Raw genomic sequence first — 54,398 nt, forward strand, 5'->3', positions numbered from 1 at the left:
ATGATAACAAAAATACGGATGATACTAGCACTCCATTAACTGAGAGTGACTCCCGTGTTTTGTCCTTTGATTTTCTCACTAACACTCTCACCCGTGAGAGGAACCACTCGTGGATGGCAAGCCAGATGATGAAGTAGACACTACGCAACATGAATAAGATGTGGTTGGTTCTACAATTGACCCCATCCTTGATCTCCCTACTCCGAAGTACAATCAAATCATCATAAGAGGGAATCCACTTTTGAAGCCTCATCTAATGCGACAAGATCTCTTGCAAATAACTCATGTCGACCCCACCACTCCAATCCAAGCCAATGCATATGCCAAAGGGTCCCGCCCACTCATGTACCGTACCCTCTAGTTGGTGCGAGAAGCTGGATGCAAGAGAGCTAGCGCACATGGAGCACCAAGAATCCTTGTGGTCCGATGTGGGTGAAGGTTCTAGGCTAGCTAACCCGTGGGGCTGACAGACTTACTCAAGATCAGAATAGTCATATTTGTGATCGCCGACGCCTACAAGCGATGGGTGTGGTGCAAGTATACAGTTGAGTCACGAGGTGGCCCATGAAGAAATACATGATGATGATGATGGCTAAGTTGCGATTGCCAACTTTGGTATCTAGCCACCCTCGATATTTCCCTTCCTCTCGCCATCAAAGAATATGCAGATATAAACAAGGCACTTGCATGTGGACCCCCTGCTCATGCCAATCAAACAAAGGTTCACCGCTAGTGATATTGTTTTTTCTGTGATACAGTGAGAAGTTTATTTTCTTTAAAAAAAGCTTTTGTAATTTTATTGTATAGTCACAAGATGGCTGCATATCAAATAGATTCAATAATCAACCTAGAACAAGAAGAGGACCTTACAGGGATTATTGCATGTGGGTGTAACTCCAAAGATAGTTATCTAACTTTTTGATAGGAATCAAGAATTGGAGGAAAGAATGAGGGCCATGCGCGTTCGAGTTTTCATGGATTTGAATGAAGAAGAAGGGGGTGGCCGAGAAGATGGAGAGATGGAAGATCGTCTAAATTTTGATGGTAGACAAGGTTAACGCGAGAAGGGCAAGGCGCAAGAAAATTCTGACAATGAGTGGTAATAAGAACCTGGTGAAGTTCCCATAAGCCCACAACCGAGAGCTGCTGAATAGGTTGGGTTCGATCTTACAATACATTGAGCTATTAAGGGAGTTGCAGGATAGAGTCAAGGCCATGGAAACTGCAATGGATATGGACTTAAATATGATCATGTAGATGACTTTACCCTTAAGAACGTTACAAATAAAAGGTCATTACCAACCATTTATGGGAAGGAGAAGAGAAGAAGAAGCATGGATTGAGCATCTTGAAGATTATTTTCAAACCTGCAACTTGTGATGAAGCTAAGGCAGCTTCAATAGTGATGAAGCTAAGGCAAAGACAGCAATACCTTTAAGGAGAGTAACTTTGATACATTGAATCAACAAAGACAACAGTTCATGCTTACAACTGTCCATGAAAGGCAGGCAATTCCAAATCCATCCATTGTAGCTACTGTCAAGTTCTTTAAACTCATCATTCTTCTTATTGACTTTCAAGATGATTATGTTCATAGCTACAACAGGGAAGGCATGCACTTTGATCTTAAAAAAGGGCTCTCGAACAGTGGCTTCATGTATTATTATCATCTCCTCTGCTTCCTGCCCTCTTACATTCAAACAACATTTGAGGACATGATCGACACAAATTTTACTCTGATTCCTACACTGCACCCTTTGGGTTCTCCAAACACGAAAGAGCCGCTATGAGGAATATGTGTGGGATAGCAAGCCTTGTGGGGGCATGGCATTAAGATTTCAATTTATTTTGCTATGAAGGCTCACTATCACAAAGGTATATAGCCAATTGACACAAATGAATAAAGATTTGAGTGTGTACAAAAGAATTGCTCATGGTGGTTAAGCCCCTCCATGGTTGAGGACTCGATGAGTACCCCAAGAAAAACATTGTAGCCCTCCAAAATTTGGCACATGCCGCAAAGTCGAAGAAGGGTTGCCTCTCAATTTTCAAAGGAGGCAGACAGCTGAGCTTACTATACATTTTCTTTTTAAAGCCACGCGTTTGTTTTGGAGTTCCCTTCAACGGTCCCGATACGACGGGACTCGGGAGCCTTTAAATCGTGGACCTTGAAGGTTGGCCTTTTGTCAAGCGAATCACTTCAGGCCACGTGTGGGTCGTCCTCGGTCGGCGGCGACTCCTCAGAAGAGCTTGATCTTCTTGCAGCAGGGGGGGCTACATGAAACTTCGACTGTTGATGATTCTTTGAGTTTTGCATCGACTCTGCAAAATCAATCAGAACCTCACATGAATCAATAATGCTCTTCCAACCCCAAAAAAAGAAAAAAAAACCCCAAACCGACTCCGGCCGAAGTACACAATATGGGAGCAAAATCAGGATCAGACGGGCGTATTAATGGATTGGATTTGATTATACCTGTCTTTTCGCTTCTCCAGAAAGCGGGCAAGCGATGCCTTCCTCGCGAATGGAAGTTCTGCAAACAGTATTACGCACGGAAAGGTCAGAAGGCGGCCAACAACACACACACACACACACACACAGTACACAGAGGGAGAGAGGGAGAGAGGGAGAGAGAGGCGAAGAGATCAGAGAGTAGTCATGTCAAGCATGCATACCAGCTTGGGATCGCTTGATTACAGGCTGCTGCAGCCGCTGCTTTCTTTCTACTTGTGTGATCGTGTATGGAGGAGGTGCGGAGGATCTAGATCGCACCTCACCGACATTGTTAGCTGTACTACTGGGCTCTGTGTCGATCATCGCCTGCGGCGCGGGCTTAGTCGACGAGCTGGGTCTATTATCGCAACCACTTCTACTGCTGTTGTTGCCATTCGAGAGAAGCAGCATGATAGCATTTGCCTGCAGGTGAGCGCTCTCATGTTAGCCTAAACTAGTAGGCACATTAAGAACAATGCGCCGTCCATTCTACTAATTAATGACGTGTGTTATAAAAATACGATTGATTACCTTGTCGGCCGGCACATCCTCGTATACGTTCACCTTGCCCGAGTAGAAGATTGTAAGCTGGCCTAGGCCGCCCATCGACAGATGACGTAGGGTTTCTCCAGCTCCTCCGGACATGCTGCTGTTATAACTGTTGATTTGTGGACGAAGAGTGAGGACAGAAGAGTGGACGGAAAAAAAAAACTGCTATGGACGGACGAAATTTGCCGGAATGGTGAATATATCTATTAGGAAGTAGAATTCTCTCTGTGGTGTGGTTGTGTTTGGATTAGCTGCCTACCGCCAAGGCGTGGATAGCAGCTTTTTATATACAACAAGTGGACGCGTAATGGCACCAAAAGCAACAGCACATGCCTACAGAAACACGTGCTTAAGCCTTAGACTCGTGGTGCCTTGTCTACAGGGTTGGTTGTTGACAGGCTGGGAGGAGTCTGGCCAATGAAACTTTACTATGTTGGTGGTGCGCCCCGGCGGAGGCAATTTCTCCACATGCATTGCATTTTGCTTATGTAACGTGTCTTTGTTTCATTGAACATGCACCCCATAATTGATTCTTCCAATTTCGTCCCCCCCCCCCCCCCCCCAAAAAAAAAAAACCACTAGAGTGTTTGAAATTGAGAATATTTTTTAACAAAACCAATAAGAATTGACAAATTCAACAGCCTTGCTGTAGGTGATGTAATGACAACATGCTTCGAAAAATGTCGTGAGCGTGAAATGTCATTGTATCAGTTGAGCGGAGGTATCATGCGCATGAATGTTGTGAGCGTGAAATGTAATTGAATGTACGGAGGCCCATCGTACCTATAGTAATTTGCAGTAGAGATTGAATAACATGTAACTAGTATAAACATACATCCCTTTTTAATCCATGTTGAATAAGGTTTGTCCTTGATCAATGACTATGAATCTTCAAAAATTCACAGCATTTTGATAACTCTTATTTGATGTAGAATTCAAAAAAGATAACTTATTTCTCATCTTTAAGACATGCAAGATATTAAAAAGTAAGTTTTTGTAATGTGTGCACCAGACTTGTTAGACTAGGCGATAATATCAATTTATACATATGGCATAGAACAATTTGCTAATTGAGAGACAGTCTAGGCAAGGTAGGGATGCGGAGTGAGGAGAGTGGGGTGTCCTTGGGTGGTAATTAATCCACACGTGAGTTTGCATGCACCAGTCCGAGGGGACGTGCATCTCGTGCATGCACGCGGGCGGGGTGGTAGCAACCATAGGATGGCAGATTCATGGGAATAACTCGATGAGTCGGGAGATGGTGGATGCCATTGGGGGATTGGGGGAGATGAACAAGAATTGCGAGGACCAAGAAGGTGATAGTAGAGAGGCGAAGAAGTTGCAGAGAGCAAGTCTGGATTTCTTCGCGTCTAAATGCTCAAGCTCAGCAAAAGCAAACATCCGCAGTGGGAAGGTATGTGCTAATATCTCCCGGGACTTGGTTAGAAGGCAAATACGTTTGTTTTCTATGTGTAGTGCTATTTTGTTATGCCTAGGGAAACCGCCAACAAGGAAGGTAGAGCTGGGGAGATGGTTAGCATGATGATGTATTTCATGAGAAAGATGTGTCCCAAGTGTTTTATTTAGGAAAAGGCTTCTTTAACGTTCTGTTTGTGAAGGGGTAGACTATTGTTGACCTATTCGCAAGGGCTCTACTCTTCATGGGGACAAAACTTGTCAATGCAATGCCCTTTGATCCCGCTTTCGATGTAAATAAGAGTCTCTGAGAAGCGTGTCTGGTGTGCATCGATATCATGGGACTTTTATCCTAGCTAAGGCCTTCATGAAGATGTCAAGCGACCTCACACGTTGCCACCGCAGCTCCTCTATGCCCAAAAAAAAAAGTGCAAATCTCCCAAATCCTTCATGTCCAACTTCCTTTTGAGAAGACTATTCACATGCTCAATCTCTTCCAAGTTATCACCCCCAATAATAAGATCATCTACATAGATGCTGATGATCACAATACCCTTATCACTCTTGTGCACATACAAAGAGTGGTCTGCATCTGCCATATGAAAACTAATAGTGACAAGATACTCAACAATCTTGTCATGCCATGCTCGTGGAGCTTGCTTCAGCCCATACAAGGCCTTACAAAGCTTACATAGATACTTTGGGTGACCTGTATCCTTAAAACCAAGTGGGTGATCCATATACACTTCTTCTTGCAAGTCACCATGCAACAACACATTTTTTGCATCCATCTAATGTAAAAACCAGCCTTTAGCTACAGCCACCACAATCATATCTCTAACAGTTGCCATCTTTGCAACTGGGGAAAATGTCTCCTCATAATCAATCCCATGTGTTTGTGCATATCCTTTGGCTACCAATCCAGCCTTGTACCTGCTTATGCTACCATCATTGCTATGTTTCACCTTATACAGCCACTTATATTCAATAGCTTTCTTACCTTCAGGCAATGGCACCAAATCCCAAGTCTCATTTTCATATAATGCATGCATCTCCTCATCCATAGCTTTCTCCGAATACACATTTCCAATAGCGTGATCAAAACATGTGGGCTCTATAATCTGCACAACGTTTGCCGTATAAGCATAGTGATGTGCCACATAACCATCATAAGTCAACCTCTGCACATGGTTTTTGACTCTTGCAGTTCTTCGTAACTTTGCATTCATGGCTTTGAAAGCCTTCTTTACACTAGGTGTCTTCATCACTAGAATCACAAGCTCCTTATCAAGGCTCATCTCCGAGCCACTAGACTCTCTATCAGCAAAAGACTGCCCTGTAGAAATATCAGGCATACCAAGGGGTTCAACTACTTTCTCTTTGCCTTTATATGATGTACCAACTACATTTTTAGGACTGGTATTATGACGCAGACTGGCCTATCAACAACACCACTGCATGAGGACTCTCCTAGTCCACTCAATGATTATGATTGCTGACTTTCATTCTGTGCAACCACATTTCCACTTATAACAACCCCAATAGCATCTTTTTCGGCACCATACCAGCTACTCATCTCATCAAATAAAACATCCCTGCTTACCCTTACTTCACGTGTAGCAGGATTATAACATCTGTATCCCTTTTTCTCAAGGGAATACCCAATAAACACACATTTTTCTACCTTTGGATCCAACTTCGTATGCAACTCATCTGGTACATGTACATAGGTAATACATCCAAAAACATTCAAGTGAGATGAATTAGGTTTCGTACCACTGAATTTTTCCTCTGGTGTCACATCATGTATGGCTGCGGGCAGGAGTCATGTTCATGATATAAACTGCTGTAGAAATAGCTTCAGCCCAATAGCTATGCGGGCATATTCTTCTCTGTCATCAATGCTCGTGCTATCTCTACAATGTGCTTGTTTTTTCACTCAGCAACTCCATTTCGTTTGCGGAGTGTTACAACTACATGTAAATTGTCTCTAAATTCCATTCTTTCACAAAACTAGAGAACTCATTGGAGAAGTATTCTCCCCCTCCATCTGGCCCTAGGCACTTTACATGCTTTCCTACCTGCTTTTCAGCCATCACTATGAAATGCTAAAAATGACTTCACTCTTCTCCTTCATGAAATACACCCACACTTTCCTCGTATGGTCATCAATGAATGTTATATATATAGTACCTGCAACCACCTAGACATAGTTTTTGTAGGCACCCATACATCTGAATGCACCACATCTATTACATTCCTGCTATTATTTCTATCATGTGAAAACACATGCTTTGTTTGCTTCCCAAATTGATATGCTTCACATACTTTCTACATGCCATCAGCTTTAAACTTAGGTAGCCCTGTTCGATTTCTTTAGTCTACATAGACTTCATTCTTTACACATTTACATGCCCCAATTCTCTTATGCCAAATGTCTGTATCTGCAACAATTCCTGAACCCTATGCAAACATTGCAGCTTTCACTTCAGGCATATTTACATCTAGTGTAAACATTCTGCCCACTCTATTGCCTTTTGTAACCAACCTGCACTTGTCTTTAAAGTCTTGACTTAACAACCATTAGGGTTAAAGCGGACTGGCAATCCTTCCTCAATCATATGGCCAACTAAAACCAGATTCTTTGTAATGTTTGGAACATGAATTACATCTCCAAAGGTACTTCACCTTACCATCCTGCATAGAAAATGGAAAATCTTTAACAAGGACAATTAGATGAGCAGTGTCATCCCCGGTTTTCAACAAAACTTGGTCTTTCAAGACTCTTCATTTCCTTGAACCACTCACCCCCATGACTTGTCATGTGATTCGAAGCACCTAAATCAATATACCATACATCATCCTTACATGCTGCTACATTATTTCCAAACACAACATTAACTACATGTTGCATAACAAACAACCTCTCATTATCCTCATTATTTCTGCTAGAGGACGCATAGTTATTTTGCTGCACTTTTTTATTTTGCATGTCATTCTGCTTCTTATAGCAATCTTCGTGCACATGTCCAAGCTTACCATAGTAAAAACAACCGCGTGTATCATTATGCTGCCTTTGCCAATTACCATGACCTCTTTGACTCCCCGTGCCTCTAAACTGATCTCTTTCACTTATGTGTTATTGTTGTGAATCCTGGAACTGTTGTTGCTGCTGCTGACCATAATTTTGATTACTTGTTCGGCCACCCACCACCTTGGCCATTTCCACGACCTCTACCCTGTCCTCTACTTGAACTTGTGTAGGAGGCCTGCTGCTCTGAATTGTTTTTGTTTTATGAAAACTGGTCTTCACCCAAACTCTTTTCTTCAATGATTAGCATTGACACCAAATCTGTAAAGTTGGGAATGTTCTCCTAAGTCTGAATAGATGTCTTGAATGCCTTGTATTGTGGCCCAAGACTACGTTAACACACTTCCACCTTATCATCATCATACAGAAACACCAATAGATGCAAGGGATTCCATAATGCCCTTGATCTTCAAGGCATAATCATTCACAGACATGTTTATCTTCTCCATAGTATGAAGCTCATTCTTTAACCAAATCTTTTGTGCCTTGGTGTTAGTTTTATACAGCTTCACCAAGGTGTCCCATGCCTCCTTGGGTGACTTGGCATCCTGTATATGCCTAATCATAGTGTCATGTATGTTAATAGAAAGCTAATACATGACTTTCCTTGCTCCTTGATTCCAATCCTTGTATTCTTTTACATCTGCAACAACAGTTGGATTAATCTCTGGTATCTCTAGTGCATCCTCTTGTTCACCTTTAATGTAGTCCCAATAGCCTTTTTCCATCAGGAAATTTGTTAATCTAAACCTCCAAGCATGGAAGTTGTTCTTGTCAAGCCTCTCTGCAACAATCTGGTTTATTTCATCATTTGACATCTTGTTTGCAACACAGACTCACCATAAATAGCACTTATGTTTGACCTACACAAGCTGTTGTATTCTCGGCACAGTGGTATTATGCTACACCCAAACTGTCACAACCAGTGACCTCAACTTGCATACATACACCCAATAGAACTCATAACACAACCAGTCTCTGAAAGGACAGTATAGTTGCCCTGCAGCTCCACTCCCACAAAGAAATCTCCTCAATCGGAGTTCATCTGCCCCGGTGCCTCCCGAATAGCTCTCCCAACAAGGGTGTAGTAGTAGCCAACACAAAGGGTGTAGTAGCCAACACAAAGGGGGAAGAGTAGGTGAAGCTCTTACTCTCTTACTGCTTCCTATTCTTCTCTTTCTTGTCGCTCAACTCCTTAGCATCAACTAGGCTCTGATACCATGAAAAGATGCAAGAAGGAAGAGAGATTGAGCTCTTACAAGCACACACACTCACACAAACCCTAGAAGAGAGCTTGAGCTCTTACAAGCACACACACACACTCACACAAACCCTAGAAGAGAACAGACAAGATGAGAGGCTAAAAATTGATCTTCTTCTTCTTTAACAAAAGAGGTCTACTAAAGAGATAAAGTGACTAACACACATACTAGAGTACATACAAGTGGTCCATAATGTGAACACGCTAAAGTGGTGTGGGGGGTAGGTGTGGGACTAGTCAGTGTAGTCCAACTCTAGAATCTCTGGCGAAGATATGTCGGTGCGAGCTACCAAACCTACCAGTGATGTAAACGTCGACCAGTCACACAGGCGCCTGATGAGTGTCAGCTCATGTTGATCTTGACATCTCAACAAAAGTTGGGACTGCCTTTTTAATTGATGTATTCATTTATCAGTAACAACTGTCTTTTAAATTGATGCTGTATACTAAGAGAGTAATCATTCCCGTATTATTGTAGTAGTGTTTAAGTGCGTAATACACTTGGCGACCACCACGATGTGCTCTTGATGATGCGGTTGCATGCGCATGCATTCACAGGGACCTCCTGATTTGGTGGTTCCTACTACTGGGCAGCCCGTGGCATCATCATACAGAGGATGATGTCGATGATCCGACGGATAATTCTTGTTCTTTTTCTTCGCAGTTGCTGGGGCCGGATGCAACTCCTAGCGGCAATCCCCCAGCTACGCAGCCATTCCTGTCCCCCTCCGCGTGTTCCGTGGGCATAGAGGTGGTCGCTAACTCCCTCAAGTTTACCAACTGCGGCAGTTCGATAGCTGTTCTCAGGACCAACACAGCCACCAGTGGTAGTTTCCCCAGCATAGCAGATGGCCCAGCCGCACGGACAGATTAAGTATGCAAAGTTTCACGGGAAATCTTTGAGGATCCGGATGCTCACATCCGGCAGTTTGAGAAGACATACAATCTTAATGTGCCACCCCCACTAGATCAATTACATATGGAATCCATGTTCGAGTCCACTCTGAGTGGGAAGGCTTCCCGATGGTTGGTGGAATACCCCGTGTATCATTTATAGACTTTTGATGCGATGAGGACGACGTTCTTGCGGCACTTTTGCATGGAAAAGACCGTCGCTCAAAATTTGGAAAACTGCGTGTGCTTAAGCAGGGCAAGTGCATAGTGGAGGAGTATGCAGCTCGGTTTCGGGTCATGTTGCAGCAGGTTCCTCAAAATCAACATCCAGCACAGGAGGTGCTCGATGACTCTTTTCTTAAGGGCTTGTCTAAGGATCTCCGTACAGCCTTAGCGACTATGGATAAGGTGGTGACGGCGCTACCAGATGTGATTGCAAGGGCAATCTTGGCCAAAGAATCTTTGGAGGACGAAATCACACCCAGCAGCCAAAATTCCAAAAAGAAGTCAGGGAAAGCTCATCTCATGTGAAGAAGCACAATACCTCTGAAGATTCAAATGAGGAGAGTCCAGATGAGGATTTTTCTGATAGTGGTAGTAGCGAAGATTCGGATGCTGAACCCGTGAAACCGACCACAGAGACCCACAAGGGCGGGAAGGTCAGCATGGTGGTGTCAGGGGAATCCTCCGCTGCTAAGTCGTTGAAAGAGGTCTGGTGCTCGACGTGCCGCAATACGGGTCATCCTGCTATGGAGTGTGCACTAAATAAGAAATGGTGTGCCATCTGTACTTCTAATTCTCATAATACCAGTGATTGCTATTATAATAGGATGGGCTAACGAGCTAGAGGCCCCATTCAATGGAAGGATAATGAGGAAAAAGATCCTGCAGTGGCATTTGCTCAAACAACGGGAGGTTCGGATAATTCCTATGGCTACTCTATTGGAGGCCGGGGTCAAGGAGGAGGCCGTGGTCGTGGGTCAGGGTGGTTGAGGTAGCAATCGACCACGCATTTGTTTGTTCTACATTGAGAAAGGGCATTGGCGAACGGAGTGCCCAGAGCTCGGGGGGTTCACCTAAAAATATGTAAGTATAGCACGTGAGTTCAAATGAGGGGTTTTTTAATTCAAAAATTTAAGGTAAATTTATAGAAATGCATTTACAAAAGGGGTTTTTTAATCGGTTTTGAAATAAAAAACCTGTTAGTCCAAATTAAGAAAAGGGGTCATTTTATTCATAAAAAATTCACAGGTAAGGGGCTTTTTAAATACCCCTTGAACGCACATGATACATAGGGTTTCTTAGTAGTGCACCCCTTGAGGCAACAACAGTATAGAGGGTTCAACAATCCTAGAAGATACAAGGAGGTTGGTGGTGTAGAGATTTGTACAAGATCTCCGGTTGAAGGCCATAAGAGCATCGCAGAAGAAGCCCCAGGCTCCCCACCACCATCTTCTTGACTCCCACACTTGATAGCTAATTGACACAAATGAATAAGTGTGTACAAAAGAATTGCTCATGGTGGTTAAGCCCCTCCATGGTTGAGGACTCGATGAGTACCCCAAGAAAAACATTATAGCGCTCCAAAATTTAAATTTGGCACATGCCTCAAATTCCCTCTCGATTTTCAATGCACGGGAGAGCATTCAAGTTAGCTCTAGGATGAGGTGGATACTGCAACAAAGGGAAGCAGCCCAAAGTGGAGAGGAACCATACAAGCCCCTTTGCTTACAACTGGAGGACATGGACGATGCCACAACCAGGCAAGTCGTAGTCCATGAGATATAAAAGGGCCTTTTACATTACTAAAAGCTAAAGTACACCTAGGTAGAAGAATACATGAAGCAAGGGGAGCGGGAGGATCATGAAATGGAAGCCTACATCTCTGACCTCAATATCCTTATTGCCTAGATGATGGAGCGCAATTTTCACATGCAAGTTTCTGCAAATCAATTATTGCAACAACATGCAAGTTTCTCAAACGAAGCTAAATGTGCAACTGATGGGAGAAATAGAGCAACTCACTAAGGAGGCGGAGAAAAAGTAGTGGGGGATCATAGACGCCAACAACGTTCTCACTCAATAGGTTCATGAGCTTGGCTCCCAAAAGCAAGTGACACTAGTAGTAGACAAGACCCGAACATGCAACTACTAATTCAAGTTGAGAGCAACACGAACAAGCAGAAAGATGAGATGGCAAAGCTGTAGGCTAAAACCCAAACCTAGCTACTCAATCTTCAAAAAAACCTCACCAACACCAAGGATGATTGCAAGGCCCTAGAGAACTCGCTAAAAGAAAAAGACACAGAGCTCAAGGCTATAGAAGCTGGGCTAAAAGCACACATGGCCGTATTAGTAGAAGGGCAGCTAGCACCAACCAAGGACATGTACAAGATTAGCTGTGAGAATTATGAGATCCAAGTTAAAGACCTTAAGGCAAAACTCCAAGATCTGCACGCCGAAATGGGAGTACTGTAGTAGAAAGAAAAGGATGGCCTCCTCCTACATAATGTCCAACTCTAAAATGCTCTTGCCACCAAAGGGAATTAGAAATAGGCTATGATTTGCAAGCTCAAGAAGCACAAATTAATGCCCTCCAACAATAGTTTTATCCACAATGATAACCCGCCCCAATCAAAGAAGACTATATATATAGTAAGCTAGTGGATAGTGTAGCCCCACTGGCTAACCTTCCAGTGGTTCCTCGAGCCTCTCTTCAAACATTTTCCCTCTTTTTTTCTTCACTAACGCTCTCTTTATGCTAATATAATATTGATTTAAGTGAGGAACTAACCTAGAGGGATTTAGCACTTATACACCAAAATACTACTTGCTACACCGATCCCATCAGTATTATCACTATGTTCACAGGGGACCTTTAACTTAACAAGGGTCATTCCATGTGTATGTACCCCTTACACCGCATTGTGCCTAACTTTCGGTCTTGGCGCCAGATACTAATTCACTCTACTAACTTTACCAAGGGGGAGGAGCCTATAGAACTCATGAAACCATTATCACCAATTCTTTTGTAGCTCCCCTTCCTAGAATTGAAGAAAGCCCTAATTGGATGCTAACATACGGTTGGGTAGAATATTGGGGCACCCACCACCAACACCTACTCTATAACATAATAGTAAAACTATATCATCCTTATGGTATTCTCTGACTTTTTGATCTCATTTGTGCACAATTACAAAACTTAATGACCACATTAGTCTATGACTTTGACCAAGTGCACATTAAGTATCCCTCATTCCCTAAGGAAGAAGATTTGCATATCTCACATGATCTCTTTATCACAAAGAAACCATTGTCACCTTACCATGATGGGGATAAGCATAAACAAGATGATGAGGATGACAACACCTATCCAATTATTAATCCAGTAACCTCTTACTTATCCACTATTTATGATAACAAAAATACGGATGATACTAGCACTCCATTAACTGAGAGTGACTCGTGTGCTTTGTCCTTTCACTTTCTCACACTAACACTCGCGCGCGAGGAACCACTTGTGGATGGCAAGCTAGAGGATGAAGCAGACACTACGCAACATGAATCAGATGTGGTTGGTTCTAAAATTGACCCCATCCCTCATCTCCCTACTCCCGAGTACAAGTAAATCACTCTACTAACTTTAGCAAGGGGGAGGAGCCTCGGTAGAGCTCATGAAACCATTATCACCAATTCTTTTGTAGCTCCCCTTCCTAGAATTGAAGAAAGCCTAAATTGGATGCTAACATACGGATGGGTAGAAACTTGGTGCACCCACCACCAACACCTACTATAACATATAGTAAAACTATATCATCCCTATGTGGTGCTCTTTGACTTTTTGATCTCATTTGTGCACACTTACAAAACTTAATGACCACATTAGTCTACGACTTTGAACAAGTGCACATTGAGTATCCCTCATTCCCTAAGGAAGAAGATTTGCATATCTCACATGATTTCTTTATCACAAAGAAACCATTGTCACCTTCCCATGATGGGGATAAGGATAAACAAGATGATGCGGATGACAACACCTATCCAATTATTAATCCAGTAACCTCTTACTTATCCACTATTTATGATAACAAAAATACGGATGATACTAGCACTCCATTAACTGAGAGTGACTCGTGTGCTTTGTCCTTTGACTTTCTCACACTAACACTCGCGCGCGAGGAACCACGTGTGGATGGCAAGCTAGAGGATGAAGCAGACACTACGCAACATGAATCAGATGTGGTTGGTTCTACAATTGACCCCATCCCTGATCCCTACTCCCGAGTACAAGTAAATCACTCTACTAACTTTAGCAAGGGGGAGGAGCCTCGGTAGAACTCATGAAACCATTATCACCAATTCTTTTGTAGCTCCCCTTCCTAGAATTGAAGAAAGCCTAAATTGGATGCTAACATACGGATGGGTAGAAACTTGGTGCACCCACCACCAACACCTACTATAACATAATAGTAAAACTATATCATCCCTATGTGGTGTTCTTTGACTTTTTGATCTCATTTGTGCACACTTACAAAACTTAATGACCACATTAGTCTACGACTTTGAACAAGTGCACATTGAGTATCCCTCATTCCCTAAGGAAGAAGATTTGCATATCTCACATGATTTCTTTATCACAAAGAAACCATTGTCACCTTCCCATGATGGGGATAAGGATAAACAAGATGATGAGGATGACAACACCTATCCAATTATTAATCCAATAACCTCTTACTTATCCACTATTTATGATAACAAAAATACGGATGATACTAGCACTCCATTAACTGAGAGTGACTCCCGTGTTTTGTCCTTTGATTTTCTCACTAACACTCTCGCCTGTGAGAGGAACCACTCGTGGATGGCAAGCCAGATGATGAAGTAGACACTACGCAACATGAATCAGATGTGGTTGGTTCTACAATTGACCCCATCCCTGATCTCCCTACTCCCGAGTACAAGTAAATCACTCTACTAACTTTAGCAAGGGGGAGGAGCCTCGGTAGAACTCATGAAACCATTATCACCAATTTTTTTGTGGCTCCCCTTCCTAGAATTGAAGAAAGCCTAAATTGGATGCTAACATACGGATGGGTAGAAACTTGGTGCACCCACCACCAACACCTACTATAACATAATAGTAAAACTATATCATCCCTATGTGGTATTCTTTGACTTTTTGATCTCATTTGTGCACACTTACAAAACTTAATGACCACATTAGTCTACGACTTTGACCAAGTGCACATTGAGTATCCCTCATTCCCTAGGGAAGAAGATTTGCATATCTTACAGGATTTCTTTATCACAAAGAAACCATTGTCACCTTCCCATGATGGGGATAGGGATAAACAAGATGATGAGGATAACAACACCTATCCAATTATTAATCCAATAACCTCTTACTTATCCACTATTTATGATAACAAAAATACGGATGATACTAGCACTCCATTAACTGAGAGTGACTCCCGTGTTTTGTCCTTTGATTTTCTCACTAACACTCTCACCCGTGAGAGGAACCACTCGTGGATGGCAAGCCAGATGATGAAGTAGACACTACGCAACATGAATAAGATGTGGTTGGTTCTACAATTGACCCCATCCTTGATCTCCCTACTCCGAAGTACAAGCAAATCATCATAAGAGGGAATCCACTTTTGAAGCCTCATCTAATGCGACAAGATCTCTTGCAAATAACTCATGTCGACCCCACCACTCCAATCCAAGCCAATGCATATGCCAAAGGGTCCCGCCCACTCATGTACCGTACCCTCTAGTTGGTGAGAGAAGCTGGATGCAAGAGAGCTAGCGCACATGGAGCACCAAGAATCCTTGTGGTCCGATGTGGGTGAAGGTTCTAGGCTAGCTAACCCGTGGGGCTGACAGACTTACTCAAGATCAGAATAGTCATATTTGTGATCGCCGACGCCTACAAGCGATGGGTGTGGTGCAAGTATACAGTTGAGTCACGAGGTGGCCCATGAAGAAATACATGATGATGATGATGGCTAAGTTGCGATTGCCAACTTTGGTATCTAGCCACCCTCGATATTTCCCTTCCTCTCGCCATCAAAGAATATGCAGATATAAACAAGGCACTTGCATGTGGACCCCCTGCTCATGCCAATCAAACAAAGGTTCACCGCTAGTGATATTGTTTTTTCTGTGATACAGTGAGAAGTTTATTTTCTTTAAAAAAAGCTTTTGTAATTTTATTGTATAGTCACAAGATGGCTGCATATCAAATAGATTCAATAATCAACCTAGAACAAGAAGAGGACCTTACAGGGATTATTGCATGTGGGTGTAACTCCAAAGATAGTTATCTAACTTTTTGATAGGAATCAAGAATTGGAGGAAAGAATGAGGGCCATGCGCGTTCGAGTTTTCATGGATTTGAATGAAGAAGAAGGGGGTGGCCGAGAAGATGGAGAGATGGAAGATCGTCTAAATTTTGATGGTAGACAAGGTTAACGCGAGAAGGGCAAGGCGCAAGAAAATTCTGACAATGAGTGGTAATAAGAACCTGGTGAAGTTCCCATAAGCTTACAACCGAGAGCTGCTGAATAGGTTGGGTTCGATCTTACAATACATTGAGCTATTAAGGGAGTTGCAGGATAGAGTCAAGGCCATGGAAACTGCAATGGATATGGACTTAAATATGATCATGTAGATGACTTTACCCTTAAGAACGTTACAAATAAAAGGTCATTACCAACCATTTATGGGAAGGAGAAGAGAAGAAGAAGCATGGATTGAGCATCTTGAAGATTATTTTCAAACCTGCAACTTGTGATGAAGCTAAGGCAGCTTCAATAGTGATGAAGCTAAGGCAAAGACAGCAATACCTTTAAGGAGAGTAACTTTGATACATTGAATCAACAAAGACAACAGTTCATGCTTACAACTGTCCATGAAAGGCAGGCAATTCCAAATCCATCCATTGTAGCTACTGTCAAGTTCTTTAAACTCATCATTCTTCTTATTGACTTTCAAGATGATTATGTTCATAGCTACAACAGGGAAGGCATGCACTTTGATCTTAAAAAAGGGCTCTCGAACAGTGGCTTCATGTATTATTATCATCTCCTCTGCTTCCTGCCCTCTTACATTCAAACAACATTTGAGGACATGATCGACACAAATTTTACTCTGATTCCTACACTGCACCCTTTGGGTTCTCCAAACACGAAAGAGCCGCTATGAGGAATATGTGTGGGATAGCAAGCCTTGTGGGGGCATGGCATTAAGATTTCAATTTATTTTGCTATGAAGGCTCACTATCACAAAGGTATATAGCCAATTGACACAAATGAATAAAGATTTGAGTGTGTACAAAAGAATTGCTCATGGTGGTTAAGCCAGGCTTTAAATTTGGCACCTAAGTCTAGGTGCCATATAAAATCTAGTGGCACTTTTGCCATCAACCATGGGTGTCAAAATGTCACCTTTGGCTAAAATTTTGAGTGCCTCTTTTAATAACAAACCACTTTACTTTGAGTAATGAAAATATATTAGTTTTGTAAGTGCATTAAGCTTTCACAATTCAAAAGAGGTCTTCTCAACACACAAAATACATTATAGCAAGAGAATTTTAAAGGCATCATAAATTATTGAAGACTTTCACCACTATTTTGAGTGTCCGAGAGCCTGCAGCTCCCCAGTGCTCAGCCGCTTATAGGCTTTGCAGTCTTGGAATTCACGAGAGTCGTCGGACACGAGGGCTCTAATTCGTGGCACCACGCCGCGGCCCAACTGTGTGTCACACAAAAGCTATAATTTGCTCGCAAAACCACCCGTCTCCAATTTAATGCAGGCTATGATGTCGCTGCTTAATTAGCTCTAATTCCACGATAAAACATATATATTTACTATATCATGTATATTTACTATATTATGTATATTATATAGGATATATACCCCTGGTCACTTAGACCCCTAAGGCTAGGTGCCATTGGGCACTTCCCTTGTTTTTTCAAAGTGCCACGTTGGCACTTTTATCAGAAAACGGAGGTGCCATTTGGCACTTGAAATTGTGAAAGGCTCCCGTATGGGTGCCAAATTTAAAGCATGGGTTAAGCCCCTCCATGGTTGAGGACTCGATGAGTACCCCAAGAAAAACATTGTAGCCCTCCAAAATTTGGCACATGCCGCAAAGTCGAAGAAGGGTTGCCTCTCAATTTTCAAAGGAGGCAGACAGCTGAGCTTACTATACATTTTCTTTCTAAAGCCACGCGTTTGTTTTGGAGTTCCCTTCAACGGTCCCGATACGACGGGACTCGGGAGCCTTTAAATCGTGGACCTTGAAGGTTGGCCTTTTGTCAAGCGAATCACTTCAGGCCACGTGTGGGTCTTCCTCGGTCGGCGGCGACTCCTCAGAAGAGCTTGATCTTCTTGCAGCAGGGGGGGCTACATGAAACTTCGACTGTTGATGATTCTTTGAGTTTTGCATCGACTCTGCAAAATCAATCAGAACCTCACATGAATCAATAATGCTCTTCCAACCCCAAAAAAAGAAAAAAAAACCCCAAACCGACTCCGGCCGAAGTACACAATATGGGAGCAAAATCAGGATCAGACGGGCGTATTAATGGATTGGATTTGATTATACCTGTCTTCTCGCTTCTCCAGAAAGCGGGCAAGCGATGCCTTCCTCGCGAATGGAAGTTCTGCAAACAGTATTACGCACGGAAAGGTCAGAAGGCGGCCAACAACACACACACACACACACACACAGTACACAGAGGGAGAGAGGGAGAGAGGGAGAGAGAGGCGAAGAGATCAGAGAGTAGTCATGTCAGGCATGCATACCAGCTTGGGATCGCTTGATTACAGGCTGCTGCAGCCGCTGCTTTCTTTCTACTTGTGTGATCGTGTATGGAGGAGGTGCGGAGGATCTAGATCGCACCTCACCGACATTGTTAGCTGTACTACTGGGCTCTGTGTCGATCATCGCCTGCGGCGCGGGCTTAGTCGACGAGCTGGGTCTATTATCGCAACCACTTCTACTGCTGTTGTTGCCATTCGAGAGAAGCAGCATGATAGCATTTGCCTGCAGGTGAGCGCTCTCATGTTAGCCTAAACTAGTAGGCACATTAAGAACAATGCGCCGTCCATTCTACTAATTAATGACGTGTGTTATAAAAATATGATTGATTACCTTGTCGGCCGGCACATCCTCGTATACGTTCACCTTGCCCGAGTAGAAGATTGTAAGCTGGCCTAGGCCGCCCATCGACAGATGACGTAGGGTTTCACCAAGGAAGGTAGAGCTGGGGAGATGGTTCCAGCTCCCCTTCCTAGAATTGAAGAAAGCCTAAATTGGATGCTAACATACGGATGGGTAGAAACTTGGTGCACCCACCACCAACACCTACTATAACATAATAGTAAAACTATATCATCCCTATGTGGTGTTCTTTGACTTTTTGATCTCATTTGTGCACACTTACAAAACTTAATGACCACATTAGTCTACGACTTTGAACAAGTGCACATTGAGTATCCCTCATTCCCTAAGGAAGAAGATTTGCATATCTCACATGATTTCTTTATCACAAAGAAACCATTGTCACCTTCCCATGATGGGGATAAGGATAAACAAGATGATGAGGATGACAACACCTATCCAATTATTAATCCAATAACCTCTTACTTATCCACTATTTATGATAACAAAAATACGGATGATACTAGCACTCCATTAACTGAGAGTGACTCCCGTGTTTTGTCCTTTGATTTTCTCACTAACACTCTCGCCTGTGAGAGGAACCACTCGTGGATGGCAAGCCAGATGATAAAGTAGACACTACGCAACATGAATCAGATGTGGTTGGTTCTACAATTGACCCCATCCCTGATCTCCCTACTCCCGAGTACAAGTAAATCACTCTACTAACTTTAGCAAGGGGGAGGAGCCTCGGTAGAACTCATGAAACCATTATCACCAATTTTTTTGTGGCTCCCCTTCCTAGAATTGAAGAAAGCCTAAATTGGATGCTAACATACGGATGGGTAGAAACTTGGTGCACCCACCACCAACACCTACTATAACATAATAGTAAAACTATATCATCCCTATGTGGTATTCTTTGACTTTTTGATCTCATTTGTGCACACTTACAAAACTTAATGACCACATTAGTCTACGACTTTGACCAAGTGCACATTGAGTATTCCTCATTCCCTAGGGAAGAAGATTTGCATATCTTACAGGATTTCTTTATCACAAAGAAACCATTGTCACCTTCCCATGATGGGGATAGGGATAAACAAGATGATGAGGATAACAACACCTATCCAATTATTAATCCAATAACCTCTTACTTATCCACTATTTATGATAACAAAAATACGGATGATACTAGCACTCCATTAACTGAGAGTGACTCCCGTGTTTTGTCCTTTGATTTTCTCACTAACACTCTCACCCGTGAGAGGAACCACTCGTGGATGGCAAGCCAGATGATGAAGTAGACACTACGCAACATGAATAAGATGTGGTTGGTTCTACAATTGACCCCATCCTTGATCTCCCTACTCCGAAGTACAAGCAAATCATCATAAGAGGGAATCCACTTTTGAAGCCTCATCTAATGCGACAAGATCTCTTGCAAATAACTCATGTCGACCCCACCACTCCAATCCAAGCCAATGCATATGCCAAAGGGTCCCGCCCACTCATGTACCGTACCCTCTAGTTGGTGAGAGAAGCTGGATGCAAGAGAGCTAGCGCACATGGAGCACCAAGAATCCTTGTGGTCCGATGTGGGTGAAGGTTCTAGGCTAGCTAACCCGTGGGGCTGACAGACTTACTCAAGATCAGAATAGTCATATTTGTGATCGCCGACGCCTACAAGCGATGGGTGTGGTGCAAGTATACAGTTGAGTCACGAGGTGGCCCATGAAGAAATACATGATGATGATGATGGCTAAGTTGCGATTGCCAACTTTGGTATCTAGCCACCCTCGATATTTCCCTTCCTCTCGCCATCAAAGAATATGCAGATATAAACAAGGCACTTGCATGTGGACCCCCTGCTCATGCCAATCAAACAAAGGTTCACCGCTAGTGATATTGTTTTTTCTGTGATACAGTGAGAAGTTTATTTTCTTTAAAAAAAGCTTTTGTAATTTTATTGTATAGTCACAAGATGGCTGCATATCAAATAGATTCAATAATCAACCTAGAACAAGAAGAGGACCTTACAGGGATTATTGCATGTGGGTGTAACTCCAAAGATAGTTATCTAACTTTTTGATAGGAATCAAGAATTGGAGGAAAGAATGAGGGCCATGCGCGTTCGAGTTTTCATGGATTTGAATGAAGAAGAAGGGGGTGGCCGAGAAGATGGAGAGATGGAAGATCGTCTAAATTTTGATGGTAGACAAGGTTAACGCGAGAAGGGCAAGGCGCAAGAAAATTCTGACAATGAGTGGTAATAAGAACCTGGTGAAGTTCCCATAAGCTTACAACCGAGAGCTGCTGAATAGGTTGGGTTCGATCTTACAATACATTGAGCTATTAAGGGAGTTGCAGGATAGAGTCAAGGCCATGGAAACTGCAATGGATATGGACTTAAATATGATCATGTAGATGACTTTACCCTTAAGAACGTTACAAATAAAAGGTCATTACCAACCATTTATGGGAAGGAGAAGAGAAGAAGAAGCATGGATTGAGCATCTTGAAGATTATTTTCAAACCTGCAACTTGTGATGAAGCTAAGGCAGCTTCAATAGTGATGAAGCTAAGGCAAAGACAGCAATACCTTTAAGGAGAGTAACTTTGATACATTGAATCAACAAAGACAACAGTTCATGCTTACAACTGTCCATGAAAGGCAGGCAATTCCAAATCCATCCATTGTAGCTACTGTCAAGTTCTTTAAACTCATCATTCTTCTTATTGACTTTCAAGATGATTATGTTCATAGCTACAACAGGGAAGGCATGCACTTTGATCTTAAAAAAGGGCTCTCGAACAGTGGCTTCATGTATTATTATCATCTCCTCTGCTTCCTGCCCTCTTACATTCAAACAACATTTGAGGACATGATCGACACAAATTTTACTCTGATTCCTACACTGCACCCTTTGGGTTCTCCAAACACGAAAGAGCCGCTATGAGGAATATGTGTGGGATAGCAAGCCTTGTGGGGGCATGGCATTAAGATTTCAATTTATTTTGCTATGAAGGCTCACTATCACAAAGGTATATAGCCAATTGACACAAATGAATAAAGATTTGAGTGTGTACAAAAGAATTGCTCATGGTGGTTAAGCCAGGCTCTAAATTTGGCACCTAAGTCTAGGTGCCATATAAAATCTAGTGGCACTTTTGCCATCAACCATGGGTGTCAAAATGTCACCTTTGGCTAAAATTTTGAGTGCCTCTTTTAATAACAAACCACTTTACTTTGAGTAATGAAAATATATTAGTTTTGTAAGTGCATTAAGCTTTCACAATTCAAAAGAGGTCTTCTCAACACACAAAATACATTATAGCAAGAGAATTTTAAAGGCATCATAAATTATTGAAGACTTTCACCACTATTTTGAGTGTCCGAGAGCCTGCAGCTCCCCAGTGCTCAGCCGCTTATAGGCTTTGCAGTCTTGGAATTCACGAGAGTCGTCGGACACGAGGGCTCTAATTCGTGGCACCACGCCGCGGCCCAACTGTGTGTCACACAAAAGCTATAATTTGCTCGCAAAACCACCCGTCTCCAATTTAATGCAGGCTATGATGTCGCTGCTTAATTAGCTCTAATTCCACGATAAAACATATATATTTACTATATCATGTATATTTACTATATTATGTATATTATATAGGATATATACCCCTGGTCACTTAGACCCCTAAGGCTAGGTGCCATTGGGCACTTCCCTTGTTTTTTCAAAGTGCCACGTTGGCACTTTTATCAGAAAACGGAGGTGCCATTTGGCACTTGAAATTGTGAAAGGCTCCCGTATGGGTGCCAAATTTAAAGCATGGGTTAAGCCCCTCCATGGTTGAGGACTCGATGAGTACCCCAAGAAAAACATTGTAGCCCTCCAAAATTTGGCACATGCCGCAAAGTCGAAGAAGGGTTGCCTCTCAATTTTCAAAGGAGGCAGACAGCTGAGCTTACTATACATTTTCTTTCTAAAGCCACGCGTTTGTTTTGGAGTTCCCTTCAACGGTCCCGATACGACGGGACTCGGGAGCCTTTAAATCGTGGACCTTGAAGGTTGGCCTTTTGTCAAGCGAATCACTTCAGGCCACGTGTGGGTCTTCCTCGGTCGGCGGCGACTCCTCAGAAGAGCTTGATCTTCTTGCAGCAGGGGGGGCTACATGAAACTTCGACTGTTGATGATTCTTTGAGTTTTGCATCGACTCTGCAAAATCAATCAGAACCTCACATGAATCAATAATGCTCTTCCAACCCCAAAAAAAGAAAAAAAAACCCCAAACCGACTCCGGCCGAAGTACACAATATGGGAGCAAAATCAGGATCAGACGGGCGTATTAATGGATTGGATTTGATTATACCTGTCTTCTCGCTTCTCCAGAAAGCGGGCAAGCGATGCCTTCCTCGCGAATGGAAGTTCTGCAAACAGTATTACGCACGGAAAGGTCAGAAGGCGGCCAACAACACACACACACACACACACACAGTACACAGAGGGAGAGAGGGAGAGAGGGAGAGAGAGGCGAAGAGATCAGAGAGTAGTCATGTCAAGCATGCATACCAGCTTGGGATCGCTTGATTACAGGCTGCTGCAGCCGCTGCTTTCTTTCTACTTGTGTGATCGTGTATGGAGGAGGTGCGGAGGATCTAGATCGCACCTCACCGACATTGTTAGCTGTACTACTGGGCTCTGTGTCGATCATCGCCTGCGGCGCGGGCTTAGTCGACGAGCTGGGTCTATTATCGCAACCACTTCTACTGCTGTTGTTGCCATTCGAGAGAAGCAGCATGATAGCATTTGCCTGCAGGTGAGCGCTCTCATGTTAGCCTAAACTAGTAGGCACATTAAGAACAATGCGCCGTCCATTCTACTAATTAATGACGTGTGTTATAAAAATATGATTGATTACCTTGTCGGCCGGCACATCCTCGTATACGTTCACCTTGCCCGAGTAGAAGATTGTAAGCTGGCCTAGGCCGCCCATCGACAGATGACGTAGGGTTTCACCAAGGAAGGTAGAGCTGGGGAGATGGTTCCAGCTCCCCTTCCTAGAATTGAAGAAAGCCTAAATTGGATGCTAACATACGGATGGGTAGAAACTTGGTGCACCCACCACCAACACCTACTATAACATAATAGTAAAACTATATCATCCCTATGTGGTGTTCTTTGACTTTTTGATCTCATTTGTGCACACTTACAAAACTTAATGACCACATTAGTCTACGACTTTGAACAAGTGCACATTGAGTATCCCTCATTCCCTAAGGAAGAAGATTTGCATATCTCACATGATTTCTTTATCACAAAGAAACCATTGTCACCTTCCCATGATGGGGATAAGGATAAACAAGATGATGAGGATGACAACACCTATCCAATTATTAATCCAATAACCTCTTACTTATCCACTATTTATGATAACAAAAATACGGATGATACTAGCACTCCATTAACTGAGAGTGACTCCCGTGTTTTGTCCTTTGATTTTCTCACTAACACTCTCGCCTGTGAGAGGAACCACTCGTGGATGGCAAGCCAGATGATAAAGTAGACACTACGCAACATGAATCAGATGTGGTTGGTTCTACAATTGACCCCATCCCTGATCTCCCTACTCCCGAGTACAAGTAAATCACTCTACTAACTTTAGCAAGGGGGAGGAGCCTCGGTAGAACTCATGAAACCATTATCACCAATTTTTTTGTGGCTCCCCTTCCTAGAATTGAAGAAAGCCTAAATTGGATGCTAACATACGGATGGGTAGAAACTTGGTGCACCCACCACCAACACCTACTATAACATAATAGTAAAACTATATCATCCCTATGTGGTATTCTTTGACTTTTTGATCTCATTTGTGCACACTTACAAAACTTAATGACCACATTAGTCTACGACTTTGACCAAGTGCACATTGAGTATTCCTCATTCCCTAGGGAAGAAGATTTGCATATCTTACAGGATTTCTTTATCACAAAGAAACCATTGTCACCTTCCCATGATGGGGATAGGGATAAACAAGATGATGAGGATAACAACACCTATCCAATTATTAATCCAATAACCTCTTACTTATCCACTATTTATGATAACAAAAATACGGATGATACTAGCACTCCATTAACTGAGAGTGACTCCCGTGTTTTGTCCTTTGATTTTCTCACTAACACTCTCACCCGTGAGAGGAACCACTCGTGGATGGCAAGCCAGATGATGAAGTAGACACTACGCAACATGAATAAGATGTGGTTGGTTCTACAATTGACCCCATCCTTGATCTCCCTACTCCGAAGTACAAGCAAATCATCATAAGAGGGAATCCACTTTTGAAGCCTCATCTAATGCGACAAGATCTCTTGCAAATAACTCATGTCGACCCCACCACTCCAATCCAAGCCAATGCATATGCCAAAGGGTCCCGCCCACTCATGTACCGTACCCTCTAGTTGGTGAGAGAAGCTGGATGCAAGAGAGCTAGCGCACATGGAGCACCAAGAATCCTTGTGGTCCGATGTGGGTGAAGGTTCTAGGCTAGCTAACCCGTGGGGCTGACAGACTTACTCAAGATCAGAATAGTCATATTTGTGATCGCCGACGCCTACAAGCGATGGGTGTGGTGCAAGTATACAGTTGAGTCACGAGGTGGCCCATGAAGAAATACATGATGATGATGATGGCTAAGTTGCGATTGCCAACTTTGGTATCTAGCCACCCTCGATATTTCCCTTCCTCTCGCCATCAAAGAATATGCAGATATAAACAAGGCACTTGCATGTGGACCCCCTGCTCATGCCAATCAAACAAAGGTTCACCGCTAGTGATATTGTTTTTTCTGTGATACAGTGAGAAGTTTATTTTCTTTAAAAAAAGCTTTTGTAATTTTATTGTATAGTCACAAGATGGCTGCATATCAAATAGATTCAATAATCAACCTAGAACAAGAAGAGGACCTTACAGGGATTATTGCATGTGGGTGTAACTCCAAAGATAGTTATCTAACTTTTTGATAGGAATCAAGAATTGGAGGAAAGAATGAGGGCCATGCGCGTTCGAGTTTCCATGGATTTGAATGAAGAAGAAGGGGGTGGCCGAGAAGATGGAGAGATGGAAGATCGTCTAAATTTTGATGGTAGACAAGGTTAACGCGAGAAGGGCAAGGCGCAAGAAAATTCTGACAATGAGTGGTAATAAGAACCTGGTGAAGTTCCCATAAGCCCACAACCGAGAGCTGCTGAATAGGTTGGGTTCGATCTTACAATACATTGAGCTATTAAGGGAGTTGCAGGATAGAGTCAAGGCCATGGAAACTGCAATGGATATGGACTTAAATATGATCATGTAGATGACTTTACCCTTAAGAACGTTACAAATAAAAGGTCATTACCAACCATTTATGGGAACGAGAAGAGAAGAAGAAGCATGGATTGAGCATCTTGAAGATTATTTTCAAACCTGCAACTTGTGATGAAGCTAAGGCAGCTTCAATAGTGATGAAGCTAAGGCAAAGACAGCAATACCTTTGAGGAGAGTAACTTTGATACATTGAATCAACAAAGACAACAGTTCATGCTTACAACTGTCCATGAAAGGCAGGCAATTCCAAATCCATCCATTGTAGCTACTGTCAAGTTCTTTAAACTCATCATTCTTCTTATTGACTTTCAAGATGATTATGTTCATAGCTACAACAGGGAAGGCATGCACTTTGATCTTAAAAAAGGGCTCTCGAACAGTGGCTTCATGTATTATTATCATCTCCTCTGCTTCCTGCCCTCTTACATTCAAACAACATTTGAGGACATGATCGACACAAATTTTACTCTGATTCCTACACTGCACCCTTTGGGTTCTCCAAACACGAAAGAGCCGCTATGAGGAATATGTGTGGGATAGCAAGCCTTGTGGGGGCATGGCATTAAGATTTCAATTTATTTTGCTATGAAGGCTCACTATCACAAAGGTATATAGCCAATTGACACAAATGAATAAAGATTTGAGTGTGTACAAAAGAATTGCTCATGGTGGTTAAGCCCCTCCATGGTTGAGGACTCGATGAGTACCCCAAGAAAAACATTGTAGCCCTCCAAAATTTGGCACATGCCGCAAAGTCGAAGAAGGGTTGCCTCTCAATTTTCAAAGGAGGCAGACAGCTGAGCTTACTATACATTTTCTTTTTAAAGCCACGCGTTTGTTTTGGAGTTCCCTTCAACGGTCCCGATACGACGGGACTCGGGAGCCTTTAAATCGTGGACCTTGAAGGTTGGCCTTTTGTCAAGCGAATCACTTCAGGCCACGTGTGGGTCTTCCTCGGTCGGCGGCGACTCCTCAGAAGAGCTTGATCTTCTTGCAGCAACATGAAACTTCGACTGTTGATGATTCTTTGAGTTTTGCATCGACTCTGCAAAATCAATCAGAACCTCACATGAATCAATAATGCTCTTCCAACCCCAAAAAAAGAAAAAAAAACCCCAAACCGACTCCGGCCGAAGTACACAATATGGGAGCAAAATCAGGATCAGACGGGCGTATTAATGGATTGGATTTGATTATACCTGTCTTTTCGCTTCTCCAGAAAGCGGGCAAGCGATGCCTTCCTCGCGAATGGAAGTTCTGCAAACAGTATTACGCACGGAAAGGTCAGAAGGCGGCCAACAACACACACACACACACACACAGTACACAGAGGGAGAGAGGGAGAGAGGGAGAGAGAGGCGAAGAGATCAGAGAGTAGTCATGTCAAGCATGCATACCAGCTTGGGATCGCTTGATTACAGGCTGCTGCAGCCGCTGCTTTCTTTCTACTTGTGTGATCGTGTATGGAGGAGGTGCGGAGGATCTAGATCGCACCTCACCGACATTGTTAGCTGTACTACTGGGCTCTGTGTCGATCATCGCCTGCGGCGCGGGCTTAGTCGACGAGCTGGGTCTATTATCGCAACCACTTCTACTGCTGTTGTTGCCATTCGAGAGAAGCAGCATGATAGCATTTGCCTGCAGGTGAGCGCTCTCATGTTAGCCTAAACTAGTAGGCACATTAAGAACAATGCGCCGTCCATTCTACTAATTAATGACGTGTGTTATAAAAATATGATTGATTACCTTGTCGGCCGGCACATCCTCGTATACGTTCACCTTGCCCGAGTAGAAGATTGTAAGCTGGCCTAGGCCGCCCATCGACAGATGACGTAGGGTTTCTCCAGCTCCTCCGGACATGCTGCTGTTATAACTGTTGATTTGTGGACGAAGAGTGAGGACAGAAGAGTGGACGGAAAAAAAAAACTATGGACGGACGAAATTTGCCGGAATGGTGAATATATCTATTAGGAAGTAGAATTCTCTCTGTGGTGTGGTTGTGTTTGGATTAGCTGCCTACCGCCAAGGCGTGGATAGCAGCTTTTTATATACAACAAGTGGACGCGTAATGGCACCAAAAGCAACAGCACATGCCTACAGAAACACGTGCTTAAGCCTTTTAGACTCGTGGTGCCTTGTCTACAGGGTTGGTTGTTGACAGGCTGGGAGGAGTCTGGCCAATGAAACTTTACTATGTTGGTGGTGCGCCCCGGCGGAGGCAATTTCTCCACATGCATTGCATTTTGCTTATGTAACGTGTCTTTGTTTCATTGAACATGCACCCCATAATTCAGGGTTCGGGAAATATTTTTTAATGAACCGGCCATGAATCCTCCTCGCTACAAGTTGAACAGGTATTTCAAAATTTTAGGCGGCATGATTCTCTTCATACAAGAATGAAGAATCTCAGTCCCTCTTGCTACTTGAAGAAGGCGGACCATATCCTTCTACGACTTTTCTAAACCATCATAACATGCATTTCATAATGTACATGTGCTATAAAATTTAAACTTAAATATGCTATCCTTCTACGACTTTTCTAAACCATCATAATATGCATTTCATAGTGTATATGTGCTATAACATTTAAACCTTAAGATGCTGCATTTTGCCATTGATACAACTTCACATAGTTGAAATAAAGAGACTAGAAATCATACTTGAAAGAAGCAAGCAAGCATGTTTCCAATCTTGGTATGACATCTCCGTAAACGTTTAGTGGTTGTTGCTAAGCACCATTGCTCTTTGAAGAGAAAAAGGTTCCTGTACATGCATTTGAAAAAGTTTATCTATTCACAATGAAGCATGCACATTCTATAAAACTATGTTACTTATACTTCTAAGATAATTTGACATCCTTAAGAACTACATACAGATGCCAAGCCTATCAAGTTAGAGGATGAAGATTGAGGTATAGAGGAGCCCTTACCAAGACTTGAAGCACTTAAAGTACTTTCAATACTATACAAACCTGCAAGGCAACTCATTTGATAGGTTTACTTCTGGGGTTTACTAAACTCAATATAAGCAATCATGATGATAATAAAGTAGTATCATTATGCATTCTTACTTGAAAGTTGAAACACCCTAAAACAACTAGCTCTACACACACACACACGCACACTTATATATGAAGATATATATGTGTGTGTGTGTGTGTGTGTGGCCTCAGAGAAGTATATAGATCACTAAGTCTCTGCACAAAGTTGAAAACAATAAAAACCAATTTTGGTTTTTCAATTTGAAAGATAACAAGTAAAACTAAAAACAAGAGAGAGACTACTAAAGAAAGAAATGAAAGGATAATGAGAAAAAGTCAAGCAATAGAGACACATAAAGAGAATGCATACATTTATAAAAATTCTGTAACAATAAAAAGAAAGAAAGATAAAAGCTAAGCTAAACAATTAGACAAGCATGTTAAAAGAAGTACATAATAATAAAATATAAAGCATTAGAAAGAAAGAAAGAAAAAACATGAAAAAAATTACATACAAGTAAGAAAACTAAAAAATAGTACAAAACACTCATAAAATTAAATAAACACTAACTAGTAACAACTTAACCATCAAAAGCTAAAACGAACTCTAAACAATAAAAGATGAAAAAAGCTAAGCATATATACAAATAACCCTTAAAAAAAGAAAGAAAAAATGCTAAGTACATGTGAGCTTAGGATCCACAACTACTTCAATATCTCATCATCGGCCATTAGTTGTTTACAAAGCAAAAAATCAGCATAAAACCCATGTCTTACAAACTTTATTGTAAGACCAATGAGCAAATACCATTAGCTGTGAATAAATGTCGATGAGCTTTGCTAGCCCACAAGGCTATACTATCAGCAAACTCTGAATCACTCAAGTCCTCAAGACCTTCAACATACAATTTCATTAAAGTATCTAAACTTTTTTATCTCTAGACGATTTCTTAGCTTGTCTCTAGAATGTTGATGATGAACCGGATTTCATTCTCAACAACAACCTTTTTAGCCTTTTTAGAAATTTTAGTTACATCAATGCTAGCCCAAGTAAGAAGTGTACCTTGTCTTTTATCTTTTGATTTAGGTGCCATGATGAAGCATAAACCTTACCTCAAAATAGACACCTTTTCTACAAAATTTGATAATAGAAAGAATAAGAACCTCGCCTGCGCACGAACATACACACAAACACACACACACACACAAGCCTTTAGGTGTGCCTGCCCTTGCAGTTCCCTGAATTGGCTACTCAAGTTAAGGCTAGCCTGGTCAGTTAATAAGCCTGCAGGCATTGGTCGCCTAGGTGTGATTTGTCCGGGCACGGCGACATGTGGCCTGCTACCTTAGGTGATGGCCCGTCGGCCAGCAACCACCATGAGCTCCTCGCCACCCCAAACTTGTACCGAACAGAGAAGGACATCGATCTCAATGCCAGGCTCCCACCCTTCCCACAGGCGGTGTGAGTCACTACTGTGTGTGACTCGTTGATGGTTGGACTATATAATATATATATATATTTATTTTTGTGGGCTGCTTTGTCATCCTTTATCTGGCTCGACCAGCTCGTAGGCACGCACGCACGCTACACCACTCTCATTTAGACGAAAAGAAAAGGGTAAAACTGGGATTTGGAACTTTGCCAACCCTCTCCTCACATCAGTCTTGATCGTTTTTATCAAGACGAGGCAAGCCAAGAAGGACTGTGGTGACAAAAATGAAGGTTTGTAAAAAAAGAAAATCTTTTGGAGGGAAACAGTCTACGCTTCCCCTTTGAGTGTGCTCAGCGCGATTCCCTGCCCCGGGGGCCGAACCGCGAGTGCATGCAAAGCGATAGGAAGGAGTCTGGAGGGGCCATGCAACAGGACTCCAGAGTCCAATATGAAGGTTTAGAATGGGAGGTGGGCAGCAGCAGTGGGCGACAAAGGAAATATGAAAGGCTGTAAAAGGGAGTAGAGGTAAAAAACCCGAAGTTGAGGCCGCCATAGCCCCTAACCTCGAGGATAGAGAGTCGAGACGACAAAGAATAAAAACCGTGCAGAAAAGAAAAAACCAGGGAGAGAGAAGAAGATTTACTCGGTCCTCTTCACGAGCTGGCGGCGGCGGCAAGGGAGAGATAAAAACCCTAGTTAAGGTTTAGTGTTGCAAGCGATGGCATCATGGCAAGCAGGTTTTGACGTTCGTTGCTTCGAAGCCAGTGCACACACAGGCAGAGCTACAGAAGAAAGAGGGTCAAGACTCAGGACGATCGTCGAGACTCGATGCAGTTGAGATTCGAGAAGGCTGAAGCACAGAGGGGCCAGGGCCGCTGCCGCATGTGCCATGAAGAATTTAGAAATATTAAAAATAATAATAATAAAATTATTAATCCTAATCCCTGGCCCCACCCTTTTTTTTCCTCCACTCCCAGTCTCACTCCCATCCCCAACCTTATCCTCGGCCCTCTACCTCTCTTTAAATCCACCATAATAAATTAAATACTATATACTAATATTAAGTATAGTTTAATATATATATTATATTATATACTATATTGTATAATATATATATTATATACTATATAAATTAATCCTCCTAGTGCTAGTGTGAACCGGTCGGAATCTCTTTCGAAAAAGCTCCATGAGGTTTCAATCCTTTTCATGGAATTTTTGAACAAATTACCACTTCCTCCCCGACTCTAGATGAACAAGTATTCGCACAATCTGAACCGGCCCAAGGTTGAAGCGAACCCGACTTTTCCCGAACCCTGCCATAATTGATTCTTCCAATTTCGTCCCCCCCCCCAAAAAAAAAAACCACTAGAGTGTTTGAAATTGAGAATATTTTTTAACAAAACCAATAAGAATTGACAAATTCAACAGCCTTGCTGTAGGTGATGTAATGACAACATGCTTCGAAAAATGTCGTGAGCGTGAAATGTCATTGTATCAGTTGAGCGGAGGTATCATGCGCATGAATGTTGTGAGCGTGAAATGTAATTGAATGTACGGAGGCCCATCGTACCTATAGTAATTTGTAGTAGAGATTGAATAACATGTAACCAGTATAAACATACATCCCTTTTTAATCCATGTTGAATAAGGTTTGTCCTTGATCAATGACTATGAATCTTCAAAAATTCACAGCATTTTGATAACTCTTATTTGATGTAGAATTCAAAAAAGATAACTTATTTCTCATCTTTAAGACATGCAAGATATTAAAAAGTAAGTTTTTGTAATGTGTGCACCAGACTTGTTAGACTAGGCGATAATATCAATTTATACATATGGCATAGAACAATTTGCTAATTGAGAGACAGTCTAGGCAAGGTAGGGATGCGGAGTGAGGAGAGTGGGGTGTCCTTGGGTGGTAATTAATCCACACGTGAGTTTGCATGCACCAGTCCGAGGGGACGTGCATCTCGTGCATGCACGCGGGCGGGGTGGTAGCAACCATAGGATGGCAGATTCATGGGAATAACTCGATGAGTCGGGAAATGGTGGATGCCATTGGGGGATTGGGGGAGATGAACAAGAATTGCGAGGACCAAGAAGGTGATAGTAGAGAGGCGAAGAAGTTGCAGAGAGCAAGTCTGGATTTCTTCGCGTCTAAATGCTCAAGCTCAGCAAAAGCAAACATCCGCAGTGGGAAGGTATGTGCTAATATCTCCCGGGACTTGGTTAGAAGGCAAATACATTTGTTTTCTATGTGTAGTGCTATTTTGTTATGCCTAGGGAAACCGCCAACAAGGAAGGTAGAGCTGGGGAGATGGTTAGCATGATGATGTATTTCATGAGAAAGATGTGTCCCAAGTGTTTTATTTAGGAAAAGGCTTCTTTAACGTTCTGTTTGTGAAGGGGTAGACTATTGTTGACCTATTTGCAAGGGCTCTACTCTTCATGGGGACAAAACTTGTCAATGCAATGCCCTTTGATCCCGCTTTCGATGTAAATAAGAGTCTCTGAGAAGCATGTCTGGTGTGCATCGATATCATGGGACTTTTATCCTAGCTAAGGCCTTCATGAAGATGTCAAGCGACCTCACACGTTGCCACCGCAGCTCCTCTATGCCCAAAAAAAAAAGTGCAAATCTCCCAAATCCTTCATGTCCAACTTCCTTTTGAGAAGACTATTCACATGCTCAATCTCTTCCAAGTTATCACCCCCAATAATAAGATCATCTACATAGATGCTGATGATCACAATACCCTTATCACTCTTGTGCACATACAAAGAGTGGTCTGCATCTGCCATATGAAAACTAATAGTGACAAGATACTCAACAATCTTGTCATGCCATGCTCGTGGAGCTTGCTTCAGCCCATACAAGGCCTTACAAAGCTTACATAGATACTTTGGGTGACCTGTATCCTTAAAACCAAGTGGGTGATCCATATACACTTCTTCTTGCAAGTCACCATGCAACAACACATTTTTTGCATCCATCTAATGTAAAAACCAGCCTTTAGCTACAGCCACCACAATCATATCTCTAACAGTTGCCATCTTTGCAACTGGGGAAAATGTCTCCTCATAATCAATCCCATGTGTTTGTGCATATCCTTTGGCTACCAATCCAGCCTTGTACCTGCTTATGCTACCATCATTGCTATGTTTCACCTTATACAGCCACTTATATTCAATAGCTTTCTTACCTTCAGGCAATGGCACCAAATCCCAAGTCTCATTTTCATATAATGCATGCATCTCCTCATCCATAGCTTTCTCCGAATACACATTTCCAATAGCGTGATCAAAACATGTGGGCTCTATAATCTGCACAACGTTTGCCGTATAAGCATAGTGATGTGCCACATAACCATCATAAGTCAACCTCTGCACATGGTTTTTGACTCTTGCAGTTCTTCGTAACTTTGCATTCATGGCTTTGAAAGCCTTCTTTACACTAGGTGTCTTCATCACTAGAATCACAAGCTCCTTATCAAGGCTCATCTCCGAGCCACTAGACTCTCTATCAGCAAAAGACTGCCCTGTAGAAATATCAGGCATACCAAGGGGTTCAACTACTTTCTCTTTGCCTTTATATGATGTACCAACTACATTTTTAGGACTGGTATTATGACGCAGACTGGCCTATCAACAACACCACTGCATGAGGACTCTCCTAGTCCACTCAATGATTATGATTGCTGACTTTCATTCTGTGCAACCACATTTCCACTTATAACAACCCCAATAGCATCTTTTTCGGCACCATACCAGCTACTCATCTCATCAAATAAAACATCCCTGCTTACCCTTACTTCACGTGTAGCAGGATTATAACATCTGTATCCCTTTTTCTCAAGGGAATACCCAATAAACACACATTTTTCTACCTTTGGATCCAACTTCGTATGCAACTCATCTGGTACATGTACATAGGTAATACATCCAAAAACATTCAAGTGAGATGAATTAGGTTTCGTACCACTGAATTTTTCCTCTGGTGTCACATCATGTATGGCTGCGGGCAGGAGTCATGTTCATGATATAAACTGCTGTAGAAATAGCTTCAGCCCAATAGCTATGCGGGCATATTCTTCTCTGTCATCAATGCTCGTGCTATCTCTACAATGTGCTTGTTTTTTCACTCAGCAACTCCATTTCGTTTGCGGAGTGTTACAACTACATGTAAATTGTCTCTAAATTCCATTCTTTCACAAAACTAGAGAACTCATTGGAGAAGTATTCTCCCCCTCCATCTGGCCCTAGGCACTTTACATGCTTTCCTACCTGCTTTTCAGCCATCACTATGAAATGCTAAAAATGACTTCACTCTTCTCCTTCATGAAATACACCCACACTTTCCTCGTATGGTCATCAATGAATGTTATATATATAGTACCTGCAACCACCTAGACATAGTTTTTGTAGGCACCCATACATCTGAATGCACCACATCTATTACATTCCTGCTATTATTTCTATCATGTGAAAACACATGCTTTGTTTGCTTCCCAAATTGATATGCTTCACATACTTTCTACATGCCATCAGCTTTAAACTTAGGTAGCCCTGTTCGATTTCTTTAGTCTACATAGACTTCATTCTTTACACATTTACATGCCCCAATTCTCTTATGCCAAATGTCTGTATCTGCAACAATTCCTGAACCCTATGCAAACATTGCAGCTTTCACTTCAGGCATATTTACATCTAGTGTAAACATTCTGCCCACTCTATTGCCTTTTGTAACCAACCTGCACTTGTCTTTAAAGTCTTGACTTAACAACCATTAGGACTGGCAATCCTTCCTCAATCATATGGCCAACTAAAACCAGATTCTTTGTAATGTTTGGAACATGAATTACATCTCCAAAGGTACTTCACCTTACCATCCTGCATAGAAAATGAAAAATCTTTAACAAGGACAATTAGATGAGCAGTGTCATCCCCGGTTTTCAACAAAACTTGGTCTTTCAAGACTCTTCATTTCCTTGAACCACTCACCCCCATGACTTGTCATGTGATTCGAAGCACCTAAATCAATATACCATACATCATCCTTACATGCTGCTACATTATTTCCAAACACAACATTAACTACATGTTGCATAACAAACAACCTCTCATTATCCTCATTATTTCTGCTAGAGGACGCATAGTTATTTTGCTGCACTTTTTTATTTTGCATGTCATTCTGCTTCTTATAGCAATCTTCGTGCACATGTCCAAGCTTACCATAGTAAAAACAACCGCGTGTATCATTATGCTGCCTTTGCCAATTACCATGACCTCTTTGACTCCCCGTGCCTCTAAACTGATCTCTTTCACTTATGTGTTATTGTTGTGAATCCTGGAACTGTTGTTGCTGCTGCTGACCATAATTTTGATTACTTGTTCGGCCACCCACCACCTTGGCCATTTCCACGACCTCTACCCTGTCCTCTACTTGAACTTGTGTAGGAGGCCTGCTGCTCTGAATTGTTTTTGTTTTATGAAAACTGGTCTTCACCCAAACTCTTTTCTTCAATGATTAGCATTGACACCAAATCTGTAAAGTTGGGAATGTTCTCCTAAGTCTGAATAGATGTCTTGAATGCCTTGTATTGTGGCCCAAGACTACGTTAACACACTTCCACCTTATCATCATCATACAGAAACACCAATAGATGCAAGGGATTCCATAATGCCCTTGATCTTCAAGGCATAATCATTCACAGACATGTTTATCTTCTCCATAGTATGAAGCTCATTCTTTAACCAAATCTTTTGTGCCTTGGTGTTAGTTTTATACAGCTTCACCAAGGTGTCCCATGCCTCCTTGGGTGACTTGGCATCCTATATATGCCTAATCATAGTGTCATGTATGTTAATAGAAAGCTAATACATGACTTTCCTTGCTCCTTGATTCCAATCCTTGTATTCTTTTACATCTGCAACAACAGTTGGATTAATCTCTGGTATCTCTAGTGCATCCTCTTGTTCACCTTTAATGTAGTCCCAATAGCCTTTTTCCATCAGGAAATTTGTTAATCTAAACCTCCAAGCATGGAAGTTGTTCTTGTCAAGCCTCTCTGCAACAATCTGGTTTATTTCATCATTTGACATCTTGTTTGCAACACAGACTCACCATAAATAGCACTTATGTTTGACCTACACAAGCTATTGTATTCTCGGCACAGTGGTATTATGCTACACCCAAACTGTCACAACCAGTGACCTCAACTTGCATACATACACCCAATAGAACTCATAACACAACCAGTCTCTGAAAGGACAGTATAGTTGCCCTGCAGCTCCACTCCCACAAAGAAATCTCCTCAATTGGAGTTCATCTGCCCCGGTGCCTCCCGAATAGCTCTCCCAACAAGGGTGTAGTAGTAGCCAACACAAAGGGTGTAGTAGCCAACACAAAGGGGGAAGAGTAGGTGAAGCTCTTACTCTCTTACTGCTCCCTATTCTTCTCTTTCTTGTCGCTCAACTCCTTAGCATCAACTAGGCTCTGATACCATGAAAAGATGCAAGGAGGAAGAGAGATTGAGCTCTTACAAGCACACACACTCACACAAACCCTAGAAGAGAGCTTGAGCTCTTACAAGCACACACACACACTCACACAAACCCTAGAAGAGAACAGACAAGATGAGAGGCTAAAAATTGATCTTCTTCTTCTTTAACAAAAGAGGTCTACTAAAGAGATAAAGTGACTAACACACATACTAGAGTACATACAAGTGGTCCATAATGTGAACACGCTAAAGTGGTGTGGGGGGTAGGTGTGGGACTAGTCAGTGTAGTCCAACTCTAGAATCTCTGGCGAAGATATGTCGGTGCGAGCTACCAAACCTACCAGTGATGTAAACGTCGACCAGTCACACAGGCGCCTGATGAGTGTCAGCTCATGTTGATCTTGACATCTCAACAAAAGTTGGGACTGCCTTTTTAATTGATGTATTCATTTATCAGTAACAACTGCCTTTTAAATTGATGCTGTATACTAAGAGAGTAATCATTCCCGTATTATTGTAGTAGTGTTTAAGTGCGTAATACACTTGGCGACCACCACGATGTGCTCTTGATGATGCGGTTGCATGCGCATGCATTCACAGGGACCTCCTGATTTGGTGGTTCCTACTACTGGGCAGCCCGTGGCATCATCATACAGAGGATGATGTCGATGATCCGACGGATAATTCTTGTTCTTTTTCTTCGCAGTTGCTGGGGCCGGATGCAACTCCTAGCGGCAATCCCCCAGCTACGCAGCCATTCCTGTCCCCCTCCGCGTGTTCCGTGGGCATAGAGGTGGTCGCTAACTCCCTCAAGTTTACCAACTGCGGCAGTTCGTCGATAGCTGTTCTCAGGACCAACACAGCCACCAGTGGTAGTTTCCCCAGCATAGCAGATGGCCCAGCCGCACGGACAGATTAAGTATGCAAAGTTTCACGGGAAATCTTTGAGGATCCGGATGCTCACATCCGGCAGTTTGAGAAGACATACAATCTTAATGTGCCACCCCCACTAGATCAATTACATATGGAATCCATGTTCGAGTCCACTCTGAGTGGGAAGGCTTCCCGATGGTTGGTGGAATACCCCGTGTATCATTTATAGACTTTTGATGCGATGAGGACGACGTTCTTGCGGCACTTTTGCATGGAAAAGACCGTCGCCCAAAATTTGGAAAACTGCGTGTGCTTAAGCAGGGCAAGTGCATAGTGGAGGAGTATGCAGCTCGGTTTCGGGTCATGTTGCAGCAGGTTCCTCAAAATCAACATCCAGCACAGGAGGTGCTCGATGACTCTTTTCTTAAGGGCTTGTCTAAGGATCTCCGTACAGCCTTAGCGACTATGGATAAGGTGGTGACGGCGCTACCAGATGTGATTGCAAGGGCAATCTTGGCCAAAGAATCTTTGGAGGACGAAATCACACCCAGCAGCCAAAATTCCAAAAAGAAGTCAGGGAAAGCTCATCTCATGTGAAGAAGCACAATACCTCTGAAGATTCAAATGAGGAGAGTCCAGATGAGGATTTTTCTGATAGTGGTAGAAGCGAAGATTCGCGGATGCTGAACCCGTGAAACCGACCACAGAGACCCACAAGGGCGGGAAGGTCAGCATGGTGGTGTCAGGGGAATCCTCCGCTGCTAAGTCGTTGAAAGAGGTCTGGTGCTCGACGTGCCGCAATACGGGTCATCCTGCTATGGAGTGTGCACTAAATAAGAAATGGTGTGCCATCTATACTTCTAATTCTCATAATACCAGTGATTGCTATTATAATAGGATGGGCTAACGAGCTAGAGGCCCCATTCAATGGAAGGATAATGAGGAAAAAGATCCTGCAGTGGCATTTGCTCAAACAACGGGAGGTTCGGATAATTCCTATGGCTACTCTATTGGAGGCCGGGGTCAAGGAGGAGGCCGTGGTCGTGGGTCAGGGTGGTTGAGGTAGCAATCGACCACGCATTTGTTTGTTCTACATTGAGAAAGGGCATTGGCGAACGGAGTGCCCAGAGCTCGGGGGGTTCACCTAAAAATATGTAAGTATAGCACGTGAGTTCAAATGAGGGGTTTTTTAATTCAAAAATTTAAGGTAAATTTATAGAAATGCATTTACAAAAGGGGTTTTTTAATCGGTTTTGAAATAAAAAAACTGTTAGTCCAAATTAAGAAAAGGGGTCATTTTATTCATAAAAAATTCACAGGTAAGGGGCTTTTTAAATACCCCTTGAACGCACATGATACATAGGGTTTCTTAGTAGTGCACCCCTTGAGGCAACAACAGTATAGAGGGTTCAACAATCCTAGAAGATACAAGGAGGTTGGTGGTGTAGAGATTTGTACAAGATCTCCGGTTGAAGGCCATAAGAGCATCGCAGAAGAAGCCCCAGGCTCCCCACCACCATCTTCTTGACTCCCACACTTGATAGCTAATTGACACAAATGAATAAGTGTGTACAAAAGAATTGCTCATGGTGGTTAAGCCCCTCCATGGTTGAGGACTCGATGAGTACCCCAAGAAAAACATTATAGCGCTCCAAAATTTAAATTTGGCACATGCCTCAAATTCCCTCTCGATTTTCAATGCACGGGAGAGCATTCAAGTTAGCTCTAGGATGAGGTGGATACTGCAACAAAGGGAAGCAGCCCAAAGTGGAGAGGAACCATACAAGCCCCTTTGCTTACAACTGGAGGACATGGACGATGCCACAACCAGGCAAGTCGTAGTCCATGAGATATAAAAGGGCCTTTTACATTACTAAAAGCTAAAGTACACCTAGGTAGAAGAATACATGAAGCAAGGGGAGCGGGAGGATCATGAAATGGAAGCCTACATCTCTGACCTCAATATCCTTATTGCCTAGATGATGGAGCGCAATTTTCACATGCAAGTTTCTGCAAATCAATTATTGCAACAACATGCAAGTTTCTCAAACGAAGCTAAATGTGCAACTGATGGGAGAAATAGAGCAACTCACTAAGGAGGCGGAGAAAAAGTAGTGGGGGATCATAGACGCCAACAACGTTCTCACTCAATAGGTTCATGAGCTTGGCTCCCAAAAGCAAGTGACACTAGTAGTAGACAAGACCCGAACATGCAACTACTAATTCAAGTTGAGAGCAACACGAACAAGCAGAAAGATGAGATGGCAAAGCTGTAGGCTAAAACCCAAACCTAGCTACTCAATCTTCAAAAAAACCTCACCAACACCAAGGATGATTGCAAGGCCCTAGAGAACTCGCTAAAAGAAAAAGACACAGAGCTCAAGGCTATAGAAGCTGGGCTAAAAGCACACATGGCCGTATTAGTAGAAGGGCAGCTAGCACCAACCAAGGACATGTACAAGATTAGCTGTGAGAATTATGAGATCCAAGTTAAAGACCTTAAGGCAAAACTCCAAGATCTGCACGCCGAAATGGGAGTACTGTAGTAGAAAGAAAAGGATGGCCTCCTCCTACATAATGTCCAACTCTAAAATGCTCTTGCCACCAAAGGGAATTAGAAATAGGCTATGATTTGCAAGCTCAAGAAGCACAAATTAATGCCCTCCAACAATAGTTTTATCCACAATGATAACCCGCCCCAATCAAAGAAGACTATATATATAGTAAGCTAGTGGATAGTGTAGCCCCACTGGCTAACCTTCCAGTGGTTCCTCGAGCCTCTCTTCAAACATTTTCCCTCTTTTTTTCTTCACTAACGCTCTCTTTATGCTAATATAATATTGATTTAAGTGAGGAACTAACCTAGAGGGATTTAGCACTTATACACCAAAATACTACTTGCTACACCGATCCCATCAGTATTATCACTATGTTCACAGGGGACCTTTAACTTAACAAGGGTCATTCCATGTGTATGTACCCCTTACACCGCATTGTGCCTAACTTTCGGTCTTGGCGCCAGATACTAATTCACTCTACTAACTTTACCAAGGGGGAGGAGCCTATAGAACTCATGAAACCATTATCACCAATTCTTTTGTAGCTCCCCTTCCTAGAATTGAAGAAAGCCCTAATTGGATGCTAACATACAGTTGGGTAGAATATTGGGGCACCCACCACCAACACCTACTCTATAACATAATAGTAAAACTATATCATCCTTATGGTATTCTCTGACTTTTTGATCTCATTTGTGCACAATTACAAAACTTAATGACCACATTAGTCTATGACTTTGACCAAGTGCACATTAAGTATCCCTCATTCCCTAAGGAAGAAGATTTGCATATCTCACATGATCTCTTTATCACAAAGAAACCATTGTCACCTTCCCATGATGGGGATAAGGATAAACAAGATGATGAGGATGACAACACCTATCCAATTATTAATCCAGTAACCTCTTACTTATCCACTATTTATGATAACAAAAATACGGATGATACTAGCACTCCATTAACTGAGAGTGACTCGTGTGCTTTGTCCTTTCACTTTCTCACACTAACACTCGCGCGCGAGGAACCACTTGTGGATGGCAAGCTAGAGGATGAAGCAGACACTACGCAACATGAATCAGATGTGGTTGGTTCTAAAATTGACCCCATCCCTCATCTCCCTACTCCCGAGTACAAGTAAATCACTCTACTAACTTTAGCAAGGGGGAGGAGCCTCGGTAGAGCTCATGAAACCATTATCACCAATTCTTTTGTAGCTCCCCTTCCTAGAATTGAAGAAAGCCTAAATTGGATGCTAACATACGGATGGGTAGAAACTTGGTGCACCCACCACCAACACCTACTATAACATATAGTAAAACTATATCATCCCTATGTGGTGCTCTTTGACTTTTTGATCTCATTTGTGCACACTTACAAAACTTAATGACCACATTAGTCTACGACTTTGAACAAGTGCACATTGAGTATCCCTCATTCGCTAAGGAAGAAGATTTGCATATCTCACATGATTTCTTTATCACAAAGAAACCATTGTCACCTTCCCATGATGGGGATAAGGATAAACAAGATGATGCGGATGACAACACCTATCCAATTATTAATCCAGTAACCTCTTACTTATCCACTATTTATGATAACAAAAATACGGATGATACTAGCACTCCATTAACTGAGAGTGACTCGTGTGCTTTGTCCTTTGACTTTCTCACACTAACACTCGCGCGCGAGGAACCACGTGTGGATGGCAAGCTAGAGGATGAAGCAGACACTACGCAACATGAATCAGATGTGGTTGGTTCTACAATTGACCCCATCCCTGATCCCTACTCCCGAGTACAAGTAAATCACTCTACTAACTTTAGCAAGGGGGAGGAGCCTCGGTAGAACTCATGAAACCATTATCACCAATTCTTTTGTAGCTCCCCTTCCTAGAATTGAAGAAAGCCTAAATTGGATGCTAACATACGGATGGGTAGAAACTTGGTGCACCCACCACCAACACCTACTATAACATAATAGTAAAACTATATCATCCCTATGTGGTGTTCTTTGACTTTTTGATCTCATTTGTGCACACTTACAAAACTTAATGACCACATTAGTCTACGACTTTGAACAAGTGCACATTGAGTATCCCTCATTCCCTAAGGAAGAAGATTTGCATATCTCACATGATTTCTTTATCACAAAGAAACCATTGTTACCTTCCCATGATGGGGATAAGGATAAACAAGATGATGAGGATGACAACACCTATCCAATTATTAATCGAATAACCTCTTACTTATCCACTATTTATGATAACAAAAATACGGATGATACTAGCACTCCATTAACTGAGAGTGACTCCCGTGTTTTGTCCTTTGATTTTCTCACTAACACTCTCGCCCGTGAGAGGAACCACTCGTGGATGGCAAGCCAGATGATGAAGCAGACACTACGCAACATGAATCAGATGTGGTTGGTTCTACAATTGACCCCATCCCTGATCTCCCTACTCCCGAGTACAAGTAAATCACTCTACTAACTTTAGCAAGGGGGAGGAGCCTCGGTAGAACTCATGAAACCATTATTACCAATTCTTTTGTAGCTCCCCTTCCTAGAATTGAAGAAAGCCTAAATTGGATGCTAACATACGGATGGGTAGAAACTTGGTGCACCCACCACCAACACCTACTATAACATAATAGTAAAACTATATCATCCCTATGTGGTATTCTTTGACTTTTTGATCTCATTTGTGCACACTTACAAAACTTAATGACCACATTAGTCTACGACTTTGACCAAGTGCACATTGAGTATCCCTCATTCCCTAGGGAAGAAGATTTGCATATCTTACAGGATTTCTTTATCACAAAGAAACCATTGTCACCTTCCCATGATGGGGATAGGGATAAACAAGATGATGAGGATGACAACACCTATCCAATTATTAATCCAATAACCTCTTACTTATCCACTATTTATGATAACAAAAATACGGATGATACTAGCACTCCATTAACTGAGAGTGACTCCCGTGTTTTGTCCTTTGATTTTCTCACTAACACTCTCGCCCGTGAGAGGAACCACTCGTGGATGGCAAGCCAGATGATGAAGTAGACACTACGCAACATGAATAAGATGTGGTTGGTTCTACAATTGACTCCATCCTTGATCTCCCTACTCCGAAGTACAAGCAAATCATCATAAGAGGGAATCCACTTTTGAAGCCTCATCTAATGCGACAAGATCTCTTGCAAATAACTCATGTCGACCCCACCACTCCAATCCAAGCCAATGCATATGCCAAAGGGTCCCGCCCACTCATGTACCGTACCCTCTAGTTGGTGAGAGAAGCTGGATGCAAGAGAGCTAGCGCACATGGAGCACCAAGAATCCTTGTGGTCCGATGTGGGTGAAGGTTCTAGGCTAGCTAACCCGTGGGGCTGGCAGACTTACTCAAGATCAGAATAGTCATATTTGTGATCGCCGACACCTACAAGCGATGGGTGTGGTGCAAGTATACAGTTGAGTCACGAGGTGGCCATGAAGAAATACATGATGATGATAATGGCTAAGTTGCAATTGCCAACTTTGGTATCTAGCCACCCTAGATATTTTCCTTCCTCTCGCCATCAACGAATATGCAGATATAAACAAGGCACTTGCATGTGGACCCCCTATTCATGCCAGTCAAACAAAGGTTCACCGCTAGGGAGTTCCATGAAAGGTGTGTTCGGGACTCCCGCATCATCTCAATTTTCCTTACTTTGAGGAGAGTAACTTTGATACATTGAATCAACAAAGACAACAGTTCATGCTTACAACTATCCATGAAAGGCAGGCAATTCCAAATCCATCCATTGTAGCTACTGTCAAGTTCTTTAAACTCATCATTCTTCTTATTGACTTTCAAGATGATTATGTTCATAGCTACAACAGGGAAGGCATGCACTTTGATCTTAAAAAAGGGCTCTCGAACAGTGGCTTCATGTATTATTATCATCTCCTCTGCTTCCTGCCCTCTTACATTCAAACAACATTTGAGGACATGATCGACACAAATTTTATTCTGAGTCCTACACTGCACCCTTTGGGTTCTCCAAACACGAAAGAGCCGCTATGAGGAATATGTGTGGGATAGCAAGCCTTGTGGGGGCATGGCATTAAGATTTCAATTTATTTTGCTATGAAGGCTCACTATCACAAAGGTATATAGCCAATTGACACAAATGAATAAAGATTTGAGTGTGTACAAAAGAATTGCTCATGGTGGTTAAGCCCCTCCATGGTTGAGGACTCGATGAGTACCCCAAGAAAAACATTGTAGCCCTCCAAAATTTGGCACATGCCGCAAAGTCGAAGAAGGGTTGCCTCTCAATTTTCAAAGGAGGCAGACAGCTGAGCTTACTATACATTTTCTTTTTAAAGCCACGCGTTTGTTTTGGAGTTCCCTTCAACGGTCCCGATACGACGGGACTCGGGAGCCTTTAAATCGTGGACCTTGAAGGTTGGCCTTTTGTCAAGCGAATCACTTCAGGCCACGTGTGGGTCGTCCTCGGTCGGCGGCGACTCCTCAGAAGAGCTTGATCTTCTTGCAGCAGGGGGGGCTACATGAAACTTCGACTGTTGATGATTCTTTGAGTTTTGCATCGACTCTGCAAAATCAATCAGAACCTCACATGAATCAATAATGCTCTTCCAACCCCAAAAAAAGAAAAAAAAACCCCAAACCGACTCCGGCCGAAGTACACAATATGGGAGCAAAATCAGGATCAGACGGGCGTATTAATGGATTGGATTTGATTATACCTGTCTTTTCGCTTCTCCAGAAAGCGGGCAAGCGATGCCTTCCTCGCGAATGGAAGTTCTGCAAACAGTATTACGCACGGAAAGGTCAGAAGGCGGCCAACAACACACACACACACACACACACAGTACACAGAGGGAGAGAGGGAGAGAGGGAGAGAGAGGCGAAGAGATCAGAGAGTAGTCATGTCAAGCATGCATACCAGCTTGGGATCGCTTGATTACAGGCTGCTGCAGCCGCTGCTTTCTTTCTACTTGTGTGATCGTGTATGGAGGAGGTGCGGAGGATCTAGATCGCACCTCACCGACATTGTTAGCTGTACTACTGGGCTCTGTGTCGATCATCGCCTGCGGCGCGGGCTTAGTCGACGAGCTGGGTCTATTATCGCAACCACTTCTACTGCTGTTGTTGCCATTCGAGAGAAGCAGCATGATAGCATTTGCCTGCAGGTGAGCGCTCTCATGTTAGCCTAAACTAGTAGGCACATTAAGAACAATGCGCCGTCCATTCTACTAATTAATGACGTGTGTTATAAAAATACGATTGATTACCTTGTCGGCCGGCACATCCTCGTATACGTTCACCTTGCCCGAGTAGAAGATTGTAAGCTGGCCTAGGCCGCCCATCGACAGATGACGTAGGGTTTCTCCAGCTCCTCCGGACATGCTGCTGTTATAACTGTTGATTTGTGGACGAAGAGTGAGGACAGAAGAGTGGACGGAAAAAAAAAACTGCTATGGACGGACGAAATTTGCCGGAATGGTGAATATATCTATTAGGAAGTAGAATTCTCTCTGTGGTGTGGTTGTGTTTGGATTAGCTGCCTACCGCCAAGGCGTGGATAGCAGCTTTTTATATACAACAAGTGGACGCGTAATGGCACCAAAAGCAACAGCACATGCCTACAGAAACACGTGCTTAAGCCTTAGACTCGTGGTGCCTTGTCTACAGGGTTGGTTGTTGACAGGCTGGGAGGAGTCTGGCCAATGAAACTTTACTATGTTGGTGGTGCGCCCCGGCGGAGGCAATTTCTCCACATGCATTGCATTTTGCTTATGTAACGTGTCTTTGTTTCATTGAACATGCACCCCATAATTCAGGGTTCGGGAAATATTTTTTAATGAACCGGCCATGAATCCTCCTCGCTACAAGTTGAACAGGTATTTCAAAATTTTAGGCGGCATGATCCTCTTCATACAAGAATGAAGAATCTCAGTCCCTCTTGCTACTTGAAGAAGGCGGACCATATCCTTCTACGACTTTTCTAAACCATCATAACATGCATTTCATAATGTACATGTGCTATAAAATTTAAACTTAAATATGCTATCCTTCTACGACTTTTCTAAACCATCATAATATGCATTTCATAGTGTATATGTGCTATAACATTTAAACCTTAAGATGCTGCATTTTGCCATTGATACAACTTCACATAGTTGAAATAAAGAGACTAGAAATCATACTTGAAAGAAGCAAGCAAGCATGTTTCCAATCTTGGTATGACATCTCCGTAAACGTTTAGTGGTTGTTGCTAAGCACCATTGCTCTTTGAAGAGAAAAAGGTTCCTGTACATGCATTTGAAAAAGTTTATCTATTCACAATGAAGCATGCACATTCTATAAAACTATGTTACTTATACTTCTAAGATAATTTGACATCCTTAAGAACTACATACAGATGCCAAGCCTATCAAGTTAGAGGATGAAGATTGAGGTATAGAGGAGCCCTTACCAAGACTTGAAGCACTTAAAGTACTTTCAATACTATACAAACCTGCAAGGCAACTCATTTGATAGGTTTACTTCTGGGGTTTACTAAACTCAATATAAGCAATCATGATGATAATAAAGTAGTATCATTATGCATTCTTACTTGAAAGTTGAAACACCCTAAAACAACTAGCTCTACACACACACACACGCACACTTATATATGAAGATATATATGTGTGTGTGTGTGTGTGTGTGTGGCCTCAGAGAAGTATATAGATCACTAAGTCTCTGCACAAAGCTGAAAACAATAAAAACCAATTTTGGTTTTTCAATTTGAAAGATAACAAGTAAAACTAAAAACAAGAGAGAGACTACTAAAGAAAGAAATGAAAGGATAATGAGAAAAAGTCAAGCAATAGAGACACATAAAGAGAATGCATACATTTATAAAAATTCTGTAACAATAAAAAGAAAGAAAGATAAAAGCTAAGCTAAACAATTAGACAAGCATGTTAAAAGAAGTACATAATAATAAAATATAAAGCATTAGAAAGAAAGAAAGAAAAAACATGAAAAAAATTACATACAAGTAAGAAAACTAAAAAATAGTACAAAACACTCATAAAATTAAATAAACACTAACTAGTAACAACTTAACCATCAAAAGCTAAAACGAACTCTAAACAATAAAAGATGAAAAAAGCTAAGCATATATACAAATAACCCTTAAAAAAAGAAAGAAAAAATGCTAAGTACATGTGAGCTTAGGATCCACAACTACTTCAATATCTCATCATCGGCCATTAGTTGTTTACAAAGCAAAAAATCAGCATAAAACCCATGTCTTACAAACTTTATTGTAAGACCAATGAGCAAATACCATTAGCTGTGAATAAATGTCGATGAGCTTTGCTAGCCCACAAGGCTATACTATCAGCAAACTCTGAATCACTCAAGTCCTCAAGACCTTCAACATACAATTTCATTAAAGTATCTAAACTTTTTTATCTCTAGACGATTTCTTAGCTTGTCTCTAGAATGTTGATGATGAACGGGATTCATTCTCAACAACAACCTTTTTAGCCTTTTTAGAAATTTTAGTTACATCAATGCTAGCCCAAGTAAGAAGTGTACCTTGTCTTTTATCTTTTGATTTAGGTGCCATGATGAAGCATAAACCTTACCTCAAAATAGACACCTTTTCTACAAAATTTGATAATAGAAAGGATAAGAACCTCGCCTGCGCACGAACATACACACAAACACACACACACACACAAGCCTTTAGGTGTGCCTGCCCTTGCAGTTCCCTGAATTGGCTACTCAAGTTAAGGCTAGCCTGGTCAGTTAATAAGCCTGCAGGCATTGGTCGCCTAGGTGTGATTTGTCCGGGCACGGCGACATGTGGCCTGCTACCTTAGGTGATGGCCCGTCGGCCAGCAACCACCATGAGCTCCTCGCCACCCCAAACTTGTACCGAACAGAGAAGGACATCGATCTCAATGCCAGGCTCCCACCCTTCCCACAGGCGGTGTGAGTCACTACTGTGTGTGACTCGTTGATGGTTGGACTATATAATATATATATATATTTATTTTTGTGGGCTGCTTTGTCATCCTTTATCTGGCTCGACCAGCTCGTAGGCACGCACGCACGCTACACCACTCTCATTTAGACGAAAAGAAAAGGGTAAAACTGGGATTTGGAACTTTGCCAACCCTCTCCTCACATCAGTCTTGATCGTTTTTATCAAGACGAGGCAAGCCAAGAAGGACTGTGGTGACAAAAATGAAGGTTTGTAAAAAAAGAAAATCTTTTGGAGGGAAACAGTCTACGCTTCCCCTTTGAGTGTGCTCAGCGCGATTCCCTGCCCCGGGGGCCGAACCGCGAGTGCATGCAAAGCGATAGGAAGGAGTCTGGAGGGGCCATGCAACAGGACTCCAGAGTCCAATATGAAGGTTTAGAATGGGAGGTGGGCAGCAGCAGTGGGCGACAAAGGAAATATGAAAGGCTGTAAAAGGGAGTAGAGGTAAAAAACCCGAAGTTGAGGCCGCCATAGCCCCTAACCTCGAGGATAGAGAGTCGAGACGACAAAGAATAAAAACCGTGCAGAAAAGAAAAAACCAGGGAGAGAGAAGAAGATTTACTTGGTCCTCTTCACGAGCTGGCGGCGGCGGCAAGGGAGAGATAAAAACCCTAGTTAAGGTTTAGTGTTGCAAGCGATGGCATCATGGCAAGCAGGTTTTGACGTTCGTTGCTTCGAAGCCAGTGCACACACAGGCAGAGCTACAGAAGAAAGAGGGTCAAGACTCAGGACGATCGTCGAGACTCGATGCAGTTGAGATTCGAGAAGGCTGAAGCACAGAGGGGCCAGGGCCGCTGCCGCATGTGCCATGAAGAATTTAGAAATATTAAAAATAATAATAATAAAATTATTAATCCTAATCCCTGGCCCCACCCTTTTTTTTCCTCCACTCCCAGTCTCACTCCCATCCCCAACCTTATCCTCGGCCCTCTACCTCTCTTTAAATCCACCATAATAAATTAAATACTATATACTAATATTAAGTATAGTTTAATATATATATTATATTATATACTATATTGTATAATATATATATTATATACTATATAAATTAATCCTCCTAGTGCTAGTGTGAACCGGTCGGAATCCCTTTCGAAAAAGCTCCATGAGGTTTCAATCCTTTTCATGGAATTTTTGAACAAATTACCACTTCCTCCCCGACTCTAGATGAACAAGTATTCGCACAATCTGAACCGGCCCAAGGTTGAAGCGAACCCGACTTTTCCCGAACCCTACCATAATTGATTCTTCCAATTTCGTCCCCCCCCCCCAAAAAAAAAAACCACTAGAGTGTTTGAAATTGAGAATATTTTTTAACAAAACCAATAAGAATTGACAAATTCAACAGCCTTGCTGTAGGTGATGTAATGACAACATGCTTCGAAAAATGTCGTGAGCGTGAAATGTCATTGTATCAGTTGAGCGGAGGTATCATGCGCATGAATGTTGTGAGCGTGAAATGTAATTGAATGTACGGAGGCCCATCGTACCTATAGTAATTTGCAGTAGAGATTGAATAACATGTAACTAGTATAAACATACATCCCTTTTTAATCCATGTTGAATAAGGTTTGTCCTTGATCAATGACTATGAATCTTCAAAAATTCACAGCATTTTGATAACTCTTATTTGATGTAGAATTCAAAAAAGATAACTTATTTCTCATCTTTAAGACATGCAAGATATTAAAAAGTAAGTTTTTGTAATGTGTGCACCAGACTTGTTAGACTAGGCGATAATATCAATTTATACATATGGCATAGAACAATTTGCTAATTGAGAGACAGTCTAGGCAAGGTAGGGATGCGGAGTGAGGAGAGTGGGGTGTCCTTGGGTGGTAATTAATCCACACGTGAGTTTGCATGCACCAGTCCGAGGGGACGTGCATCTCGTGCATGCACGCGGGCGGGGTGGTAGCAACCATAGGATGGCAGATTCATGGGAATAACTCGATGAGTCGGGAGATGGTGGATGCCATTGGTGGGGGATTGGGGGAGATGAACAAGAATTGGGAGGACCAAGAAGGTGATAGTAGAGAGGCGAAGAAGTTGCAGAGAGCAAGTCTGGATTTCTTCGCGTCTAAATGCTCAAGCTCAGCAAAAGCAAACATCCGCAGTGGGAAGGTATGTGCTAATATCTCCCGGGACTTGGTTAGAAGGCAAATACGTTTGTTTTCTATGTGTAGTGCTATTTTGTTATGCCTAGGGAAACCGCCAACAAGGAAGGTAGAGCTGGGGAGATGGTTAGCATGATGATGTATTTCATGAGAAAGATGTGTCCCAAGTGTTTTATTTAGGAAAAGGCTTCTTTAACGTTCTGTTTGTGAAGGGGTAGACTATTGTTGACCTATTCGCAAGGGCTCTACTCTTCATGGGGACAAAACTTGTCAATGCAATGCCCTTTGATCCCGCTTTCGATGTAAATAAGAGTCTCTGAGAAGCATGTCTGGTGTGCATCGATATCATGGGACTGTTATCCTAGCTAAGGCCTTCATGAAGATGTCAGGCGACCTCACACGTTGCCACCGCAGCTCTCGATAAGGCAACTGTGGGCTGCTTCTTGCTGCTCCATGTCACAACAGCACTCCCCACCAATGAAAACATAAATCCACTGGTAGATCTTCTGTCTGAGATGCTACCTGCCCAATCTGCATCTGTGTATCCATCTAATGGTACACCTACCTAAAACAATGCATAATCAACAATTGCCCTCAAATACCAAAGTGTGCATCACACATTGTCAAGATGTGGTTTGCGAAAAACTTGTATAAACTAGTTCTCTAAGCCAATAGTGTAACTCAAATCTAGCCTGCTGATCGTGACATAGAGCAAACTCCCCACAATCTTCCCATACATAGTGGGGTCGTCCAACACATAACCTGCATCCACACTGTGCCATTTTGATCTAATGGCACCGAGATTGGCTTACAATTAGCCATCCCATACTAGGACAACATGTCCAATACATATTGTCTCAACCAAATACCATGAGATGTGCAAATGACCTCAATGCCCAAAAAAAAGTGCAAATCTCCCACATCCTTCATGTCCAACTTCCTTTTGAGAAGACTATTCACATGCTCAATTTCTTCCAAGTTATCACCCCCAATAATAAGATCATCTACATAGATGCTGATGATCACAATACCCTTATCACTCTTGTGCACATACAAAGAGTGGTCTGCATCTGCCATATGAAAACTAATAGTGACAAGATACTCAACAATCTTGTCATGCCATGCTCGTGGAGCTTGCTTCAGCCCATACAAGGCCTTACAAAGCTTACATAGATACTTTGGGTGACCTGTATCCTTAAAACTAAGTGGCTGATCCATATACACTTCTTCTTGCAAGTCACCATGCAAGAACACATTTTTTGCATCCATCTAATGTGAAAACCAGCCTTTAGCTACAGCCACCACAATCATATCTCTAACAGTTGCCATCTTTGCAATTGGGGCAAATGTCTCCTCATAATCAATCCCATGTGTCTATGCATATCATTTGGCTACCAATCCAGCCTTGTACCTGCTTATGCTACCATCACTGCTATGTTTCACCTTATACAGCCACTTATATTCAATAGCTTTCTTACCTTCAGGCAATGGCACCAAATCCCAAGTCTCATTTTCATATAATGCATCCATCTCCTCATCCATTGCTTTCTCCGAATACACATTTCCAATAGCCTGATCAAAACATGTGGGCTCTACAACCTGCACACGTATAAGCATAGTGATGTGCCACATAACCATCATAAGTCAACCTCTGCACATGGTTTTTGACTCTTGTAGTTCTTCGTAACTTTGCATTCATGGCTTCCAATGCCTTCTTTACACTAGGTGTCTTCATCGCTAGAATCACAAGCTCCTTGTCAAGGCTCATCTCCGAGCCACTAGACTCTCTATCAACAAAATACTGCCCTGTAGAAATATCAGGCATACCAAGGGGTTCAACTACTTTCTCTTTGCCCTTATATGATGTACCAACTACATTTCTAGGACTGGTATTATGACGCAGCTTGGCCTATCAACAACACCACTGCATGAGGACTCTCCTAGTCCACTCAATGATTGTGATTGCTGACTTTCATTCTGTGCAACCACATTTCCACTTATAACAACCCCAATAGCATCTTTTTCGGCACCATACCAGCTACTCATCTCATCAAATACAACATCCCTACTTACCCTTAGTTCATGTGTAGCAGGATTATAACATCTGTATCCCTTTTTCTCAAGGGAATACCCAATAAACACACATTTTTCTACCTTTGGATCCAACTTCGTATGCAACTCATCTGGTACATGTACATAGGCAATACATCCAAAAACTTTCAAGTGGGATGAATCAGGTTTCGTACCACTGAATTTTTCCTCTGGCGTCACATCATGTATGGCTGCGTGGTAGGAGTCATGTTCATGATATAAACTGTTCATGATATAAACTGCTGTAAAAATAGCTTCAGCCCAATAGCTGTGCGCTTTTGCCGCACAGGTCGTAGCTGGGGACTTGCCAGACACCGTATTGCGAGCCACGAATGGCTACAAGCATACAACCAGGGAAGGAAGCTCAAAACAGAATGCAAAAGGTGTGTCACTCACCGCTTAACTGCTGCCTTGAAGGATTCCCGCGTCGCAGTCGTGAAGGAGGAGCCGCCGTCGCCGCTCTACCGCCTCTCCGCCGCCGCGCCGTGCCGCTACACAGTGCTCGATCGCTCTCTCACTCTCTCTCTCTCTCTCTCACACACACACGCAGGAGAAGGAAACCAAAGAGATAAGGCAAGATCACTCTTGTATTCACAACACATGAGAATGAGGATTTTAGGGTTACATTTGACTCATATAGGTGACTTGGCCGTTCACACTTGGGCGCCCATACATGGCCGGCCGACCCTAACCCTTATCCTACTGATATCCAAGGTGCGCCTCTCATCGGCGATCACCCAATCCCTTTATCCTTAACATATGGTGCCGACAAGCCCGGCCCATGACTCAGAATATTTAAATTAATGACGTAAAACATAGTGCGTCCGCCATGGGTTAACATGCCCCCCTTCCTGATGTAGATTCCGTCCTCGGAAGCTATGGTATGGTAAGCTCGAGAGGGTTGTTGTGGTAGACCGTCTGCAAAATAGGGAAGTAGAGTGAAAGTATGCTAGAATTCAAAAGATATAAAGTGTAGAAATTCAAGCATGTTAGACCACAATGGATGTTGCGATGAGAACTTAGTTTAAGGGTCACATGAATGAGCTAATGTAGCAAATTAACATGAGTTTAAAATTATTGAAAGTAAATCAAGAGTCAGCAAGGTGTCAAAGGTTAATCAAGGTTTATAACTGGCCTAAGTCAAGGTAAATAACCAAGCTTAATAAATAAACAGATGACCACACTGTGTCTACTCTAAGAACAAGTTAATACCACGAGTCTAGGGACACAAGAAACATTAGAGTTACAGGAGCCTTTTGCCTTTATTTCTTCACGCACGTGACAATTTTTATACACAATGGCGACCTTCCTAAGGCAAAACTAACATCGATCCTGGTACCATGTTTAACACAAGGCATTATCCAGGAATCTATTAGCTCACTTTAGGCAAGGCTACCCCCTACCAACCAAGGCATCGGTCTGGAGTAGAATACTCCTCGCCTACCAAGTATCAATAAGGCGATAGGCCAACATTAAAGCACATCATAGACTTGTTTTGCCATTTATTGTAGGCTTGTTTTTTTTTTTTTTAATAAAGTTTCTTTTGAT

The 54,398-nt window shown here is 42.4% G+C and overlaps 5 protein-coding genes across 5 annotated transcripts; all 5 read right to left on the bottom strand.

Moving 5' to 3' along the window:
* Positions 1-1,638: 1,638 nt before the first annotated feature.
* On the bottom strand, positions 1,639-3,308 carry LOC147620370 (protein TIFY 10b-like). The gene is made up of 4 exons (XM_086824620.1): positions 3,026-3,308; positions 2,677-2,917; positions 2,477-2,534; positions 1,639-2,322 (listed from the first exon to the last, which is right to left on the bottom strand). Exons 1-4 carry the CDS (start codon positions 3,137-3,139, stop codon positions 2,241-2,243), a joined length of 495 nt encoding a protein of 164 aa, XP_086680746.1. The 5' UTR covers positions 3,140-3,308; the 3' UTR covers positions 1,639-2,240.
* A 13,228-nt stretch (positions 3,309-16,536) lies between these two features.
* LOC147620371 (protein TIFY 10b-like) lies at positions 16,537-18,992 on the bottom strand. Its single transcript, XM_086825389.1, has 4 exons — positions 18,869-18,992; positions 18,520-18,760; positions 18,320-18,377; positions 16,537-18,165 (listed from the first exon to the last, which is right to left on the bottom strand). Exons 1-4 carry the CDS (start codon positions 18,941-18,943, stop codon positions 18,084-18,086), a joined length of 456 nt encoding a protein of 151 aa, XP_086681515.1. The 5' UTR covers positions 18,944-18,992; the 3' UTR covers positions 16,537-18,083.
* Positions 18,993-21,459: 2,467 nt separating this feature from the next.
* Positions 21,460-23,915, bottom strand: LOC147620372 (protein TIFY 10b-like). Its single transcript, XM_086825390.1, has 4 exons — positions 23,792-23,915; positions 23,443-23,683; positions 23,243-23,300; positions 21,460-23,088 (listed from the first exon to the last, which is right to left on the bottom strand). The coding sequence occupies exons 1-4, from the start codon at positions 23,864-23,866 to the stop codon at positions 23,007-23,009; spliced, it is 456 nt and encodes a 151-aa protein (XP_086681516.1). The 5' UTR covers positions 23,867-23,915; the 3' UTR covers positions 21,460-23,006.
* A 2,935-nt stretch (positions 23,916-26,850) lies between these two features.
* LOC147620373 (protein TIFY 10b-like) lies at positions 26,851-28,246 on the bottom strand. The gene is made up of 4 exons (XM_086824621.1): positions 27,985-28,246; positions 27,636-27,876; positions 27,438-27,495; positions 26,851-27,283 (listed from the first exon to the last, which is right to left on the bottom strand). Exons 1-4 carry the CDS (start codon positions 28,096-28,098, stop codon positions 27,211-27,213), a joined length of 486 nt encoding a protein of 161 aa, XP_086680747.1. The 5' UTR covers positions 28,099-28,246; the 3' UTR covers positions 26,851-27,210.
* Positions 28,247-44,747: 16,501 nt separating this feature from the next.
* Positions 44,748-46,175, bottom strand: LOC147620374 (protein TIFY 10b-like). The gene is made up of 4 exons (XM_086824622.1): positions 45,893-46,175; positions 45,544-45,784; positions 45,344-45,401; positions 44,748-45,189 (listed from the first exon to the last, which is right to left on the bottom strand). The coding sequence occupies exons 1-4, from the start codon at positions 46,004-46,006 to the stop codon at positions 45,108-45,110; spliced, it is 495 nt and encodes a 164-aa protein (XP_086680748.1). The 5' UTR covers positions 46,007-46,175; the 3' UTR covers positions 44,748-45,107.
* Positions 46,176-54,398: the final 8,223 nt, after the last annotated feature.

Source organism: Cibotium barometz, chromosome 31 (assembly GCF_041138505.1).
Source record: "Cibotium barometz isolate CiBa-2024 chromosome 31, ASM4113850v1, whole genome shotgun sequence".
NCBI lineage: Eukaryota > Viridiplantae > Streptophyta > Polypodiopsida > Cyatheales > Cibotiaceae > Cibotium > Cibotium barometz.

Bases quoted from the DNA above. Each gene is read 5' to 3' on its own strand.
- LOC147620370 (XM_086824620.1), bottom strand. From the start codon at position 3,139: ATGTCCGGAGGAGCTGGAGAAACCCTACGTCATCTGTCGATGGGCGGC. The intron at 2,918-3,025 runs GTAATCAATCGT...GCTCACCTGCAG, and splicing joins AGGATGTGCCGGCCGACAAG to GCAAATGCTATCATGCTGCT. The intron at 2,323-2,476 runs GTATAATCAAAT...TTGATTTTGCAG, and splicing joins CTGGAGAAGCGAAAAGACAG to AGTCGATGCAAAACTCAAAG.
- LOC147620371 (XM_086825389.1), bottom strand. From the start codon at position 18,943: ATGGGCGGCCTAGGCCAGCTTACAATCTTCTACTCGGGCAAGGTGAAC. The intron at 18,761-18,868 runs GTAATCAATCAT...GCTCACCTGCAG, and splicing joins AGGATGTGCCGGCCGACAAG to GCAAATGCTATCATGCTGCT. The intron at 18,166-18,319 runs GTATAATCAAAT...TTGATTTTGCAG, and splicing joins CTGGAGAAGCGAGAAGACAG to AGTCGATGCAAAACTCAAAG.
- LOC147620372 (XM_086825390.1), bottom strand. From the start codon at position 23,866: ATGGGCGGCCTAGGCCAGCTTACAATCTTCTACTCGGGCAAGGTGAAC. The intron at 23,301-23,442 runs GTATGCATGCTT...TACTGTTTGCAG, and splicing joins AATCAAGCGATCCCAAGCTG to AACTTCCATTCGCGAGGAAG. The intron at 23,089-23,242 runs GTATAATCAAAT...TTGATTTTGCAG, and splicing joins CTGGAGAAGCGAGAAGACAG to AGTCGATGCAAAACTCAAAG.
- LOC147620373 (XM_086824621.1), bottom strand. From the start codon at position 28,098: ATGTCCGGAGGAGCTGGAGAAACCCTACGTCATCTGTCGATGGGCGGC. The intron at 27,496-27,635 runs GTATGCATGCTT...TACTGTTTGCAG, and splicing joins AATCAAGCGATCCCAAGCTG to AACTTCCATTCGCGAGGAAG. The intron at 27,284-27,437 runs GTATAATCAAAT...TTGATTTTGCAG, and splicing joins CTGGAGAAGCGAAAAGACAG to AGTCGATGCAAAACTCAAAG.
- LOC147620374 (XM_086824622.1), bottom strand. From the start codon at position 46,006: ATGTCCGGAGGAGCTGGAGAAACCCTACGTCATCTGTCGATGGGCGGC. The intron at 45,785-45,892 runs GTAATCAATCGT...GCTCACCTGCAG, and splicing joins AGGATGTGCCGGCCGACAAG to GCAAATGCTATCATGCTGCT. The intron at 45,190-45,343 runs GTATAATCAAAT...TTGATTTTGCAG, and splicing joins CTGGAGAAGCGAAAAGACAG to AGTCGATGCAAAACTCAAAG.